Here is a 72,089-nt window from a genome sequence, read left to right on the forward strand (position 1 = left end):
TGTGTGTGTGTGTGTGTGTGTGTGAGTGTGTGTGTGTGTGTGTGTGTGTGTGTGTGTATGTGAGAGCATGAGTGTGTGTGTGTGTGTTATGAGTGGTTTATGGCCACAAGGTCAACCTCTCTGAATAGTGAGGAGAAAGGGAACTCCTCATATACACACTAGCACACATAATTCACAAAGACAGATCATTCACAGAGAGATATTTCACTGGCTCTCTGACATGGATAGAAGGCCTCCTCGTCTACCAGGCCTACGGTGTCCCAGAGAGGCCGTAATTCAACCGCATGATTGACAGCTGAGATGGAGAACTGAAAGGCAGACAGGACATGTCAGATAATCTGGCATGTTGGAATGCCAGAGCGACTGACTACTGTCTGATCTGGACAGAGAAGGCTGTGTGTTAGGGCCAGATATTTCAACAGTTTTCAAACCGGGGTGCCTCAAGGGGGTGCTAGGGCGTCTGCAGAGGATTTGAAAAAATAAAAAAAATAAAAAGACTTTTAGAAAAGTGTTTAGGAAATAAAAAGCAAATCTGCGTATAGTTGTTTATTAATAGTTTGTATATTTGTTGTATATTTGTTGCATATCTATATCTGTGAATTATTGCAAAAAAAGGCTATGGGTCAATGAAGTGATGCTCATTTTTTCTTGGATCTATTAAGTTATGCTATAAATGCCACAGATATAAAGACTACATTTCTCTGAAATTGGTCAATAGGTCAATGACCCATATACAAATATAGTACGGTAAACATTTCTAATATTTCTTCAATATTCTAATATTTGGAGAAATATTCTCTAATAAATAAATAAATAAATAAACATAATATGAGAAATAAATGAATTATAAAAAAATATCTAAATAAATACTTTTAAAAAAAAAAGAAAAAAGAAAAGATAAATATACATTTTCGAAATAAAAAATTTCACTTAACATTTTAATAATTTGTTTTGGTATTGTACAATACCAAATAAAAGCCAATCATTTAATTTTGGAAACAACTTGTCCTCATTATATCACACTTACTATTTTTCACACAGTAGAAGTGGGTCTGTATACATAAAAATATAAAGATACCTTCATGTTTTTGGAAGGGGATCATCATATTTGTAAATCCCTGGTATTCAAAAATTTGAAATCCCCTGCCCTGAGATGGGAGTGTGTGTGTGTGTGTGTGTGTGTGTGTGAGAGAGAGAGAGAGAGAGACAGCGAGCTCTTATGATATTGAAAACCCTCACAGACAGGTCAGAGACGGTTAGTGTGACAGTGTGAGCGTGTATTTGTGTAGATATGTGTGTGTGTGTTATCTGATCGGTCCAGGGCAGCAGTGCTGTTTGTCTAATGCTTAGGTTACAGCAATTACAGATCGCTTCACGCTCACACGGACCTGTCAGATATACATCACTGACAACCCCCTTCCTGAATTTACATCACGGACATCAAATGCCTCCTCAGAGAGTTGTCGGCCACCCTCACCTTTCCTGTCACCTGATATCACACATAACGGACGCACACACACACGCACGCACTCACACACACACACACACACACACACACACACACACACACTCACACACACACACACACACACACACACACATGCAGGCAGATGCTTCCAACAGATGGAATGTAAAAAAAAAAAAAAAAACTTACAACATGAGAATCTAATAATTAATATAGGCCTATGCCAAATATTTCAACAGTTTTCCATAAAAATATGTGTTAATGGAGTTCCTTTAATGTTTCATATAAGTATCAACTTTTTCCTCAAATGTTTCTCCTAGGAGAAATAAACATACACATCAAAGAGACAATTGTGGACATGCAGTATGAGCATACAGCTATATAATTATGTATGTGGATTGAAAAGCTAAGGTAATTTGGTCTTAAGGAAATTGGATGAGAGTTCATATAGAAATCTCTGATTTTTGTTTACAGTCTTTGGTATCTTGACAAATCTGAGCTCAGCTTCTCTTGTTGAGGCATCCTCCAAAACTCTAGAGGAGAAACATGTGACATTACATGGAAAACAATCAGTAAACAAAGTCTCATTTTGCTCTCCATTTAATCTCATTGCTCACAACGAGAAACAATAGAGATAGTAAAGAGATCTCATTTGTGATTTTTCTTTCCTATGTTATATTAAATTTGTACAAATTATCGTTTGTAAATGAAGTTTTAAGTTAGCTTAAACTCATCAGCATTCTGATTTGTTTCTGACCATTGTTTCTACAAACTATAATAAATTAATATGTGATCTCCTTCAAATAGTGTAAGAAACTTTCAGAATCATTTTACTTTTTGTTTAATAACAATAGTGGCTAATTAGCTACCAAAGTTTTATAATAGTACCAATAACTGTACTAAAACTGGTATTTTGGCAGAAACTATGCTTAACAATAATTCAGTTGGAAAGTGTCCAGAGAGTTTGGATGTATTTTATTTTACAAGTGTTTTATAAATCTCACACATTAATAACGCCTAACGCTAATCTCTTTTTACATCAAACCGTGTTTTTACATCATGCCTTTCAGCAGCATGAAACACAAGAAGCCACCCAGAAAGCCATGACCTTTGCCCTTGCTGTAATGCCAGCCTCCAGGCATGCTGACTTCACAGACACAGATGCATACGGCTCTTTCTGTTCTGTTTTTCAGCTGCCCAGGCTGTGGAGCCATCAGGAGAAAGGCTCAAGGACAGGAAGAGAGGAGATAGAGCCCCCCGGGCTTGATCTGGACTCCACTGTCAGCTAGATTGGCTGTTGCCCAGGTAACAGGACGGGTGGGTTTATGGGGTAATGTGCGTGGGAGCTGGTGTTCTGGTGTTCGGTTATGTACAGCATGTCCTATAATATATAATTAAGTACATATGATTATACCAATATGATTATAAATATATGTGACCTGTGCCATCATTTTTAATTACGTGTATGCACTAAAGAAAAAAAGGACTCAACTTGATTTTTTACGTCAAAGTGACTAAAAATAACAGAGCAGTTCCATATTATAATATAGTCAAACCTCAAAGTGAAAGACTACACAGAAATACTGATTATTAACCTAATGATCCCATGCAGAAGAGAATGAGAGTGTATGTATGTGTGTATGTGTGTGTGTGTGTGTGTGAGACGGGACAGTTTGACAAGCTGAGGAGATTCTACTTTAGTGTAGCTCTCCAGATGCCGTCACCATGGATACCCCAGGCTGGGAACCTGACCTTTGACCTTTCAGAGGGTCACTAAGTGACCCCTGCTGTTTGTACAGAGAAACTCCTTGGTGACAAGCGAGAGGGAAAGACATCTGGCGATGTGTGTGAGTGTGTGTCTGGCCAATTACTGTGCATAATGGGCTAATCTTGACTAAAAATACAAGTTTTGACATTTACAATGACAGAGTGGCATTTGGGGGTTTTATGGTATGGGATGTTTAAGTGTGAGTATCTTTCAGACCTTTTTGTTAAAGATGTTGGGATATTAAAACATAACTTGTCTCAATTAATCCAACTAACCAGTCCATGTGAAAAAAGTAAAAGTGTTATTTCTTTTTTGCGCCTTCACTACTTTACAGTATTTCCATATTCATTTAACATGACTCACACGTTTTACTACTCTCTCTCTCTCTCTCTCTCTCTCTCTCTCTGTGTTTGTCACTCACATTCTTAATGAATGTATCTCCACCTTTCTAATTCTCTAATACTATTGGACATTTCTAGCCACACCCAATTATCTCTCTCTTTCTCTTTCCCTGCAATGTTATTTACATACTACCCCTCTTAAATAGTATGCTCGATTACAATTAGTGTGTTCCAAATCATACGGCATTGAAAACTGAATGCCAAAAGTGACCGGATGGTGTGTACTATTTTAGAAGTGTGCATCCGTGCATGCTTTTCCGGCTAATATTAATGGCAACTTCTGGCACAGCGGAAGAGAAGAAGCTGGTCCACTTCTTATTCAGCAGAAGAAATGCAGTGCTGATGCTGTCACAGTAGTTTTTAAATGTTTGAACCTTAAAGGTGATTAATTTAGCTAGATGCTTACACTTACATGCAAATGATACTTGACAAGAAGCAATTTTATGACGTTGTATTATGTAGTCTCAACACTGTCGACTAACTACATACTCAAAAGTATATGGATTTTCTTATCATCAGCATACTTTCGAGTTTTAATTGTTTATCAATTTTAAAGTTCAATACAAGTTAAGCTCAGTCAACAGCATTTGGGGCATAATGTTGACCACCACAACATTTCTGACTCGTTCAAAAAATAAAAAAATAATTTAAAAAAATGGTTACAGTAAGGCACTTACAATAGAAGTGAAAATAATAAGTTATCAGAATCAGAATTAGCCTTAATGCAAAAAGTGCTCACATACACAAGAATTTTTTTGAAAGAAGCAAGTGCACACAGAACATTACAGTGAGGCACAGAATATAAAACAAGATAAGAGTATAAATAGACATACAAATAAAAGGACATATAACAGAAGGCGTATGTACATGTGCAAGTGGTAATATATGTGCAAGGTAGGGGTATGTATAGTTATTGAATTTAATATGAGTGAATTTACATATGTAAATTAAATATTTATACATTATTGCACTATGGGAGTCTTGAAGGCAGTTCAATTGTTCATGTGGAAAATGGCCTGAGGGTAAAAACTGTTCTTGTGCCTGGTTGTCCTGGCGCTCAGTGCTCTGTAGCGCCTGCCAGAAGGCAACAGTTCAAAAAGTTATAACTTCATTGTCATGACAATCAAACCCTGTAAACCCCGTAATGGACACAACTTTACACAGATAAGGTTAGTAAGCGATTTTATCGATTTAAAATAATGTTAAAATGTATAATGTTTATGTCTTCTGGCTTTACTTTTAAAACAATGTGTATTTATATAAATTGCATTTAGCTTATATAAACTGGCCCTATTCACTTCCATTGTAAGTGCCTTAGAGTAACCACAAAATTATTATTTGTTTTTTAACTGAACGAGGGAAGAATCAAAATTATTTTTTGTGGTGATCAACATAATATTAAAAAAATTAAAACATGAGAAAGAGTTTAACTTTAATTCCAGTTAAATCTGCCATTAAACTCATGGTGCTGAGTGACTGAACATTACATTGACAAGCTCAAAAGAAGCCCGGGGCCTAACAGGCCGCAGGGCAAGAGTACAGGATAATATACAGAACAGAAACAAGCGGGAGTCCAGTACAACCCAAACATACATCCTGTCTCCTGTAAGACTCCCAGGTGCCGCAGCGTATCACATTTCCATATTCAGTCCCCAGAACGCTGCCAGTCAGCATGCCTAAAACACAGAGCGAAAGAGTGTGTGTATGTGTGATACAGCACATATGGCCCAAATGATCTGGCAACTCTATTTATTACACACAAGAAGTTAAATTGAGCTTTAGGAAGAGTGTGTGAACATACAGCCCTGGCAAGAGCCAAGCACCATGATATTGCACAGACCAGACCGAGCATGTGTGTGTGTGTCTGGAATTTCTATATGACATAGTTAGTGGCCGTTTCTCTCCCAAACGCACTGAATCGAGCTGTCAACTGGTTTAAAAAAAAGCAGTTTTCCACATCTTGATCACCGTCATCTTCAATCACATCTCATTGGACAGCCATAAGGGAAGCTGCATTTTAATTAGTCATTTTAATTAATACAGCTGTTAGAGTCTCGGTCCAGTTCCCTTCACCATTAAATCATTTCACGTGCCCAAACCAGAGTTCATGCAACATTGAGTTGTACTTCTCGATTTGTTTTTTAAATCTTACTTTCCAGGTGTAATTTATTCGAATTAGTTTCCAAGTCTAAGGAGAATTTTCTGAAATCTTATTATTGTTTGTAGCCAGATGAGTTCCATTAATATATAAAACATCTCTCTGGAATTTTGATCCCGAGAGCTCTAACGCAATAAAGCATCTTTAAATACCATCTGCCCTGAATTATGGTCTAATTACCTAATGACCTTCAATATAAATGAACAGAATTTTATGTTGTAATGTTTTAATATAGCACCTTCGTAATAATTTAAATTAAAGTTGCAATCTAGTTTCTGACAGGTGTTACAAATTAATCTAAACCATAACTCATATATACTGTATGCAAGGGCGTAGGTTTGGTTTTAAAGTTGGTAGGGACATATTGCGAGGAGGATAATATTCATCATGTAGGTATTAAGAAAATACAAGAAAAATCAGTCTGGTATTACAGCCAAAATAACATTTATTCAAGGATTGGACGTCCCATCTAATATCCAGAAAATGATTTTTCTAAAATATTTCTGCAGTAATCACGTAAAATAAACGACTTTGATTGTTGCGTCCTGAACAGCACTGAGAAAAGTAACGGGTGCCATGTGACAACACCATTTATGCGCTGCTTCAGAAGAAGTCGGATAATAATTTACACTTGAATAATGATACTGAGAAACTTTAATATTCATTACAATGAAAATAAAAGCAAAAGTATTTTCTATGTGGTAAAATTGCCCAAATGTTGGTCAGGACATTTCCAATTTTCTGAAAGTTGGTAGAGACGTGTCCCTACCATCCCTACCTAAATCTACACCTATGACTGTATGTATTCTTTTAACTGAAAAAAACAAATCATTACAGAGTTGATGATGCCGAGTTTTACTGTGAATGAGTGATGTTGTGTTTTCATAACCGAGACAGATCTTCAGCACTTACCGTAGATAATTCAGAACGTACGCTCACCCTGTTATTTTATTACACACTTTTTTAAAGCACTCTGACCAAAGACGAGAGACTGCAAAATCCACACCATTATTTTTCCTAATGCCTGTGATCTATCTCTGTGCATTAATGTACCCGTGGAGGATTCTTCCAAGTGTTTGTGTGTATACAGTATTTGTGTGTGTGTGTGGGCATTGCTGTATTTATAAAATAACTGTGATTGTGGCAGCGTACTGTATATGAGATAAAACCATTTTCTTGTGCACTTCGTTTTCTATTTGCATGTTTGTTTTTGCATAAAAAGCACATAACAACACTTATACAACAACACACCACCACCCTGAAGTCTCTGTGCTATATATAATTGTTCACAGGGCATACAAAAGCACTTTTTGAGCTGTCTTCGATATTCATTGTCTACTGAGAATCTTTGTGTTTTTGGATTGATAGACGTCCAAAATATCATATGCATGTCCAGCTGTGCAGATACAGACACACTGTGATGTGTGTATGTGAGTGTGTGTGTGTGTGTGTTTGTGCATGCAACTATTTGAGTGAGGTGAAATGTGTAACCCAGGCCTTGCTGATGTATGTGTTTGGCATTCTTATGGTAATGGTGTCAGATAGCATGTAATGAATTCATTATACTGCCTTATTACACCCTCATCTGCAAAAAGACAACCACCCAGGGACATACTGTACGTATGTGTGTGCGTATGTGTGTGTGAGAAAGAGAGGTCAGGAGAGAACATAAGTGCACATAAACATAAAGCATTATAATTCCTAACACAATAATGATTATGTTTCTGTTAGCTTTTAACCGCAGAATGTTTTTATTTTAATCACACTCTTATGCAATTATTTTCTGTCAATTCATGCAGTTCTCTGTCGTTCCGCTCAGTATATCTATCTGTATTGCGTAAAAGGTGATTGTGTGGTCATTTGTACAAATTGGAGAATATGAGCGCTTTGCGCAGCCCATAAATTGGAATTAGAATTTGACTGAATCTCCAAGAGAATAAATTATGTAGGAGGCATCATGACTGATTTTCTCAGCCCACCCCTGTTCCTTCAGTTATTAAGTACTGGCATAAAAATGAGAGTGACGGCACAGTTATAATATTGAAAACTGGAACGTTTAGATAGACAGTTGATTTCAATTTCTGCCCATGAAATCGAGAGGATGTGATCAGTTCAAGTCTCAGGCCTAAAATCCAGAAATTTATTCCTGTACAGACTATTCACATCCCACATAAATGGAGTTGGGTATTGCTAATTATTGCATAATTTATAACTCAGAATGATGATGATGATTAAACATGATTTGCTCTTGGTGGTGATGAATGCTGATTGGTCATTTGCTATATTTGGAACAAAATACCAGTGACTGCTTACTGCATTGTTCTGTATACTCAATGTTATACTTAAGATTTTAGTGAGAAAAAAAATCACTTACTGACCTCATTATTGTCATGACAACGAAACCCTGCAATCCCAGTATTGGATATAATTTAACACAGATAAGGTTAGTAGCCTAAGTTATTTTATCACACTAAAGCATGTTACCATGTATAATGTTTACGTCTTATGATTGTACTTTTGAAATTTTGTGTATTTTCACGTTTATTGACTGGCCACATTCACTTACATTATAAGTGCATTATAAGTGCATCACCCTCATGATATCCCAGATACATATGACTTTCTTTCTTCACCAGAACACATTTGAAGTAAAACAGAAAAATATCTTAGCTCAGTAGGTCCTTAAAATGCAAGTAGATGGTGATCAGACCTTTGAAGCTCCAAAAATCACAGACAGTCAGCATAAACGAGTCCAAGCGGTCTCTTGTGTGATGCATTGCCATGATACAGACATAATCTAACTCCACTCGGTTGAGACATCCAGGATAAGCACACAAACGCACCATTGTGAGTAAAGTAACAGATAAATACAGATATAAACCAAAGTCATCCAAGCTACTGTACCACTTTCCTCCTTCTCACTTGTAAACAGTGTTGCACTTCCGGCTGTGACTCAAGTGCGTCAGTTCGTGTGTTTCAAATGCCAATGCGATTACGTCACATGCGCGTACCGCTGCCGACCGGAAGCGTAATTTAGAGTTAAAAAAAGTACTTAAATATTTATCTTTTTCACACCAAAAACGATCGTGTCACTTTGGAAGACATTAATTTAACCGCTGGAGTCATATCGATGATGTTTATGCTGATTGTCTGTGATTTCTGGAGCTTCAAATGAGAAATCTCCATTCACTTGCATTTTAAGGACCTACTGAGCTAAGATATTTTTCTCTTTTTCTTCAAATGTGTTCTGGTGAAGAAAGAAAGTCATACACACCTGGGATATCATGAGGGTGAGTAAATAATGAGAGAATATTCATTTCTGGGTGAAAAATTCCTTTAAAAGGTCACAAGTCGAAATTATATTTTGTGTTAATCAACATTATGCCAAAAATCCTGTTGATTGATCTTAACTTGTATTGAATCTGGAATATTCCTTTAATTTGCATTTTTAATCTAATTTTGGTTGGAAGCGACTTAAGTCTTGGCAGTCCAAGACTTTTATTTCCTTTCAATTCAATCAAAAAATGAATCAAGAAAAGGATGTTAAAAATTATGGCTGAAATAATTTCCAGTTCATTCATCACAATTGAAATGAATGGTCAATTCAAGCGCATTACATTGTGGGATACAGTACCCAGCTCAGTGTGCTATGTAGTGTACTACACATTTTGGCAAATGTAGTATGCCATCCAAGTGTCCCATGCATGTAGAAAATGTGCACAGTATACATACTGTATGCTGCAGAAATAGTAACAGTAGTATGCTAATATGCTATTCCGTACACAGCCATTGAAAAAAGTGACAGATCAAAGGAGGAAAGTAAATACAAGCACTTCTACACAAACTCTTTACCTGAACAATATCCACACCATCAGCATTCACACCAATGCACACACATTCAAACACTGGCCACCCACTCATTCCTTCCTTCTCTTGCCGCGCTTGGCTTCATATTTCTCCATTATGCAGGTTTTTAAACACCTCTTGTACTCCTATTAGAGAAAAAAGAAGCCAAAGAAGAAGTTCTGCACTATTTATCCCGTCAGACTATCAATCACCGTCGCACTCGCTGCCCCGTCTTGGGCGCAAAGACTGCGCTACGTGGCCAGCCATTTGTCAAAGCAGCCCCGGAGGCTACGCATGGCTGTGTCCGGGGAGGACGGCCTGTCGTCGGGCCGACGTGGATGAACGAAAGCGCTATGCAAATTAGTGGCTAATCTGTGGCGGAACACAGGCGTGCCCGGCTCGCAGATTCCATTACTCCTCTTTAGCTTGGTTGATTATGATTAAACTGATGCCTGCCGATCGCTTTTAACCCTTTTGCCCGCCAAAAAGGCAGCACTGTGCAAATGCTTCCATTTGGCTGGAGGAGTGTGGAAGATGAACTGTCTGTTTATATAAATAAACACGCTAAGTTTGAGTCTCAGGCCTCAAGTCACGATGGTTCCCAGCGGAATCAACAGTTTAGAGTGAAACTTCGCCCTTAAATCTTATTATGATAATGTAATAACCTTACGAAACACGGTTTTGTGGGCTCAGGTTTTGTGTTGACACATTCCCCAGCACCTGACAGCCTATGTAATGTAGGCCTCCATAGGAGAGACTAGCTGTGACAAGAGCAAGAGGCCACATCCACACTAATCATCACACAAACCATTTTCAGTTTCCTAACTTCATTGTTTTTTTACGCCAAGTATGCAGTCCACTCTAATACACTCTAATTTTGTTTGATACCGCACTGATTTTGTGCCATTTATGCCTCTCGTCCACACTGCAACAGCGTTTTCGCCCATCAAAAATTTAGCCTTTTGAAAACGCTCTTCAAAACCGCATACTTTGGAAAACGATAACGTTGGGAAACTGAAGGCGGAGGTTTCAAACTTAAACTGATTAGTGTGGATGTGGCCTAAAATTCAAATATCGTCATTTATTTGTTTAGTTGTTAAAAAATTAACAACAAAAATGAAGATTTGGTGCATAATGCTGGACATTTAACTATATTATGTGCCTGAAATACACACAGTGGCTCTTATTTTGAAATGACAGAGACTTGGCTCCATTACAAAAGACTTTTATATATTATTTATTCACCAGATGATGATGAATATATAGGTTCCCTCGCTTAGAACACAGTGGAACAAAAAATAGATTTTTGCACAGATTTTTGCCGATAACCGGTAGTTGCTTTTTGGAACTATCGGCTTTCTGCAAAAATCTGTTATCGGCAAAAATCCGATATATCGGTCTATATCTACTTTAAAACCAAACTAGCAAATATTCAGGCAAGCATCAACTATATAATGAAGGCAGATTTTAACTGAAATGTTCAACTGTGTTCTTAGGAAAAGAGCACTTTTCAGAATGCCAGGCTATTGGGGCATGTTGTCACAAAAGGTCAACGTGTGTTCAATCAACTGCATCTTTTTCCAGGATAATGTGCAATATCTTTTGTCTTGTAGCAAAGATATGTGCCAATACAGCAATTGAATTTTACAAATAAATCTAATCTACCCTGACAAATATTCACTGGAGTACAATGTGTGACAACTAGCCCCGGGCTCCCCAGTTTGTTGATCTGGGATATACACATTTTCATGAGGTATACATTCATTCAATATACATTCAGAAATGACAAAAACAACAACACATCAATGAAATTGTAATAATTATATCTATTATAGAGTCTGAGCTCATCTAATGTTGGAAATACAGTCTTGTTCTCTTTTTTGATAGGACATGATTATGTGTCTTCAGCAAGATGGCACTATGTATAAAACAGCAGAGGAATGAGAGAGAGCCATGGAAGCAGGGATGTCTTGATTGATGGGTGCCATCATTCAATGTCCCCTCTCCACACCGTCAAGAATGACTGACTGAAGAATGTGTATGCGCTTGACAAGTAAAGACAAGATCTGGTAGCCACGAAGCAAAGATTTTGGTAAGAGCATGCTCTAAGCCAGATTTTGGACCGTAGGCAGATATTGAACAGCCCTTTCGTTTACATTTTTATTTCATTTCAGTTATGCAGTGCACACACTTCACCAATTGTGTTTCCTACCCCATTAAACTGTCCATTGTCTAATCGCTGTCACTAAAACCTTACTCTAGGTTGTCTTATTCATGAACAATAGAATCTATTTGTGGACACAGCACACAGACACTATTACTCCATTGGCTGTATTCTTTCCAGGACAATGAGAGAACTATTGTTACTCCATAATGGGGAAGAGGAGGAGAGAGAAAATAAGGAAATGGGAAATGTAAAAGGAGGATTATCTTAATTTGAATTTGAAACAAAGAAACCAAGCATATTTAACGGCGTCATCCTTAATTCTCTTCCTTTAAAACAACGGCATCAGCCTCTCTGTCCATTTATTTCCTTCTATGGACCGTGAAATGACATAACTTCATTCTCTCAATGGGCTGATCCGATGCAAATTTATTTTCTGTTTGTTGTGGCACTTGAGGCAGCCACTAGCATATACTATTGCCACCTGGTGGATGAATAGAAGATAGCACTGATGACACACACAACAGTGTTTCTTCCCTGTGAGAGGGAACGTGTTGTTTAAGAGTCTCACCACCCGGGGGCGCACTAGCACAACAAAATCTCTTGTATTCCAAAAATGTGCTGTTTTTTTTAATTTTTTATAATGCTTTATTATCAGTTAATAATTTACATTACATAACATTGTATCATGAGTAAGATAACTCTTACATGTTACAGAAAGCACATAGCTAAAGCAAAGACAAATTGACAACTGGGGGAAAAAAGGTAACATGTCTATTAATCAGATATCGTTTGAACTAATGAGAGTAATGTCTGATTGAGTTGTTTTAATAATGAAAACTTTCATGTGTAGGCTAATGTTAAACCACCAATGGTTCTTCAAACCAAATATCAGATTTTAGAAATAGACCAAATGCCTAAAATCCCACAAACTTTCCCCATTTGAAATTAAAATGACTCTTCTCAAGCCAAATTAAATTTCCCACCAGAAGCTATAAGATAATGATTAATGGACTGTGTGTTCTTCAGACTTTGGGGCGGAAGATCTTGGCTGGCATGAGCGTGCTACCAAAGCCATAGCCCAGCTGGCGCTGGACAGCCCCACACACCCTTTGAGTGGGTCATGAAATGTGGCTTGTGTTTATTTAATCCCCATGAATGAACTGTGCATACTCTACCCTGTCGCCAATGCACAATATGAACCAATCAGCCCCAAGACAGAGTGCAAGTCCTCCTTAACACACCCAGCTATGCGTCGGTCAGCCATTAGTATCCCTCAACTAGTCTAATCGCATCAGTGGGCATCCTGGCACCAGGCATTGCTCTGGCCATTGTCCCTGTTCAAACCACTGCCAGATTACAGAGCCAGTACTGTGGGGAGTATACTCCTCAAATAGCCAGGACTGAGTGCCCGCCCTCTACTGGAAAGATGAAGATCTTTCTTTCTTTCTTTTGGCCTTTTTTTTTTTTTTTTTTTTTTTTGGCACTTTCTTTTGCTGCTTCACTTTCTTTCTATTTTGCACTTTCTTTCGCATTTCCTATCTTCCTTCATTTCACACTTTCTTTCGCACTTTGCAGAACATGGCTAGTTGCCACACGGGGATGTATTTACAAAGGCTATAGCTCAGTAACAATATGATTAGGTGTCATATTCAAAACCCTGTTAAATTAGAATAATTTTGGAGAATTTTACCCTCTACAGTAAATTTTCACTAACATTATATTTTTGTCATACTGTAATAAACAAGTGAACATAATCATTAAGGTAAGCATCAACTATAACATGAAGATTTTTATCGAAAGCCTCCAAAAGGTATTTTTTATAGAAGTCAGGTTGGGGCATGTTGTCACATGAGTTTTAAAAGTCATACATTTTACATTTTATTAATTACAATATTTGTTTGCCAAAACAATGTTTTGATATTTAAGTATGATGTTTTTTTTCCTTTTTGTTGTTTAACAAATCATTTTGTGCTTCATAATTTTTTTACTGTTTACATTTAGCAAAAAATTATATAATAGACTGTTTGATGCAGGCATACTTTTAAAGAGAGGCATAGATTTTGTTTTGGTGGTCGTGATGGTTGGGACACATTCCCTCATCATCCTCTCATGTTCACATAAAATCCATGCTGCTGGTTTAGTGGTAAATTCCATTGTGACAAATTACCCCATATAGTGTGACAACACGTGCCATTATTGGGGCAAGTTGACACAAATGCCAGTGTGTGTATATTATTTCCTGGACAAATATGGTGAAAATGTTTAATAGCTTTATTATTGCAAGTCTTCAAGGTATGTGGCAATGCAGAAACTGACTTTCAAAAGTAAACCCACCCTGAGACATATTCACTGTAAAAAAGTGTGACAACTAGCCCCAGTCTCCACTTTGCACCATGTGTACACTTCTGTCTGTGTTCTATCCTTTTCACAATACATATATTTTTAAAGCAGCCTTTTTCAAAGAATAGTCCCTTACAACTACAGGCATTAATTAATTTAGAAATATGTTTGCTTGTTTGACTTGTTCTGGCATTCTCTTTTTAAGATCATTCTGAGTCAATCTGGAAACTAAAGATTTCTATTTAAAGTACTATGCATTTCTAATAAAAAATGTGAAAGTCAAAGCATTGGGCAAAGCACACATCTTAAAGTATTATTAAAGATTCAGTCATTAAAAAAAAGAAACAAAGCAAAGGAATTCCAAAGAGTCTGAATCAACAAGTTGATACAACACCACCCCAAGCAACAAACCCTGCTGATTATAAAATATCAGATTCCAAACAGCCGTGAACATTCATGCCCACTTACACATTAGACAGAAATGTAATATCAAAAGCTAACACAGTCATTAATCCTCTACACCCAATCCAGGTATAAATTTGCTATTGTTCTGTCATGCTGATGTCACCATAGCCCTGTTATTGAAGCACCAGAGGGAGGAGGGGCCCAATTTTGTGTGGCTCCAGAAGGGAGGAGTCACGTACCTGTGAATCTCCACCTGACTGCCAGAAAGAGATAGATAGCCAAGCCATAGAGGAGGCAGAAGAGAAAAGAGAGAAGCAAATTAAATTCAGGAGACAAAGACATAAATCAGTTTCAGGGCTCCAATAGGGCGATGACCTCACCTGCTGGACTCGACTGAGCAAAGAAATTAAATACTGAACCGGTGGAAAGTGACCTCTGGAAGGCAGATAACAACGTCTCGACGGACATACAGTACATTCACTTGCACAGGTGAGGCTTATTACCAGAATTCACTGAGGTGGAAAGAACATGCCTTAAGCTAGCCAATTAATGTTGCAGTAAGCTTAATAATAATAATTAGGCTATGGATACAATTACTGTAAGCTACTTGTTTGGGTATTGCAAAGGGTAAAATGCAGATCAAATGAAAATCCTTAAGTTCTAGATGTTATAGAGAATAAAGTGTGCAGATAGCTGTCCATTTTAATGGCCTTTGGACAGAAGCACATTTGATGACACATTCATAGCAAACAGTGAACCTTTATCACTGACTAATCGTGCCATCTGCACAATGAGAGGAGGGGGGAGGTGGGGTATAGCAATCAAGTGAACACTTTGAAATGCAAAACATTTCTTTCAGTTGTGTCAACAATACAAGTTCAACAGGCACAATGAAAGTCTTTGTATGGATTTTGAATTTACTTATAAATATGGTCAAAAAAAAAGATAATGAAATCCAATCAAGAAAGCTAGGACAGTAACTAAGGTTCAAATGACGTCCTAAACATGATAAACTGAAACTAAAGTGATCCATACATTGTAACTGCAGTGTTAAGATATGAGCCTCTTAGGCCAAAAGCTTTAGTGCATCTGATGTTCATGACTTTATGTCAGACGAGAATGGTCAAATAAGGGGTGAACCAAACCTTATAATTCTCACTTGATAAAAACTCTAGAGTCTAGTGAATGAACTCGTTCCCTCAGTTGAATTTAGTAATGGCATCTCCAAAAATTGTGCAGTTAGGTTCATTCAACTTGATGTTCATATTGAATTAACTTACAGTATTTAAGGTAACTAGATGCGAGTAGACTTTACTCAGGTTTTCGATTTAAATGTTTCTACATAATTTTAGTTGAATCAACTCAAATTTAGATCACACAGCTCAAATATAGAAGATTATAACAGATTCTAGGTCAATCAATAAATAAACTTACATTTTCCACTGAAATGCACATATGCCTGTACTTCAGTTGTACATGCACAAGGGGAATTAAGACAATGATGACAGGGTGCAATTTAACCAAAGGGGACACAGTTCACCCTAATGGTGTCATCACACGAAACAACTATTTGCACCAAAACAACATAAATACTACAAAAGAGCTAAAACCTCTCTGAATTCTTAAAAACAACTATTTAAATGCTCTCATATGTTAACTTTGACCAAGGAAACAAATAAACAATTCAAACGCAAGGGACTGTGGGCCTTCCCCATAGCCTCAATTTTTAACTGAATCGTTTGAGTTATTACCATTTAAAATCTTCTATAGATTTGTAAGAAGTTCAAAGAACATAGATATTTGATTTATGAGCCCAAAACTTGATTTCAAGTAATGTTTAATTAAGACAACTTGATTTTTCCAGTTATGACATCAGTAGGGTTTACAGAGTGCATTTTTTGCATATTGTATTTGGATGTTTGGTTTTACACACTCCGTTTCTGTCTCTATAAAAGGTGTGAGGCAGGGGCATCGATTGGATTTGGTTGGGCCTTCAAAATAATGGGTGGGCCTTCAGGCAAATGTAAAATCGGTAATTGTAATTACAAAAACGATTTTGGTCATAAGAAATTTTGACTCATTGGCTGGACAGCTATTGTCAGCACTTTAAAAAAGTCAAGAATATTTTGTATTCCCAAAAAAAACAAAAAACAAGCCATGTCGTACTGTATGCTGTCTTACTAATTCGCCATCTCGTACGAATTATTAAAAGAGTTATGAGGCTATTGGGAGCAGATTAACAATCATTTATAAGCATACCCTCACCAACACAAAACCTGAGTTTTGTGATGCTGCTACACAACTAGCCACCAATGTACATTTCTGGCCTTTTGAACTTAAACACAGGAGCATTTTACACTCTGTGATGCTTTCTGCTCTCCAACATCATGATTCAAATGAAAGCGAAACCGTGTTAACTCTTATGCAAGTCCTCTGGCCTCAGGCTACCTGCATTTGAACCACAGGCCCGGTCTTTTGCCCTACTTTTAGTCAGCATTTACCACACACACTCAAAACATGACTGTCCCCAGAGTGAAGCTCTCCAAGGATCTCCAGTTAACACCTGATGTTCTTTCCAACCACCTACAGGAACAATTAAATTAATAGAAATGTCTTTAGAGAGCTACTGTTGAAACTAAATGGATGACTCAGGACAAAAAATAAAATAAAAAAAATAGATACAGCCTGATAAACATCCTTTTTACTCACCCTCTTGTTCCAAACATGTATGACTTTCTTCTGTCAAACACAAAAGGAGAGGTTAGGCAGAATGTTAGCCAAAGTCAAAATTAACTTTTGTTTCATCTTTTTTTTTTATACCGTGAAAGTGAATGTATTAGGTGACTAATACAACTGTGTTCATTTTCACAGTTGTATTAGTCATTTTTTAGTCTTTTGAAAGAAAAAGAAAAAAGTATTTTACATTTAGTCAATATTTCATCCTCTCTCATTCATTAATTGTAGTCAATTATACTCTGACTAAAACTGTACTTAATTTTAGATGACAAAAATATCTTTAATACAATTATTTTGATTGACGATAATACCATGTATCAAACTGTCAGACCAAACTTCAACTGAATATTAAAATATTTCTAAAAATGTATAAACTACTTACAAATTTTTTTATTTTTTTTATTTTTTATTTAAGGATTGTACAGTATGGAAGGTTAAACATGGGAAAACAGTCCTGAAAACCTATGCTCCTGAAATATAGCTACTATTGGGAAGGACGAGACAAGAGAGTGTGGATCCAGACAAAGAAATATTTATAATACTCAGAAGAAGAAACAACGATGAACATAAAACACTTGAGCAAAAGGGAAATCAAAACACAACAGCAGTTTGCTGGCTAATTTTGTATGTAACACTAACAAACTAATATACTAACAAACTAACAAAAACTGAAAAAGACTAAGGGAAACATGAGGGCTATATATACAAATGGGGACAAAAGAAATTACAAAGAACAGCTGGGAACAGTGATCAGAGGGAATGGGGAACAGGTGTGTGTGATGAAGATGTCTGAAAGGTGCATGATGGGAAATGTAGTTCGAGGGAAAAACTTCAACATAAAAGTCTCAGAACACAAAAGGATGATGACAACTTCAACATAAAAGTCTCAGAACATAACATGATGACATGACAATAGCATTTATTGAATATACTAGTGTCTAGGAGTATTAGCTAGAAATTACTCTGTTGTGAATTTCTCACATTTAGACAGTTTAGATTATTGCATTATGTGTAGCGCGTTTTTACGAAAACTGCATATTTACAACGCAAGTTACGTATTCTGACTAGCACGTAACTTAGTTCAAGTTCACCTGTTCATTTGCTTCACTGTCTGTGCAGATTTAAGTAAGTCAATTTATATTAGTATTATATTTATATTAAGTAAGTAAATGGATATAGTTGATTAATGTTACATTTACAGGATGCGTTTGAGTAAGGCAATACTGGATTATTTAAATAATTTCTTTTTAGATTTTCTTGTCTTTAAAAAAACAAATAAAAACAGTGTTAGTGCATTGTTAATGTCTGTTTCTCATCATATTTTCTTAAAAGTATGTTTAAATTAAAATCGCTTAATTATCCTCTTGATGAGCCTTTTTCATCTCGTCTTTGTTATCGTTGACAAAATCATATAAGAACCTTCGCCAACAAACATTTACGTCAGTTATTTCGTTGACGGGACTAAGGATATCAGTCTCGACTGAGGATATCAATCTGCCTAAAATCTCCTTTAGTGCTCCATGGATAAAGTTGGGTTTGGAACAACAAAAGGGTGAATAAATGATGGCAGAATTTGTTGGGGGGTGAACTATCCTTTTAATAATTACTTAACGTGCAGTCTGTGATTCGCGTGACGATGAGACAAATTAGATGTTTGAATACGGCGCCACCAAACCATTGTCCATACTTTATCACGATCTATCAATCTTATCAAATCATCCAAGAGTAATTAGGATACAGAAAGTTACGGGCTGTTGACACATTCCGGGAAAGCACTGGATTTTTCCTTTGAGCAATGAGAAGTTAACTTGACCCCATATCACCATCTTTATCTTCATATGAAAAGCCACAAAACTAGATTCAGATTACTGGTGAACAGTAACTTCTCTGTTGTTCTAACAGCATGGACTACATGACTGAAGCCTGATACAGGAGGATATGCCTTGCATAGAAGTTCTTCCTGCGTGCATAGACAAACAAGATTTAAAATCCAAACCTGACTAACAAACTATGTCCCAAATGACACACTATACACTGTGCACTTACAAAATATACTATGCACTGAGCCATGTAGTGTATACATTTTAAAATTGTAGTATCATCCCAGATGGAACACTTAATTTTGTTTTTTAACTTCATGGAAGCATTTGCCGTTTAACAGCTGATGGAAGTGACATTTCAAACACATGTGATGTGTTGCCACTAGCTTTAGTGCATTTGTCAACAGCCAAGCAGCCAGGTAACTCTGCCCCTTCTGCTAAGTACGGCAAGCTGTGAGTGCTGAGTGCATGAAGTGTCCAAAATTTCACCAAATTTCAAAGTTTTTGACAGTTGAATAAATGCATCATCCGAGTACTTGTAGTACACTTCTTTATGTTGCATCTTCGGTGTTAACATACTACTTGAAACTACTTAAACTACAAAATGACTTGGAATAGTGCAGAAGTCTACGGATAATGGTTGAAACCATTAGGATTAAGCAGAGCTCTCTTTCAGTTTAAATTCACTGAATACTGTTCATAGCTGTTAGGCTAAAAGGCACCTGGCCAGCACCACCTGATCTCTGTTTGCTCACGTAAAAATAAAAACAAGAGCATGAGTCAAAGCCCTCAGAGATCGAACAGAAATTAGCATGCCGTATGAAAATGACCACTCTGTTGCCAAGCAACCAGAAGTCAACGGCCAACTCCTTTCCTTTGAATGTGAGCAGTTTTATCCGAATGCGAGTGTGGGAGTTTATTTTTTTGTGGTTTATTTATTTTTTATATTTCACCGAAGTCTGATTCAGCTGGTGATTTGATCATGTGCAGTAAAGTGGTAAAATTTTCCAGGATATGACAATGAAACCCATGGTATTTGTTTACATTGTTGTCCATGTGTGAATAAGTGTGGTAGGCCTACAACCACAAAATATGCATTGGGACAGTGTTCCACCATGTATACTCAAGGCATGCTTGCTTTCTTTATAGTAATGACTTTGGACCTTGAACTCTCTCTGGACTGTGAACTCTTTCTCCACAATAGCCATTTGTTTGTGAAGAGCAGCACAGTGTTCCCATATTTTACGTAACATGTTATTGGACTGTTTAATTCATTTGCAATGCAAGCAAAGCAACAATACTTTGAATATTATGGCATCACAAATGATCAGAAGTGCTACCAGAAGTCATAACAAATGTGTTCATCCAAGAATCCATCTTAAATTCACCTGAACACTGAGTTATAGGCCTGCATGGAATCTGCGGCCATAGAAATCAACAAAAGTCTCCACAGGTTTCTGGAGAATTGGGCTCTTGCCTGTTTGCTTAATAATACTTCCAGCTGCATTTAAAGCGATAGTTCATGCAAAAATGAAAATTCCATCATTGTTTGCTCACCCTCATGTTGCTCCAAACCCTGTTTTCTTTTTTTCTTCCTGTTAGGCAGAATGCTAGCTTCAGTCACGTTCACTTTTATTATTTTATTTTATTTATTCCATACAACCAACGTGAATGGTAACTGAGGCTAACATTCTGCCTAACATCAAAATCCCTTTCAAGGCAAATCAGTTCACTCAGCGGCCATCTTTGGAACACACCCTGGCAGCTATTTTCTATGGATAGATGTGGCATAAAAGTACAGCTCCTATCTACTTGAATGGGAAAAGACCAAACATTTTCTAAAACGGTTGGTCAAGCTTACGATCAAAGACAATTTTTCAAATCAGCAGTAAAATCTGACAACAACTGTATTATAAACTGTGCTACTTTCGCTCAGACCACACTAAAAAACACTATTTTTCAGGTTGGTTCAGCTAATGCGCATACGCGTTCTCAAATTGACTGAAAAGTGATGTCTGTATCTAAATGGTGATTGGCTCTTTGACCTGAAAGGCGGGACTTCCTTTTCTACATCCGTTGGCCATTCCCATTTCTACCATTCAAGTGGTCCATCTCTGCTAACATCTCCTTTTGTTTTATACAGAAGTCATAAAACAACATTTTGTTTTTTCATTCTTGGGTGAACTATCCCTTAAACACATTTTTGCATATTTAAATCTATTCAGTGGAATTGAACAGATTTTTCCCCACAGTCACCACAGAAGTGCAGATTCAGTGTAGACATAGTTATAGTCAAATTAAGAGAGTGTTGAATGCTTTCAAGGTATGAACTGCCAAGACAACAACTTTTATCTACACATTAATGCGGATATTTATGTAGAAATGTCCACCTGCAAAATTATTATGCATCAGAGAATCAATATTCAATGCAAGTTAAGCTCAATCAACAGTATTTGTCACCAACATTGATAACAATTAGGCCTTCATCACACTTCCTCGTTCACAGAGCGGAAGCTTCACTTAGTAGAGTAAATCAGCGTCCACTGCAGTCTGTTTCAATGGCAGTGCCCACAGTGTGGAATTATTATGGACTATTTTATGTACAATTCATCTCAAATACTTATTCTAAACAGACTTACCTCACCTTACAATCATTACTCAAGGATAATGAATTATAGAAAACGATGTAATTTTTTATTATTTTAAACAGGATGTATGTGAGCAGGGAACACTTCACAGAGTACAAGTACGTTTTTTATTAGAGGAATGCAAGAATATAATACAAACAAAAGTACCTTTACACATTAAAGAGCATTAGAACACTTTTTGAACCAAACTACGTTCATGTCTAGGAGACAGAATGCGTCCCCTTCCTGAGCGGTATGATGGCTGCGTGGTCCCATGGTGTTTATACTTGTGTACTATTGTTTGTACAGGTGAACGTGGTACATTCAGGCGTTTGGAAACTGCTCCCAAAGATGAACCAGACTTGTGGAGGTCCACATTTTTTTTTTTTCTGAGTTCTTGGCTGATTTCTTTTGATTTTCCATTGATGTCAAGCACAGAGGCACTGAGTTTGAAGGTAGACCTTAAAATAAATCCACAGGTACACCTCCAGTTCAGTACACCTCCTATCAGAAGCTAATTGGCTAATCGTCTAAAGGCTTGACATAATTTTCTGGAATTTTACAAGCTGCTTAAAGGCACAGTTAACTTAGTGTATGTAGTTGTGATATAGTCAATTAAAAGTGAAACCATCTGTCTGTAAACAATTTCACTTCCATTGTAAATGCCTCACTGTAACCACAATTTTTTATTTGTTTGTTTGTTTGTTTGTTTGTTTGAATAAATGAGGAACAAGTACATTTTTTTCTTTTCTTTTTGTGGTAACCAGTATTATTCCACAAATGCTCAAACGATTGAGCTTCACTTGTATTGAGCCCGGAACAATCCTTCAATTTTAGCAGCCTTTCAGATTAAATGCTAAAGTAGCACCACTGGGTATGCTTTAGCATTAACATGATTTCTGAAACAGTATGTGTAGCATTTAAATTCACCTAGCATAGAGCTCCAATTTAGCAAGTGTGAAATTTGAGGCCTGTAACCAGAGCTCTAAAGGCCCTAAACCAGGCATATCTGTACCATATGGTACTTATTGAATTACACTAAAAAATTCAGTAGCAGACCCCAGCTAATGGAAGACACAGATCTTATATTAGCCTCAGTACACTCCCTAACACATATCAGCTAACACATTACAACACTATTCTTATTACTTGTGATGTGCAGAAATGGCTGTACCCATTTAATAAAGAACTAGATGTTTACGGTGATCTTCTTATTAAGGCCTACTGTTCCAACAAGGCTTCTTGACTAGCTTAACTAGCACGATTTCCCTGGTCAACCAGCATCATCAGAAAAAAAAAGAACCTACTAGCAAACAAATTTGCTTGCTAGGTTTTGCTGGTTAACAGCATGGAACTGCATCAAACCAACATATAAACCTAAAATGGGCTTGTTAACAGGGAAGGCTACACATGGAGGTCAATCGCCAGACCTCTTCATCATTTCTTTATTGTATGCATTTGCTTTTCTTAAAAAACTTCAGTTGAATCTAAAATCTTGCTTTCTGCTTCTTTTGCAAAGCTGTCAAAGTCTGTTTACGTCCCAATGGCAACTGCAGAACCTGCACCTGCCTGGTGGAAACTGACCTTCCTGCGTAAGAAGAAATCAGAGCCGAAGGTGTTGTATGAAATCCCCGGAGAGCACAGCAGCAACACCGGTGAGACACCCGACACAGCTGCGGACAGCCAGTTTAATGCCCGCTTGGAACGTATTGTGGACAAAACAGCAACAAAGGGACGCCATGTAAAGGTCTCCCATTCAGGCCGCTTTAAAGAAAAGAAAAGAATCCGTTCGACACTAGCGGAAAACCCCGACCTATTCCCTGAGAAAGAACCTACAACTAATGAGAATAATAAAACTGGAAAATAGAGTCACTGTGTAAACATACTAGCATGTGTGCAATGCAGTTGAGAGGGCCTCAGTCTATGCAGTACTCTTCCATTGACGTACTCCGCTGTTTACAATCACCTGAGGCTGAGCTGCCTGAAGAGAGAAAAGGACCACTGAATTAGTGACTGATCTATTGTGATGTTTGGGAACAAAGAGAGTTACAATCCCAAAGATCAGGTTTCTGCACAGATATGCACAGTAGGACTGCACCCTAATGTTTTTGTTCAAATCACTGTGGTTGAAGAGCAGACATTTAAGTTCACATAAAATGTTTAGCGCACAGAAAAATCCACTGAAAGTCAACCAAATGAATCATTATACCAGCACAACATATTAATAGTAATGGTAGGGACTTTGATTATTTTAGCATATTTTCTTGTTTTTATGTGGTGCAAAGTACAATTGCAGCTAAACAGCACCTTTTATTCAAAAGACTGAAGAATTCATGCAAGAATATTGTGAGCAATAAGACTATGTTACAATATCAAAAGACCATATGGACTGTTATTTTAATCTTTACTGTATAACTATAATGTAGATATGCTCTTTTAACCCTAGTATGCACTTTTATGTGTCACGATGATCTGAAGTAACAGTGGCTACATGTTATGGCTTCCAAACCACCTGCTTGAACAAAATGTCTTCTGTTTTAAATTAATGTGCCTGTTGCGATTATAAACTATTTTATGTCTGTGGTTCTAGATTCATATATATATATATAATTTTATTTATTTATTTATTTTTAAGAATTACACATTTAAATTTCATGACAAAATTACATCAAATTTAATTGAGTAATCTTTAATATAATACATTTGGAAAAAATAATTTTTTTTTTTTTTTTTAAATTACACAATTCAATTTGATGACATTTTGTTATGAAATTGAAATATGTAAATCTTAAAAACTGGCTAAAGTATATATATATATATATATATATATATATGAGTGTATGTGTCATGTATAACTATGATCTCTGATCTCAAAGGCTGATATTTATTATAAAGAGAATTTATAAAACTGTATCTAAACATGGTGGGGTTTTCTGTTTTAATGATTGTGCTTTTTTATGTTGAAAGAATGGTAAAATATTTGCACAAGTCCTTATTTAATTATTTGCTTGACTTGCATTTTAAAGAGAATTTTGCATAAAATTACATATATTGTTTCTAAATATACCTGTATAGAAAATAAATTAATTCATTAACGCTTTTGATGGTTATTAATTATATATTTGTATATAGAGACTTTATTACAGTCTATTTCGCCTCTTGATTAAGTCAACTTTTATTCTTATATTAATTTTACAACTGAGGCGAAACTTACCCAACAGTCCAACAGAGGGCGGCAGTATGATCCCCACATCCTGGAAATTTTACAAACGAGCTTACAGTAAATGAGTCATGCACTTGTTATATTTGCATAGTGGTTATTGGTTTCAATGGACTTTATATTGATAGATAGATATTTTTATGAGCTTTACCCTGATATATATATATATATATATATATATATATATATATATATATATATATATATAGAGTTCAGAAATCAATATATTTGGTGGAATTACTCTGATTTTCAATCACAGCTTTCATGCGTCTGGGCATGCTCTCCACCAGTCTTTTACATTGCTGTTGGGTGACTTTAGGCCACTCCAGATCATCACCGATCACATTCCAGAGGTTTTCAATGGGGTTCAGGTCTGGAGATTGGGCTGGCCATGAAAGGGTCTTGATCCTGTGGTCCTCCATCCACACCTTGATTGACCTGGCTGTGTGGCATGGAGCATTGTCCTGCTGGAAAAACAGTTGGGGAACATTGTCAGAGCAGAAGGATGCAAGTTTTCTTCCAGGATAACCTTGTACGTGGCTTGATTCATGCATCCTTCAGAAAGACGAATCTGCCCAATTCCAGCCTTGCTGCAGCACCCCCAGATCATCACTGATCCTCCACCAAATTTCACAGTAGGTGTTCCCCAACTGTTTTTCCAGCAGGACAATGCTCCATGCCACACAGCCAGGTCAATCAAGGTGTGGATGGAGGACCACAGGATCAAGACCCTGTCATGGCCAGCCCAATCTCCAGACCTGAACCACATTGAAAACCTCTAGAATGTGATCAAGAGGAAGATGGATAGCCACAAGCCATCAAACAAACCCAAGCTGCTTGAATGTTTGCGCCAGGAGTGGCATGAAGTCACCCAACAACAATGTGAAAGACTAGTAGAGAGCATGCCAAGACGCATGAAAGCTGTGAGGGTTATTCCACCAAATATTGATTTCTGAACTCTTCCTAAGTTGAAACATTAGTATTGTGTTGTTTAAAAATGAATATGAACTTGTTTTCTTTGCATTATTCAAAGTCTGAAAACACTGCATCTTTTTTGCTATTTTGACCAGTTGTCATTTTCTGCAAATAAATGCTCTAAATGACAATATTTTTATTTGGAATTTGGGAGAAATGTTGTCAGTACTTTATAGAATAAAACAAAAATGTTCATTTTACTCAAACACATATCTATAAATAGTGAATCCAGAGAAACTGATAATTTCGCAGTGGCCTCTTAAGTTTTCCAGAGCTGTACATAGATCCAAGATCAAAAGCGTGTTTCAACGATTGTTGTCCTACTCCTCATGAGTCATGACACAATTTCAATTAAACTTATGGGTCTATATGATGTGCCTATACGGAGTAACACAAAGCAAAACGCTGTGGCGGCAGGATATGTCTGAGTTGCACTGCGGCAGTATATGAATGTGAACAAGACGTCATCGCCTGCAGTCTCTTCTCTAAGCTGATTTTTGTTAATACTCGAGCGATTCCGCTCTCCGCCGAAATGGCCGTGTGAACTGCAGCCTGTCGACAGCGCGCAAACTCCTCAGTGCATCAACATTGTGCACTGGCTCAGTACATTTATTGCAAAATGGCGTAAGTATACTCTGCATTATTTTTTATCTTGAAATGTCGTAAAAAGTGGCTCTGATATTGTAATATGAAGTGATCATCTTTTTAAGTTACTTATCTTGTAGTTTAAAAATGTGTCAAATAAATTTTCACATTGGATGCGGAGGAAGAAAACTGCGAGAATAATGTCGCTTAGCGCGCGCCACGTGTCTGACCTACAGTGAAAACAATAATCGAAGGATTTGTAGTCGATACTGTTTTAAAATGAGCTTAAAAGATTCTGTCTTGTACCGTTAATATAACTTAAAGACGCATGACCCTTTTAAGTGAAATAAATACGTGCGAAACACTTTGTTTGGCTTTTCTTTGTTATCGCGTGCCTTCTATAAAATGTCGCGCGGTCCTGAAAAGGGAGCGGCGATTCCCTGAAATGGCGGAGCCTTATTCGACTAACAAAAGAAATGGCATATAAGAGTGTATTTTCTAGGAACTGAATATTTTAAACAATTTTAACGAGTTATTTCAGTATATGAAAGAGATTTTATGTTTGGTAAATTGAGATTGAAATGTTAAAAATAGACTCCTGCCTGCTGACAGTAGTGGAAAAAGACGTGCCACGTGACAGATGACCATATATGGGTAGAATGACGTTGTGTCGTGAGCCAGGAAGACCAAATAAGGCTTTATCATTATTTTACTGTTGTGTAATAGCAGATATTGTTTAATTTTATAGTTATAATGTTAAGATGTTAACTACTGTTAATTCCTCTTTCTGCAGGTCCTTTGTGGCAGCTCACACCTTTGCTGTACCTGACAGCACGAAATTATTCAAATTCTCAGTAGAAGACTCATTGATCCCTCTTGAAATAGACAGCCATGACTTTGATGAGCTCACGGTTTGGCCCGGCCGATATGGAAGCCCTTTTTTGGGACCCATCATCACCGATGGCTGACCCTCTGGGGTCCTTCCTGGTTAGAGATGATGAGGTTCTTCCTCTCGATGGGGCTGAATTGCCCCTCTCATCTTTCTCTTCCTCCTCACTTCCCTCCCTCTCCCCAACCTGCACTCTTCCCTCCCTTCAGAGGGGGGAGAAGGCTGGGCTTGTCCAACCGTCCCTGTCCTGTATCTCATCAGATGAGCTGTGCCTAGACGATGATGGCACAGATGGTGGCAAAGGTGAGGTGTTGCAAGCATACTTAATTACTGAGCTCTATATTTTGAATTAATATTTTAAGCACTCCATTTTAATGTCTAATCTTTGATTTCCACCCTCAGAGCATTCATTTAGTGAGATGGATTGGATGACGGAGCGAATTGACTTGAGTGAGTTTGATCTGGACTCTCTCATTGGTTCCTACGACTCTGAGGATCCACCCAGTTCCCCCGAAGAGCTCATCGCTTCTCTCGAGTCACAGATAGAGCTGGAGTCCCAGCCCTTATCTTCTGAAAACACCCCTTCACCCTCCCCACTTGCTTCTGTCCTTGTAACTCCAGCTTCTTTCCCTGAAATTGATCAACTTTCCAACCTTTCATTTACTCCAATTACTACCCCTTCCATCTCATCTGCATCTTCTGAGATGGCAGATTCCTCCTCTGTGGTTCCTGAGCCCCAGGCTGAATTTGAGATCAAGTCAGAACCAGCCTCTCCAGTCCCATCCCCTTCCATTCTTCCACCTGAGTCTCCCACTAACATTCTTGAGCTTGGTTGCGAGGTGGACATCTCAGAAGTCCAGAGGCCGTCTCCCGTCGAGCGGCGGGTGCCTAAAATTGTCCTGTCCCTCTCCCCAACCCGCATTGTTCTCGTACTTGCTCCCAAAGAGGTCAATACGATGGCTACCCATCCAGGCAAAAGTGAGGTGGTTGTGGAGTGTTCCACAAAACCAACTTCTCCCAAACCACAAATCCCACCATCTCCCCAGTCTCACTCTTCAAGGGTGAAGCCTTACCCTAAACCCGATTCCAAGCCCACCCAAGATCAGCACTCAGAATCACCCACCCTTGCGGGAAGAGTGAAGTCGGCCAGTCGCCCCAAGGTGGTGATTGAGAAAAAGCTGAAGAAAATGGAGCAGAATAAGACTGCAGCCACACGTTACCGACAGAAGAAGCGAGCAGAGCAAGAGTCTCTCCTATCGGAGTGTGCGGCTCTAGAGGAGAGAAACCAAGAGCTGGTGGAGAAAGCCGACTCGATCACTAAGGAGATCCAGTACCTGAAAGAGTTAATGGAAGAAGTCAAGAGAGCGAGAGAGAGCAGAGCAGTGAGATAGATTCGGAGTAGTCCGAAAGAATGAAATAAATTAGTTTGAATGGACACAGAGGCTTGAAGCCTGAAATGGACTGTTTTAGCATGGCCTGAAGTCTAGAATACCAGCATAACCAGTGAATGCTGGGAAACAAGGGTATAAATGTTGGTCCTAAAGAAAGTATTTTAGGGTTAAGAACCTTTTTGATGCTTCCCCAATGCCTAAATAGAAACTTTTTCCTTCTAGTATGTCAGTTCTGAACAAAGCCTGTTCTTTCCTTAGCAATGTATTTTTTTTTCATCTTGCGTGTCAAATTTAATGCACAGTATTTTATATTAACCAGCTCATTGTGTACTGATGCACTGTATGTCTGTTATGAAATTTCCAAGCTAAACTTCTGTGCCATGTAAATGCTTTAGCTTGATATTTAAACTTTCCTAGTGTCTCATAGAAATGTTATAGTGTGCACTTATTTAATTGCACATATTTGTAAATATTTTGTCATATTATGGATCTATTATTGGAAATCACTATCACTTTTAACGTGTAAAAAAAAAATACCGTAGGAAAAGAACACCCGTTTCAATGTCTTTTCTTTTGGCAGTATTATAATATTGTTTTATTATATACAATGGGGCAGTGGTAGTGGCAGGGGCAGTGGTAGCTCAGCGGTTAAGGCTCTGGGTTACTGATCAGAAGGTTGGGGGTTCAAACCCCAGCACCGCCAAGATGCCACTGTTGGGCCCTTGAGCAAGGCCCTTAACCCTATCTGCTCCAGGGGCGCCGTATCATGGCTGACCCTGCACTCTGACCCCAGCCTAGCTGGGATATGTGAAAAAGAAGAATTTCACCGTATATGTGCAAATGTATAATGTGTGATAAATAAAGAAAATTATAATTATAAATTATGATCAGCCACAACATTAAAACCACCTTCCTAATATTGTGTAGGTTCCCTTGTGCTGCCAAAACAGCACCAACCCACATCTCAGAATAGCAGTCCGAGGTGCTATTCTTCTCACCACAATTGTACAGAGCGGTTATCTGAGTTACCGTAGACTTTGTCGGTTTGAACCAGTCTGGCCATTCCTTGTTGCTGACAGATGGGCTGGTTTGAGTATTTCTGTAACTGCTGATCTCCTGGGATTTTGATGCACAACAGTCTCTAGAATTTACTTAGAATGGTGCCAAAAACGTCCAGTGAGGGGCAGTTCTGTGGATGGAAATCCCTTTGTTGATGAGAGAGGTCAACAGAGAATGGCCAGACTGGTTTGAACTGACAAAAGTTTACAGTAACTCAGATAGTCGCTTTGTACAATTATGGTGAGAAGAATATAATCTCAGAATGCTATTCTCAGATGTGGGTTGCACTGTTTTGGCAGCACGAGGGGGAGCTACACAATATTTGGCATCCGGTTTTAATGTTGTGGCTGATTGGTGTATAAAGTTGATTTTGTTACAGATAATCAAAATGGTTCTGTATGTGGAGTGAATCTGCAGACTGAGGTCAGAAAATTCCACTCTGAAGATGAAGCAAGAATTGAGTCCTGCATAAAGTGATCGGGGTGCATGGAAGACTCTTCAAAACATGTTTGTTGCTTGTTTAGCAGACTTCTTTATTCCAAAGAAAGAAAGTACACTATTATTGGGACTTGTTTTACTTGAAGAATGACTGCATCAAATACCCAACACATAAATTATAAACACTGGATTTTGGTTATATGTGGGAATCTTCACTTTGTGGGCCTTTTAAGTTTGAGACTGATTTGAGGAAACCGCAACCAAAGAATCACCACTCAAACAATGCACGGATTTCACTGTAAAAATTACCTTTATTAATATGAAAATATGAGGTGAAAAAAATACAAGAGAGTCAGCTGGGCTCCAAATACATATTACCAGTTAAAAGACACATTTGAGGCTGAATTTGGGCCTAAGCATTTTGGTTTTCATAATATGTTGTCATATTGGGCGAAATATTTGTGGGTAGGTAACACAGCAATGCCCCTAAATGCTCAACACCACCCATTAGTACAGTTCAGAAGCATAAAGGTAGAACTTTATATTGACTCATGCCCTCCTTATTGGTTATGGTTATCAAGTCATATCAAATTTAAAACAAAAAGATTCTTATTGGCACATTCAGTTCAGTCTTTGTAAAGAAAACCGTTTTATACTCTAGAACACAGTTCTATTTCAGGTGCACTTAATCCCTGTGCACATACTGTGTATGATAATTCAATGAATGCTGTATTCAATTAAATTCTACATTCTAACATTACATTGAATGTGCATGAAAAACAGTATAAATAGTCTATACACTGTTATCAAGACCACCTGATATAATCTAGGTTATATATCCAGGTTGTATAAATACTGTACAATATTGGTTATGAGAGTCCTGTGATACATAACGGAAATGGATAGAATCATTTTGGGCAGTTGGCCTGTTTATTGTCAAATATGCAAATATTCAGTATCAATACAGATGTGTGCATGTTGCGCTAGTGTCAATATGAGTAAATAACTGATTTGTGGTCTGTAGCAAAAGTAATAGCTCTTAATTTTAAACTCATGAAAGTCCAGTGGCTAACCCATCTACATTGCTTGAGAAGCCAGAAATTTAGGTTGCACTTCTGTATACTGAATGTAAACATAAATAGAACATATTTTCCATGAAGTTCAAAAGCAGTGTAATGTCCATGTAATATAATATTTGCATTCTATTGATCAAGATGAAATACAAACCGTATGAATGACCTTATGTGTGATCAGTTGCAGGATAAAAATGCTTGTTTCAGAATCCAAAAAGTCCGATTTTTTTCACTGTCTTAGTACATCATTTTGAAATGTGCTCTGGACGTGCACACGATATTGTCTCATTCTTCACTGCAGAGTGCATCTTCCACTCGTTTCCTCCTCATCTAGTTCTTGGTTCACTGCAGAACAAGTTGGCAATGATCAAATTTTACATACTGTAGGTGATCATATTTTGCAGATGTATTGCATGCTTATGGGTGTCTGTCTCTTCAACTTTAGGCACTTTCAATTCCCAGGGGTTGATTTTAATCTATTATTTTCATTTAAAGTTGATCAGGGTTGATATTTATTTGAAGTTGAACAGACTCAAAGTCATTCTAGTAAGTCAGTCCACTGGAACGCTCTCGGGACGCTATTTCCAGTCATGACAGTGCAGCTTCTATCTATTTGAATGGGGGGACACTGAAATCTCAAAAACTGCTTGCCAAGCTTACGTTTAAATGACATTTGTCAAATCAGCAGTAAAATATGACAACACCGGTATCATAAATTGTGCTTCTTTATCTCATATTACGCTAAAAAGCGCAATTTTCCCGGCTTGTATAACTAATGCGCATGCGCGTTCTCGAGTTGATTAACAGATGATGTCTGTATCTAAAAGGTGATTGGCTCTTTTAACTGTAAGGTGGGACTTCCTTTCTACATCCTTTGACCGTTGGGTGCTCAGAGCTCCTTGGTTGAGCGTTCCAATTTCTCCCATTCATTTTAACTGAAGTGGCCCGTCTCCATAAATAAATCGCCTCTGACAGACTTCAACATTTTCCTTTATATATATATATATATATATATATATATATATATATATATATATACAGGTGCATCTCAATAAATTAGAATGTCGTGGAAAAGTTCATTTATTTCAGTAATTCAACTCAAATTGTGAAACTCGTGTATTAAATAAATTCAGTGCACACAGACTGAAGTAGTTTAAGTCTTTGGTTCTTTTAATTGTGATGATTTTGGCTCACATTTAACAAAAACCCACCAATTCACTATCTCAAAAAATTAGAATATGGTGACATGCCAATCAGCTAATCAGCTCAAAACACCTGCAAAGGTTTCCTGAGCCTTCAAAATGGTCTCTCAGTTTGGTTCACTAGGCTACACAATCATGGGGAAGACTGCTGATCTGACAGTTGTCCAGAAGACAATCATTGACACCCTTCACAAGGAGGGTAAGCCACAAACATTCATTGCCAAAGAAGCTGGCTGTTCACAGAGTGCTGTATCCAAGCATGTTAACAGAAAGTTGAGTGGAAGGAAAAAGTGTGGAAGAAAAAGATGCACAACCAACCGAGAGAACCACAGCCGTATGAGGATTATCAAGCAAAATTGATTCAAGAATTTGGGTGAACTTCACAAGGAATGGACTGAGGCTGGGGTCAAGGCATCAAGAGCCACCACACACAGACGTGTCAAGGAATTTGGCTACAGTTGTCGTATTCCTCTTGTTAAGCCACTCCTGAACCACAGACAACATCAGAGGCGTCTTACCTGGGCTAAGGAGAAGAAGAACTGGACTGTTGCCAAGTGGTCCAAAGTCCTCTTTTCAGATGAGAGCAAGTTTTGTATTTCATTTGGAAACCAAGGTCCTAGAGTCTGGAGGAAGGGTGGAGAAGATCATAGCCCAAGTTGCTTGAAGTCCAGTGTTAAGTTTCCACAGTCCGTGATGATTTGGGGTGCAATGTCATCTGCTGGTGTTGGTCCATTGTGTTTTTTGAAAACCAAAGTCACTGCACCCGTTTACCAAGAAATTTTGGAGCACTTCAGGCTTCCTTCTGCTGACCAGCTTTTTAAAGATGCTGATTTCATTTTCCAGCAGGATTTGGCACCTGCCCACACTGCCAAAAGCACCAAAAGTTGGTTAAATGACCATGGTGTTGGTGTGCTTGACTGGCCAGCAAACTCACCAGACCTGAACCCCATAGAGACTCTATGGGGTATTGTCAAGAGGAAAATGAGAAACAAGAGACCAAAAAATGCAGATGAGCTGAAGGCCACTGTCAAAGAAACCTGGGCTTCCATACCACCTCAGCAGTGCCACAAACTGATCACCTCCATGCCACGCCGAATTGAGGCAGTAATTAAAGCAAAAGGATCCCCTACCAAGTATTGAGTACATATACAGTAAATGAACATACTTTCCAGAAGGCCAACAATTCACTAAAAATGTTTTTTTTATTGGTCTTATGATGTATTCTAATTTTTTGAGATAGTGAATTGGTGGGTTTTTGTTAAATGTGAGCCAAAATCATCACAATTAAAAGAACCAAAGACTTAAACTACTTCAGTCTGTGTGCATTGAATTTATTTAATACACGAGTTTCACAATTTGAGTTGAATTACTGAAATAAATGAACTTTTCCACGACATTCTAATTTATTGAGATGCACCTGTGTATATGTATATATATATATATATGAGGGTCACATTAAAACTGACAAACTTTTTATTTATTTGTGGTACTTTTAAAATGCCTTTTATGTATATATTTTATTGTTTTAGCCTTGTCCTAGCCCAAGACTTTTAATATTAAACTATGAAAATCCATTATAAAAATACAAATTATTAATTTTTAATACTATGATAATCTCAGCAAAGAGTGAAATAAACATAAACATTTCAATATTTATTGCATGAAAATTACTTCTATCAATTTTTAAAAAATTACAACTGTCCCACAGTTGCAGCGTCATTTCCAACACACCAAATAATTTTGCTATTTTTTTCCCCCAGATTTTTTTTCTCCATAAATTAGTGTACTTGTTCACCAAGTCGACAAAAGTGTAAGTGAAGACCATTGAGATAAAATATGAGACAAATGATGTCTGAATAAAACTGAAAAATCAAGGTAAATATCACATGTGAGCGAGCGTCATTTCCAATCAAGCTGTAATTTTGTCAGATTATGCAAAAACTGTGTGAATATTGTTTTAATTGTATTTAGGATGAAAAATGTTAGCTATGAAACCAGTGCTAGAAAAACAAAGGAGTCTGCCATTTTCTTTTAAAAATGTTAAAATGGTAATTTCCATTGCTGTAATTTTAACCACTGAATTATTAAACAATACAGAATTTGAGATGTACTGGAAGTGACACTAGTGGGAATTTGTAATGAGTTTCAGAAAATATAACAAAAATAACATGCATTTCCTGTGATGCATGTACATTACAGTGTTTTGGACATTGTCAGTAGATAATAATAAAAATAAAAAAAACTGCGAAATTTTTTTATCAAGAATTTACTTTCTAGAATTCCACAGTGCTAAAAGTGTCTAAAGTTTAAGAAACACATCTTCACATATGAGAAAGCTAAATGTAAAAATGAAATGAATGGTATGGGATATAAAACACTTACGTTTGACAGGTAAAAAAGGCTTCTGTCCATTCTCTGCCACCATTTCCTCTATTTTCTGCAAGAGTTCAGTCACCTGTGTCCTGTCCTTGTTGGCCTTGGTACAGTCCAGCACATGATAACAGTTCCAGCAATGCTTCATCAGTTTCAGCAGCTCACCACCGTCCTGTTGGATATGATCCTCAATTGATGTGCCATCCAGCCAATCACCACATGAGAAAAGAACCAGTGTGTGTAGACACGCCTCCTCACCAAACATTTCCAAATGGCTCTTGAGGGCCTGCCTCTTTTTGGGAGTGAGTGTGGAGACCACAGGGATGACCATTAAGAGTGCGTGTGGACCGGGATGGAGAAGCCCCGCCCCTTGTTTGATTTCTTTTCGAACGTTGCTGGGTGTGCGTTGGACGGAGAACCAATCCCAACCTGGCGTGTCGACAACCGTGAGGCGTCGACCAGCTACGAATGCTTGGTGGCGGACAGAGACCTCTGTGGGGCGTCCTGATTCAAACGCACGACAGCCCAACAGAATGTTACCTGCAGAGCTCTTACCAGCTCCACGCCAGCCAACTAACAGCAACCGTAACTCTGTTAAAATAGAAAGTGTGAGGTTGAGAACAGAAACTGTATATACTGTATATGATTCATATTTTCAGGCCCTTGCATGATCTAATTGTGCATCTTTAAAGCCCAAAGTTTACTTCGATTTTGAACACGAGCCTGTCAAAGTATCCACAGTTTTCCTGACCAACCACTGGGTGTCGCCATAATGATTCTAATTTCCTGTTTTGTATTTCTGTTCTTGAGATGACAAGTAAAAACTGCCAAAATGAGCGATCCAGAGAAGAACAACAATCATTTAAATGTTACTTGGTGTAAAAATTTATTTCAGGCTCAATTTGTGCCATTGTTGGCTATCATAACAACTCAGAATAATCAATGATATCAACATAACTAACCTCTGACCATCGCTTCATGTCATCTACACACTCAGGTGAGGCACTGTCTATTAAAAGAAACGGTCATCTGCACTCTGTGAAGTATCGGCATGTTTTTGAAAATTTTTACTAATGTAAAACCTTAAACATTACATTACCCACTAAGAATATACGCTGTTGCGAGTGAAATTTCTGGAGATTAAATTTTTTACATAGGGATTTCATAAAAGTTGTTCATGAAAGCGTTCTAAGCCATGAACCGAGGATAATCACAACATTAAAAACTTTGATTTCAGGAAAAAGAGTATTTGAAAATTGGAAAAAATAAAAAAGGTACAAGACTTAACGTCTTTCATGAAGGCATGAACTACAATGAAGCACTGCGAACGAAGGATAAAATAAAACTATTCTTTTAAAGTTGTCGATTATAATAAGTGTAGAATCAACATACAGTATTTCAAGTATATTGCAGTTTGAGAGTGTAGGGAGGTGGACTCTATTGCATCATTCCAAGTGCGTCATGGAAGTGGGCTGTCGCTGCAGAGCTTGTTTAGTGTGCTTTGCTGTTATTCTGTGATTGGTGAATCATTTCCCTTCATGATTCATGGGTAGTGTAGTTCTTCACCAAAAATTTTCTATGACTCTGTGTACACGTGGTATTAAAGTCGCCATGAAACGGAAGTTATGGCCGACTTTATTACTATATTGTGATGTATTTCTGAGTGAAACGGCTTTTCGAACAAGAAAAAAATGTAGGGTGGGGACTTTGTTTACATTAGGACAAGGCTGCAGCCGTTATGCAAATACAGAAGAATGTGAAACAAGCGAGTAGAAGCTAATTTGTCCACGTTTTGAATCACAGTACACTAAGCATAAAGAATAAAGAACACTTACTCGAGCAGTATATCCAAGAAAACTCTGTCTGCAGAAAAATATAAATAAGCTCCAGTGAGTTTCCTTTCTTCCAGCTTCGGTGTCAGCCTGTCTTATTTAGAAGTCATCATTCCTATGCCCTATTCCATACGAAGACAATTACCCTCAACTGTGAGAGCTTCAGAAGACTGAAAGGTGATAATAGTAAGTTAAAAAGAATTTTAAGTGAATCTTATCAGAAAATCTGTTTGGAATTGACCCTACAGCATGAATTATACTCCTTTCGAAGTACCCTGCGAAGGCATGATCAGCGCCAGTTAGAAAACAGACAGACACGTTAGGGGGAGGGAGTATTCTCATTCTAGAAAGCATTTGATTGGACAAAGTTTCTCAGGCCCTTTGTATCGTCATGACTGTGCCTTGGTCTGTCAAGCCGGTAGAGAGAGACTGATTTTAAATGCGTATATCTTCTGAAAAACATTTTGTCAGCTTTTGGAAGTACACAAGCATATTGATGACCTTAAAGGGAATAAATATAGACTAAAAGCAATAAAACTTTAATTCTGATTTCACAGGGACTTTAAAGGGATAGTTCACCCAAAAATGATTTACTCACCCTCATGCCATCACATGTGTATGACTTTCTTCTGCTGAACATAACAAAGATTTTTAGAAGAATATTTCAGCTTTGTTGGTCCTCACAATGCAAGTGAATGGTGCCCAGAACTTTGAAGGTCTAAAAAGCACATTAAGGCAGCATAAATGTAATCTGTACGACTTCAGCGGTTAAATCCATGCCTTCAGAAGCAATCTGATAGGTGTGGGTGAGAAACAGGTCAATATTTAAGTACTTTTTTACTATCAATTTCCACTTTCACTTTCACATTCTTCTTCTGTTGTTTTTGACGATTCGTGTTAGTGCATCACCACCTACTGGGCAGGGAGTCTTATTGATCTGTTTCTCACCCACACCTATCATATCGCTTCTGAAGACATGGATTTAACCGCTGAATTTGTATAGATTAAATTTATGCTGCCTTAATGTGCTTTTGGACCTTCAAAATGTTGATAATCATTCACTTGCATTGTATGGATCTACAGAGCTAAAATATTCTTCTAAAAATCTTTGTTTGTGTTCAGCAGAAGAAAGAAAGTCATACATATCTGGGATGGCATGAGAGTGAATAAATGATGAGAGAACTTTCATTTTTAGGTGAACTTAACCAAATTTTAAACTCTTGTTTTAGTGCAGCAGCTGATCATTTATTTAGCGCTGACCACATGAGATCGGGTCACCGAAACACATCTTAATACCAGGTGTAAAGGGTATTTCTCAAACACGAAAAAGTAAAAAAGAAGAAGTTGAAATAACAGCCTAAACTTGAAAAAAAATAATAATTATGTGACTGTGGGAACGTTTTTACAAAATTACATTATGTGGGTCATTACACAGCAGTTTCGAGGTGAAATGTCCACTTGTGGTGCTTAAAGTGAGTTAAAAGTTATCCCAAAAAGATTAGGTTTTTAAGGTTAATGCGCAACAACTCAACAAACCACATCATTTTGCGGTGCTATGACACTTTCGGCTCACGTGTCAACACATGCTTTGCTTGAATCGTACCCTAGTCGTTCATGTTGCAAGTCCAGCGCTCTGTCAGTTGTGCTACCATGCACCCCAATCATATGGAAATAAGCTTGTTATGTAGTTGGTTATGTAATGCAAACGTTAAAATGGATTGCCTTATGCGCTATAGAAAAAGTGTTTAGAAGTCCTTAGCCGTTTTACTCGTGATTTGTTTGAAAGCAAATAAAACTTGTTGTAGCACCTCTAGTGTGTTTATTTCACCAAGAAATATCCTCAATGCACATAAAACAAATTTAGCAAAAACTTAATTATAATAACGAGATTCTATGAAACCAGACTGCGAAATTACTTGGACTAATGGCTTTAAAGATAGACCTACTGTGAGCTCTAAGATTGTTAATCAATGGTATATGCTTCTTTTAAAGGTGTGTCTTTATATATTTCCCTAAAGAAAAAAAAATTAATGGAACTTTTACTTCCAGAACCAAACTTTTGAAATCCATAAACAGGAACCAACCTCTTGGTGGAGATCTAAACATTGCTGGCGTCCTCTCCACTTCTGTGACTCCATCATCTTCTCTTTCCCCCTGAATCGCATCATCCTCGAACACCAGGTCTGGCCTATCCATCTCAAAGAACCAGCCCTGATTGTCATGCACCATTTCCTCCACTTTCTGCATAAGCTCAGCAACCTGAGTGCCGTTGTCCGAGCAGGTGTTATCCAAGGTGTGGTACCTGCAGCCACACCTTTCCACCAGCCTCTGCAGTGCTGCCCCTCCATCCACAATAAATTCCTCCACTCCCTTGTCCTGCGGCAACTGGTCCGAACAGGTGAACAAAACCATGGTGTGCCTCCATATTCCTGCTCCCAGAGCCCTGACCCGACACCACAGACCTTGCCAGTGGTGCTCAGTGAATGGAGCTCCAATGGGAACCACCAGCAAAACTGCATGGGGACCAGGAGAGCATTGATCAATGATGAATTGCTGGTTCTCGGAGTCCCTCTCGTCTGATGTATCTCCAGTTTCCAGTTGCCATCCAGGGGTGTCAATGACCAGCAGTTTACCATTAAGTATATCTAAACAGTGCTGATGCTGCTCTATTTGGGAATGGTCAGATGGGGTTTTCACTTGACTCAAGATGGTACTCAATGTTGAGGTTTTACCGGAGCCTTGGAACCCCAACAATAAGAGGCGCCTCATGGGTAGACAAGGTCCCTCTTCTTTTGAGAGATAAAGATGAAAGTGAAAATGATGTAGATTTAACAGTAATGCACAGTCCAGTCCATGCACACTACATCAACACCACAACATTTTCTTTCTCAGTACTTTTGTATTGTTGTGCTGTAAAAATATCTAAACATTCTTAAAACAAGACACATTTACTTGAGAGGCAAAATGACATAAAATATACAGTATAGTTTTGCATTCAGAGAAATCTGTCAAAATTTATTGAAGTTCATGCTTAAAAAATGGAGTAAGAAAAATAAAATAAACTTGTTTTTCCTTTGAATTCTAACCCCACTGGGAAATAGTTTTTTCTTGTTTTAAGCATAAACATCACTGAAATTTGTTAGATTTCTCTAAAAACAAGACTTTTCAAATATTTTTTAAATATCTTGATTAAAGGATGATTAGAAATTGCAACAGCTAAAACCCAGTTATTTTTCACAAAATATTTGTCTTTTGACAAAAATGTCCTTGTAGTTTAATCTATAGTTCATCCTGTTATTTTCATAACTTTTATTCGATTTAACTTTGACTTAAATGGCATGAATAAAATTCTTGCCATTTAAGTCTAGATTTTTCTTTCTTTAAAATAAATAAATAAATAATAAAAATAAATAAATAAATAAAGCACATTGTTATTATCAAGGTGTATTACATTTTTCTTGCCATATTTTCAGTTAAAACTGTTTGATTATTGTCATGATACATCTTTTTCATCTTGTCTTGTGTTGTTATTGACGAAATAAAAAAAACCTCTGTCATCTAACAGTGTCTACACCCACATTTTGCGACCCCCAGAGCCTTTACAACTACATCCCAGAATTCTGCTGTTCACTGCCTTAGAATATAAAATTAAGTCTGGTACACATGCAGTATATTTATAAAGAACAGTCTTGTGATCTCATTTTTAAAGGGGTAGTACACCCCAAAATGAACATTGTGTAATAATTTACTCACCCTCATGTTGGTTCCAAACACGTATAACTTTCTTTGTTTCGTGGAACACAAAAGAAGATGTTAGGCAGGATGCTAGTCTCAGTCACCATTCACTTGCATTGCATCTTTTTTCCATACAGAGAAAGTGAATGAAAATGAGGCTGTCATTCTGCTTAACATCTCCTTTTGTGTTCCATGGAATGAAAATCCAAGATCAGACTCAAAGGCGTCTGTTTTTGCACTTTTATGTCATGATGCAAAACTGATCTAGATTCAGCTAAGAGTTTTCTTGTCTGCATTAGAAAGCCCCAGAGACCCAGGAAGCACATGAAATGCAGAGGGAAAGTGAGTCTGCTGTGTGTGTGTGTGTGTGTGTGTGAGTGTGTGAGTGTGCAGGAATTGAAAGAGTGTCTGACTGGCATATCAATGAGACGAACTGAAGTGAATATTTAATGTCACTTACCAGCATTTAAATCAGAAGAGACTGTAGCCATCTTGTGTCTTGCTGGCCGTTTATCTCCTTGTCTCGCACTTTCTTTCTATCTTTTTCTTTTTTGTCTAAGCGGTCAGTAGCCTGTGCTCAAAACATGGCTTACTCCCCTCTCATCTCCCTCCTACTCTCTCTCTCTTTCTCTCCCACTCCCACTGATTTCCTAATAACCCTTTATCCTCCCAACCCTTCTCTCTGCTTCTGTTTTGCTTTTGCTTTCTTTCATGAAATGACACAAGCAGATAGTGGGAGAGTTTGCTGGGAGACAGAGACCTAAGGAAGAGAAGAGTGCAGACAGAAGATGTGGCATGTGCTTATAATCGTTGGAGAGTTAGTGAGGAGAGTTTGACAGAGCGATACTGTAAACAGCCACCCACAATTCTTCCCAGCACAACCTAATGGTGACTCATTGGGAGGGAGATGGGACGAGGGCTTGTATAAGGGTGGAGCAAAGGTTCTCGTTAGACCAATGAGAACATGGAAGTGTTGAAATCATCCCTGCCCACCTGATTCTGCAGTATGACCTAAAGCCAAACGCATTGGAACACTAGAGGGACCCCAAAGCTCTCCGGACTCTTGCAGAGCCTTGCATCTGTTGAGATTGTTTTGAAAAATAGAAATACCTTATTCTTTAAAGACAAATCAAATATCTATCTATCTATCTATCTATCTGTCTATCTGGCTGTCTGGCTGTCTGTCCGTCTTTGCAGAGTTTTTTTTTTTAAAGAACAAACACAAAAAACAAACAACAAAAATACAATTAAAAAGTGGAATGACAGGGGGCATCTCTTTTTTTCCCAACAAGCCACGGCCATTTATACAGAGACACAGTTCTTATTGCTTTTAAGTTTTTTGAAAGTTCAATGGACTCAAAATACATTTTCATGTTTGAACCTCAAAAAGAGCGGTTTGGTTTTGGAGAATTTGCATTTATAAATATGGTATTTCGCTAACAGAAAAATAAGGTTTATGATAAAAGCATCATTTCATTTTTTACATTCGTGAAAACCAAAGATGACATTTCTATAAGTAAATACAAAATTGGGATTTACATAACACTTAATGAAATCAAGAATGTCACAACTAATTTTCACTGTATAAGTACAATTCCAAAATAGATGCAAAGACATTTCAGGCTTCTCTAAACAAAAAGAACAATTTGTATTAGTATAATTTTTAAGTCTTTTGAGAGAGCACATATCTGGATAAAATCTATGAATCAGTTTAAATGTTATTTCTTTGTTAGTTACAAGATATTTGGGAGGTAAAGACCATTCTTCCAAGGAATATCGCTTGCAATACCATTCCAATAAGGAATCACATAAGGAGTAGAAACCAGTTCCTCCTGAAACAAAGCTCTGATGTTCTTATTATTTATTTTATTTAGAAGAAAAGCACTGTTTACCTACAAATATTTTACACAGATCCACTGAGTGAGAAGAGAGAGTCGCTGGACAAAACCCCCTGAAAAGCATAAGTACTCCTTGTGGTACTGCATCAGCCACAATGGCAAATTCTATTGGAGTCAGAGGAATTCCATGCTTGGATAAAAAATAAAATTGATCCATTTTGATTGAAAAATTGTGATACAAAAAGAATACCATTTTTAAACCAGCCATCAAAGAAAAGAGATTTGTGTTTATACAATAGGTCCTTATTGCTCCAAATGGGGCCGTCTTTACTGAGATTAAGCAAGTATTATTCAGCTGTTCATGTGATTCTAACAAGACAGCCCCCATGAGGAGACCCTCTCCATGTAGAATGAAACTGCTTTTATAGGGTTACTGATATGGCATATTCTGTCAGTGGTCATGATTTTACACGTTTCAAAATTACAATGCATTTCTTCAACTTTTATTTGCAGTTTTACAGCTCACAAATTACATGCGTTTTAATAGAAGAATTAATAGAATTGCATTTATAAAATTATAAGCCTCAAATTTCTGCCTTTAAACCCTCCAAAAATTGGCCACATTGACTTCTACTGTAAGTGCCTCACTGTCTAGATTTTTGATTTTTTTAAACTGATTGATGGTAATCAACTCTTGAATGAGCTTAACTTTTATTGAACCCAGAATATTCCTTAAAGTGTCCCACTTTGACAACACACAAGTGTCAAATTTGACCAGTGCTGCCTGAAAAAATCTGGGATTTTGAAGAGGGTCTTCAAAGGTACTAGGAAACATCCTAAGCTTTTCATAAAGACAGTATATTGTTAGGTTAAATGGCATTTCGATCACAATTTAAAAGTGCAGGAAAAGTAAAATATCCAAAAGTGTCCCATTTTACCCATATTCACTCTGAATAAAGCGAGAAAGCTCTAAACCCGGTCGCTGTAATTGCATTACCCCAGTGTCGCCACCAGAGGACGATAAAAAAACCCACAGTAGTGATGTCCAGTTCGTGAACTAATCTTTCTTTTGAACTGGTTCTTTTCAGTGAACGAGTTGATCCAGTTCAACGAATCGGAGTGAATCATTTGAAACAGTTCACGTCTCGAGTCAACACTGATGCACAAGTTACTCAATCATAACTCACTGTTGGACGTGCCTGGACGTGTTGGACACTCCGACTCGAATTGAGCCGATAACCGGGAGTAATATGATCCTAGAACTGGTATTATCTGCTTTTCCTTCCTATTCTCCGCTCCAACTAGTTCACAAATCAGACTGAACGCTTCGGTCGCAACAGTTCTCATGTCAACAGTACGAACACCACGTTTACATGCAACCAAATAATTCGTTTAGAATCCGACTGATAGCTCAATCGGATTGAAAAGCCTTCATATAAACACAAAAATGATCCGATTGAGCTGGATTCTAATGAAATTTCCATCTGATTGAAGGGGGTGGTGTAGACCTAAAATAATCCGATTAAAATAAAAATATTAGCCATGTAAACATTTGAATCCGACTACTTTCTCAATTGTATTCAAAATACCTTGCGCTCATGTGCAGAGATGTGGTGTGTCTGTATGTTTATACTCTTCGCGTGAACCTACAAAGCGATGACAAAAATCATTATTAAGGGTATGCGGGCTCAAACGGAATATTCTTTCATGACATCACATAAAGCAAAAAAGAACGGTGTCATTCTTAGTAGGGACTTTAAGCAGCAGGCTGCAGGTGCCGTTATGGTGTTCTGTGTTCCATTGCGTGCATGCGACTTCAATTCCTGATGTCGAAACTATAATTTCTAAAGCATTTCTTCTTTGCTATAGTGACAGTCGATCGTACGTGACAGATTAGGAAAGTAAATGTTAGAATATGTTTTACAAGATATGATGCAAAGTGAACACAGTAAATAGGCTAAATATCCTCCTCAAAACTTATGTAAAATTACACACGATTATAGGCTTTGAATGAAAAACCTCAAAAATATTGGTAAACTATTAATAATAATATCTAGATTTTCGACATAAGCTATTTATATCGTACAAAAGTAAAACTCTTCTTCTGACAGTTATTTAACACTGCAAGCATCCCTTCTCTTGCTGTTTTAAATAGCCTACCTTTTTTTTTCTTGAATGATTAAATTCTCCGTTCCGCCGCAGTGTTTCCCATTAATTATCTAGACTGTGGCGGCCCATACACGCACACCCATCTGACTCTAGGTGGTGCTATAATAAGCACCTTTAAGTTTTGACTCATATCTCCAGAATCATAATTCTTTTGTCCTCTGATTCCTTGAGACAAGCCCTAAAAAACATATATCTCCGATTTAATTTCTGTCTATAAAATGTTTCCGTCATTTTGAATTTTTCGAAGAAAAACCTACATTTTCGAAGTTCTCCTAGGCCGTTTGTCCGATTGCCACGAAATTTGGTATACATCATCTACAGACCCTCCTGACAAAAGTTTTTCAAAGAACTTTGATACGTTAAATCATTCCGAAAATACTAACGATACAATTCCTTCAGTTTAATGCGATTTGAGTAATTGATCAATATCTACTCAACGCAAACTCCAAACGTAACCAAACTTGGTACACGTAGTCAGCAGGACGTTTTGAAGATGTACGCAAAGTTTCGTACAGTTCTGCCACTAGTCATAACTGTCATAACTTCACATCCGTTTGAGTGACAAAGTTCAAATTAAATATGCATCATCTTTGGTTTACGTGCTAACATATTTAAAAAAAAATTCTATTTGACAAATCGACAAATATGACCACCAGCGGCTAATCAAAATCCAGCACCTAATAACTCATATTGGGAATGGCTGATGGTTATGAAACTTTCTATACATAAGCAGGGTGTCTTCATGAAGCGGTATATTAAATTTCATGACAATCGGCCACACGGTGGCGCTATAATTAGCTAATTTGCCTTTTTGCTAATATTTCTGGAACCGTATAGGCTAGAATAAAATTCTAAAGCTTTTCTGAATCCATCAGTGCCCCAAAATAATATGGTCATGTGAATTTTCATTTCTACAACAAAAGTGTTCTACGACTTTGATTTTTTGATATACCTACTTTTTTTTAACTCGTCTCAGGCCGTTTGTCCGATTCGCACGCATCTTGGTAGAAATCATCTACAGACCATCATGACAAAAATTTGTTAAAAGAATTTTGATTTGTCAAAACGTTCAGAAGATATAAGCAAATACGTTTTGGGGTGTGGCCTTTAATGTCTAATTAGCCTGTATCTTAAAAGAGCAATTTTTAAACTTAACAAAACTTTGCACACATGGAAAAGAGAACACTCTGAAGAAACTTGCCGAGTCTCGTTCATTTTTTTATGCTAGGGGGCGCTATAACGTAAGAAAATCCTATCTTTGCTCAAAGCAGTTGAAATGTCACACCCAAATAGCTGTGTCCACAGAATCCACAGGATCTTTTATGTCAAATTTGATTATTTTGATAATAAACGCCAGGACAGTCTGATGACATGCTAAATTTCACCAATTTCTGTTGTCAGCAACACATCAAAAATATTAGTTTATTCAACTATGTGAATTACAGATGCAGGATTTTTTTTTATCAATTATGTCCACCAGAGGGCGCCACAAGACAAGAAATCCTTCTACAAAATTCCCTGCTTCCACATGCAATCTGTCTACATTAGCACATGCAAAAGTTTTGGTTTGAAAAGGTGTCCTGGCTTCTGGTTTATTTGTTAAAGAAACATCTGTTTTTCTTTATCTGGTGCTGTTGTGCGTGAGTAATATTCCTCACTGTTTTAAATGCATTTTAGATAGTGTTAATGTTTAACAATTGATTTTACCTCAGAAATGTTCCCATGGAAATGAGTATGTAATAGCATACTTCTAGGCCCTAATGCTCATAGACTCAACAGATTTTTCAGTTATTTATCACCAAAGGTGTTTATTCATCTTCACAAGTTTATTATTTGTTATCTTTAAACAAAAAGCTTAGTTAGCTCTTTAGTATTATACCGAGCGCACCTGCACTTATATAATGTAATGTTTATGTGTTAGCCTGCATGTGATGAGACTTGACCATAAGTTACTTATGCTCAAAATAAAAAGATCACAGTTAAAACATTTATTTGTCAAATTCACAACAACACAGCGTAATGTAGCATTTGCTGACATTAATCAAATGTGCTATAAATGTTTCTTTGTCGATACATTTAGCCATAACTACACAAACATCTCCTCAGCATTTACTGTAAACAACCTGGAGCTCAACATGCTCAAAACAGTGGAGATGATTGTGGACTTTAGGAGGAACACCCCAATATTGACCCCCCTCACCATCCTGAACAGTCATTCAGGTTCCAGGGCGTAACCATCTCACAGGGCCTAAAGTGGAAGACCCACATTGACTCCATTGTGAAAAAGGCCCAGCAGAGGTTGTACTTCCTTCGCCAGTTGAGGAAGTTCAACCTGCCACAGGCGCTGCTGATACAGTTCTACTCAGCGATCATTGAGTCTGTCCTCTGCACTTCAGTCACTGTCCGGTTTGGCTCAGCTAAGAAATCGGACATCATGGGCCGGATTCACGAAACGTTCTTAAGAAGAAATGTCTTCATTTTTTTCTTAAGAACATTTTCGTGAATCCGGCTCCAGGACTACAAAGGACAGTTCGCACTGCTGAGTGGAATATTGGTTGCCCCCAGCCCTCCCTTCAAGAACTATACACTTCCAGAGTGAGGAAATGTGCTGGAAAAATCACTCTGGACCCAACTCACCCTGCCCATTACATTTTTGAACAGTTGCCTTCTGGACGGCGCTACTGAGCACTGAGCACCAGAACTGTCAGGCACAGGAACAGTTTTTACCCTCAGGCTATCCATCTCATGAACAGTTAAAATCTATACTATAGTTACGTGCAAGTCACAGCCTAGTCAATTATTTTATTTAACATATCCTACCTCTTCTGCATTACATTCCCTTGCACTGTATATAACAGATTTGTATTTGTATCTACTATATATATATATTTTTGTCTTATTGTGTATTTCTCTATATACTTATATTTCTATTCGCTTTATATTTTTATTCAGTTTTGTTATTATTATTATTATTATTATTATTATTATCTCTGTCTTGTTGTATTGTTTATGCACTGGAAGCTCCTGTCACCAAGAAAACTTCCTTGTATGGGGAAGCATGCTTGGCAATAAAGCTCATTTGATTCTGATTCTGTATCAGCAGCATGGACTGGAATCTTGCGGGTTTTGCGGGTCAAACGGCCTGCACCAGAGAACACCTAGTTGCATATCTGTAGGGATGTCCTTCATATAATAAAATAATACAATGGTATGTTGAAAATTACTGATAACTGTTCTATTTTCATTTAATGAATGTTTTATTGAATTAATTTGTTTAGACACCCTTTAATGATGACATTGAATTATACTGTTAAATATGGAATTTGTGAAATAATTTTTTTTTGTTTTTTTTTTATAAAATAAAATGGATTTCATGGGGCGATACATGTTAACATACAGAGATGCTTTTTGTCATGAAAAAGAATCTTCCCCTTAAATATGCAAAATAATTCTTGGACAGACTTTACATTTGAGTTACAATAGTTGGAACCAGTGAAGTTAACAGTTCATCTCTCTTGGTTTTCTTTACAGTTATTATTTTTATATATACATAAAAAAAAAAAAAAAAAAAAAAAAAAAAGATTTTTTTTTTATTTTTTATCTGTAACATTAGAAAAAAAAACAAAACAAAAAAAAAACTGGTATCGGTATCGCCGAGTACTGTAAAGGAAGTATCGGTACTTGTACCCGTTCTCCAAAAAAATGGTATCGGGCCATCCCTACTTATTTGCCAAAGTTCCAAAGTTCATGGAATGAAGAATATTCAGAAGTTATGTTTGAGGTCAGTGAAATGAGGCTGCAATTTATTTCATGCTGTCTTTGCGATGTTTCCGAGATGGCAAGCGCTCTCTCACATGCTGGCGTTCGGAGCCCCTCTCCCAGATTTACATGCATCTTATGCTGCATTCCATTCAACTCAGCAAGTCGGATTTTCCAACTTCCAACTGGGAAAAGTGCAATGGAAAGCCACTTCAAGAAATTTTAAACTCCGATTTCACCTAGATGCAGGTGCGTGACATCACACAATCATGTCAGCACCCAGGAAGATATAAAAAGTAAGTGATAAACATTCACTGGTATCATATACAGGGTTGGGAGGGTTACTTCTAAAAAGTATTCCACTACAGATGACAGAATACATGCTGTAATATGTAATTTGTAACGTATTCTGTTAAATTACTCAAGGTCAGTAACGTATTCTAAATACTTTGGATTACTTCTTCAGCACTGGTAGATTTTTTCACTTATTTTGACTATAAAAACTCTGCCAGTACAGTAAGACAAAATACACATGTTAAAAATACATTCTCTGAAAAACCTAAATATCTTATGCAGTGTTGCTTCTAAAACAAGATAAATCTAATTGATCTTGTTTTAAGGATTTTTAGATATGTTTTAGATACAGGAAAACAATACAACAATTATTATCAAGTATACGATTTTTGCCCTAATATCAAAGGTCTTACTAGAAAAGAAGAAATTATGATCTAACGTGAATTTTCTTGATAAAAAAATATGATTGTGCCGGGTAATGTGCATGTAAAATGGCTAGAAACAGCATTTTAGCTAAGCATAAAGATGACAATTTACACAAGGTTTATTTCTATTTCTTCTGCTCCAAACTTACTTCAAACTTACTTCTCTGTCTGCTCGTATGAATGTAACACATCATAAGAAAGTGTTTCACCGCTGTTCAAATGCACTTTGGATCGCATCATTTATATGTATAAATGTTTTCCATCTGAAAGGACTAAATATTAAATGAAACAAATGACAATAAAATGCAAAGTAATCTCTTCAGTAGTCAAAATACTTTTTGAATGTAACTGTATTCTAATTACCAATGATTTAAATAGTAACTGTAGTGGAATACAATTACTTATATTTTGTATTTTAAATACGTAATCCCGTTGCATGTATTCCGTTACGCCAAAACCCTGAGTATATATATATATATATATATATATATATATGCCATGTAAACTCTTCCCTTCAAAAGTTAATATCCTGCCAACTGCGAAGGATTCTACGTCAAATCTAAAAAAGCATTTGGAGGTATGTTTGCATGTTTTTTTTACTTTACATTGCAAATCTAACAAACTCAAACATATTTTTTCAATTATTGTTTGAATTATCACTCTGTGTGTAATATAACCATGTTCCACAATGTCTTTGGAAGAAAGATATTGTTGATTTGTGAAATACACAAATGCACAAATACACGTCATTTCATATTCAGTTGGATTAGCCCCGTAAAGTTACTTTTAGTTTATTAAATTGCTTTTGTAGTTGGCTTCAAAAATGTATATGAATGCACTTTTGGTGTAGAGATAACTTTGAGACATTTTTGTGACATTGATTCACAAATATAACTGGTCTGATCTTTTACTACATGTGGATGGCGTCTGTAAAATGGCGAAATTGCATGACCACATTTATGTTAACGTGCCATGAGAACCTGTTCATATTTTTAGAATCTTCAATAAGAAATGCCAGTTAAATCAAATAAACATATTTGATTCTGTCATTGATGGAGGACCTTGACCTCTGTCAGCATCAAACATGAAAACTTCCTTCATATTTTTACATTTGCAATCATTTTTCTGAATTTGTGGACATAAGTGCCACACAAACAGATAGAAGAATTGGTGGAAGTATTCATAGAAAAAGCGTATGGTATGATGTGTAAAGAGGGATTATGAATTAAAGTGGCCCGAATTGGAATTAGTGGAAGAATGTACAACTGGATCATGAACTTCTTACTTGGTAGAACAATTCAAGTTAGGCTGGGATCCTCATACTCATATACATATTTGGTAGAGAATGGTACTCCTCAAGACAGTGTCTGCAGCCCAGTTCTATTTAACATCATGATTAACGTAAACGTTTCTGAGATTAATACTGGAACAGGAAGATCTTTGTATGCTGACGATGGGGCGTTATGGAAAAGAGGACACAATGTTCCATTTGTAGTTAAAAGCATGCAGACAGCTGTAAATGAGGTGGAAAAGTAGGCGAATGGTTGGGGATTTAGTTTTCGGTAGCAAAAACACAAGTTATCTGTTTTTCAAAAAAGTAAAATAATCCTTCAGTTAACCTCAATTTTTATGGACATAAATTGGAACAAGTTTCAGCTATAAGATTTCTAGGATTATGGATGGTTTCAAAATTGACCTTTAGAATGCATATACAGAAACTAATACAAAAATGTAAAAGAGGGGTGAATGTATTAAGGTGCTTGGCAGGAGTAGATTGGGGTGCAAGTCGTACATCGCTTCAGAAAATATATTGTGCACTAATTAGATCAGCCATTGACTATGGATGTATAGTATATGGTTCACCATAGAAAGGTTGAAACAATACAATCCCAAGGTCTGCGAATATGTTGTGGAACATTTAGGTCATCGTCTACACCAGCACTGCAAGGGAGATTGAGATGCCATTAGAAATCAGAAGGCTCAAATTAAGAATGGTATACTGGACTTCACTAAAGGGTCATACAGGGATACACCCAACTAAAAATGTCCTGGAGGAGTATTGGGAATATGAGTCCAGGAAAATAAATAGCTTTGGGTGGATTGTTAATAAGGAGGCACAGGGTATGGGAATAACAGAAATTGAGGTTGGCCCTACAGTGGTAGTTCCAGTAATTCCACCTTGGTTATTTCAACTGCCTTCACTTGACTTTCAGCTTCAAGAAGATATCCATAATAAAAACAGGTACCTCCAAATAGATATAGTGGCAAAGCAGTACCTGAATCAAGCTTATTACTCCATAATATATAGTTTTACACAGATGGCTCAAAAACCCAGACTCAGGTTTGACAGCGGCAGCAGTGTATGTACCCCATTCCAGTGTAAAAATGGCAAAAAGGACAACACATCATTGATCAGTATTCACAACAGAATTAATTGCCATATTACTTGCTCTACAGTGGATGGAAGAAATAAAACCAATAAGAACAGTCATCTTCTCAGATTCATTATCTGCATTATTAAGTATCTCAGTATTTCAGTTCAATAGGTGGCAGGAATTCTGTGCTCGGTGCAGCTCGCTTTACTGACACGCTGCAGGACTGGAGGGATCCGGGGACGAGTTCATGAAGTACCGCTCACGGCTGGTGTCCATTTGATGGCCTTTAACTTCAGCGACAGGAAGAAATTCAGCACATGGAGAAAACTGTGGCTTTATCTCGCCAAGGCTGAGAAGGTCGGTTATGTCTCGTGCAATTATTGCTTCTTAAATATAGATGTTTTATGGTAGCTGACCCATCCGGCATTTCAACGTTTATTCACAGGTGAATGAGACTCTCTGAATGCCAAGCTTGACTATGTGACCTTGAGTTAGTGGATATCTCGAGTTGCCAACTCTGAATCTATAGAGTGAAAGGAGGTCCTTTTAAATAAATACTTAAGGGTGTATGTGAGTTGTGTAGTTATTTGAAGTTCTATATTATTGACTGTAGAAATTGATTTGTTGTGTACTTACACAGTCAGAACAAAGATGTACTGATCAGTCATGATCAGGGCCGTGGGATGATGATTTATGTTGGGGGTGCTGTTGTGGGAGGTGCATTTTTGCATTTGCATGTAGGGTGACCAGATGAACATGATAAACAATAAACTGCCAATTACAAAATTAAATAAAGATGTCAATTAATTAAAGGTGTATAATATTATAAATATTATATTTAACTATGGCTATTAATTTAGATTAGTTTTCATGACATTTTACAGCGGACATCTCTTATCATCAGTTCTCATGGGATTAAGCGATTTCTATAGGTGTGTTTACTGCTTTTACACTGCCATTTCACGTTATTGATCTATGAGGAAATGTATTTAGCTGTGCTGATTAATTATGGAGAAAATATTAAACTTGTGCATAATGGGATTATTAGAAGAAATGTATTGGAATATTTGACAAATTACAACAGATTGCAATGCTCTATTACTCTCTGGAATTAAAAAAAGATGAAAAATACATTCAAGCAGGGGTGGACTGGCCACCGGGAGAACCAGGACTTTTCCCAGTGGGCCGGCCATGAAACGGGGCCGAACGGGTGACAATAAGCTGAAACGGGCCGCAAAACCACTAGACATCGTTTCCATCTAATAAAAGACAATTACTTGCTTCTGTCACACACAACAGCTTCCTGTTTACACACTCTACTGATAGGTTAAGTTTAGATAAGGGGTTTGGGTAAGGGCATAATATTAATATGTATGTCCTTAACGCCTCACTTCCGCATCAGATATCCGGGAATTTGCACGTGATGAAGTCGTACGAGTTTATGCCAACAACATCGAGCGAGACCATACGAAATAGCCAACTTGTAAATTATGTACGGCTTTTCATGAGATCGTGTTGGATGTGAATTGCGTCTTTTCATTTTCTGGTGTCTTTGACCAATGACTTTAGACAGAGAACTTCAAAAACAATAAAGTGCTCACAGACAGTGCGTATCCACTGGCTATTTACCAGCATGTCAATTCACAGTGGGCCACCTAAACCTAGGTTATTTTTAGGGCATGTTATAGAAGATAAAAACACTGTAATCTTTGTCGTGCGCGTTTCCGAAAAAAGTCAGAAAAAAGACCCGAAAAAATACTGATATGCTCATTTTGGAAGGGATTAAAATCAATGAGAAGCTCTGGCAAACATTACATTGCCCCACATAAAACGAATCCCATCCATATAGTGGTTTATGACATCACATGGCTCATTCATAGGGTTTTACTAATGGTATGTCAGAGGATGTATATTAGGAAGGGAACCATTTTTTTAAAAAACTTGATCTGTGCTATTAATAATAGCACATGTGCAAATAACTCGTGTGTTTGAAGCCAAAAAGCAGGGAGGGAGAGATCATCTTCAAGCACATGAGTAAACTTTTCTTATGGGCTGACAGATAACCGCAGAGGTGGGAGGGGGTGATAATTAAGGGGGAAAGTTCAGCACAGTGGAAACAAATCACTGCTGATACTGAGACTGTGTGAATGAACGATTCTCATTATTCGTCGCAAGTTTTTCAATACAGATAAAGCATGAAGTGCAGCAATGATTATTTTCATCACTTCTCTCTCACACACCCCTGCACGCCGTGCGCGTGCACACACACTGAACCCCATCCAACACAAAAGCACAATCGAACTTAAGTGCATTATATTATCAGTGCATTCATATCACTCGCACATACTCTTTAAACATGGTACAATATCAGTCAAACGTATGCCAGTCTTGTAACTACCAGGTCCTGTTGCGCACACCAGACTAGAACATATCCATATTTTAGCTTCAAAATCCCAAACTACACAGTACACAAGAACATGGCCGAATACATTTTTGCAGCAAGAGTATAGCCTATCAGAGTAATGACAACTCTTAATATTAAATTGCTCTGTGGCAGTTTATAATAAACCAAAAGCGTTATCATGAGGTGCGCGGCTAGATGCTCCAATAGTTAAAATAGTCCAAACCGTGCTTGGCGTTCAGGGGTTGTTGAGATGAAGACCCTTATGATTTATAAATAATTATGACAGTATTCAGTGTTGTAAATAATTTCTCAAGACTTCCTCAAGCATACAGTTTTTAGGAAAACATATCCAAAATATTTTAATGTGTTTATGAAAAAAAATAAAAATAAAATAAAAGACTCCAAATGGAAGCCACACTCTGTTTGATTAGTAAAGACGAAAATGTTAAAGGAATAGTTCACCCAAAAATGAAAATTCTCTCATCATTTACTCACCCTCATGCCATTCCAGATGTGTATGACTTTCTTTCAACTGCTGAACACAAATGAAGATTTTTAGAAGAATATTTCAGCTCTGTTGGTTCTTACAATGCAAGTGAATGGTTACCAAAACTTTGAAGCACCAAGTAGCCCATAACAGCAGCATAAAATAATCGATATGATTTCAGTGTTTAAATCCATATCTTCAGAAGCGATTTAATATGTGTGGTTAAGAAACAGATCAACATTTTTAGTATAAATATCCACTTTCAAACAGCCCTCATAAGTGCTCCTCTCTCTTAAGAGTTCTTCTTCTTTCTTTTTTTCTCTTGGCGATTCACATTCTTCATGCAAATCTCCACCCAATAGGCAAGGAGGAAAACTGATAGCAAAAAGGGACTTAAATATTGATCTTTTTCTCGCCCACACCTATCATATTGCTTCTGAAGATATGGATTTAACCACTGGAGTCATACAGATTACTTTTATGCCGCCTTTATGTGCTTTTTGGAGCTTAGAATATTTGGACCCTGTTTACTTGGATTGTTTAGACCAACAGAGCTGAGATATTCTTCAAAAAATCTTTGTTCGTGTTCAGCGGAAGAAAGTCATACACATCTGGGATGGCATGAGTTTGAGCAAATGATGAGAGAATTTTGATTTTTCGGTAAACTATTCCTTTAATTAAATACAGTCCTCTGGTCACATGCAAGTCCTCCTCTGATATGATACTGTTATAGAGGGGTGGTAGAAAGACAAACAGGTTTCTGTTCATAAGTCACTCTCTACAGAACTGCAATCTAGTCCTTGAGACATGCTAAGACATGAACAAACACTTCCAAATGAAGGCCTGAGAGAGAGAGAGTGTTTTTAAAATAACTATATAAATGTCAGAGTAACAGGAGAGTCTCTTGAGGGGTTGTCCTTCACTCTCTCTCTCTCTGTTTTTGTGGCTAAAGACGAGGGAAATAGTTATGTAAATCATTCTAACGTAGCATTTGAAATTGCAGTGCATCCCAGAATCGTTTCAATAGCTTTCTTACGCCCGTCTCTGCAGGCATTGGGTCTCCCCATCACCGATGCCCAGGTGAGCGAGATGGAGTCTCACTTGGAGGACATCGACTTTGTCATGGCCACAGAGGAGGAGAAGAAGTTGAGGCATGATGTTATGGCTCACATCCACACATTCGCCCACTGCTGTCCCACAGCTGCACCCATCATAAACCTGGGTGCCACTTCCTGTTATGTGGGAGACAATACGGTCAGGGGAAAATGTTGCTGTTTTATCATCCGTTGCCATGGTTACTGTTTACCATTTGCCATGGAAGTCCTATTATTGTCTGAGTACAATGACAATAGAGTACTTCAACAGAACATGAACTAGTTCTAAGATACTGAATTCTAATCTAAAAGATTTTGAATGTGGAAATGCCCTTACAGTAGGATAACGTCAACCCTTAAATGCATGGATATTTCACCAAATATCATTACATACCTTGGGTGTTTAGAGACCCTGCATGTATATCTATCACAAATGGATCTGCAAAATGCTCAGATAGTGTACATTTTTCAAAGCATTTACAAGACAATTTTTTGTTACTCTATTCAGAAGAGAAAGGTTGATGAATATTAAAGAGGTGTGGGCATAACCCCACGCCCCCTTGGAATGAGGTCCCGGGTTACAAAAGACCCGAGGTATTTATTATAAAAGGTTAAATGTGTGTTTTTGAGGTCTGAATGATTTTTTCTTTGTCTTTAGGATCTGATGATGCTGCGTGATGGATTTGATATCCTGCTACCGAAGGTTTCTGACATTCATCATTTTAAAAACAAACTCTACTGCTGTCCACAGCAATAAAGCTCTTACTGTTATCAACTTTCTCTCTCCTCTAGTTGGCTCGTGTGATCGACATTTTGGCTAACTTTGCAGAGACATTCGCTGATCTGCCCACTCTGGGTTTCACCCACTTTCAGTGAGTACATGTCCAGCTCAATATAGCGGACCAAAAGTGTCTAGAAATGCTCTGTGTTTTTAACTTTTCTTCCATTTCTGTTCTTGTTCTTCCTCCCTCTCTATTATCGTCTTTATATCTTTTCATCATCATTGGTCTGTCTCATCATTTACACATTTGGACATATTCTTCAAATCTTGTATTTTTCAATATCATCTTTTAACCTTTCTAAACATCTTTTACTTGACAATACTTCCAGGTCAGTTTTGGGTTTATGGTCTCTCTCCCCTTACCTGTCTCCAGTAGCAGTTCTAGCTTGTATGGCGCACTGGGCGAAACCCGCTTCAGCACGCCCCCCTGACTGGGGGGAGTGTGCCAGCATCTGTGCTGCCCCCCCCCCCCCATCGCAAGATGCCAAAGGAACCACAGGCACTCAGGCCAGCTTCCTGCAGCTCTTCCAAGGAGATCATGATAAGGTGAATAGCTGGGTTTTTCACTCATTGATAATCAGAACAATTTTATAGAATTATAGAATGTAAAAAAAATGTCTTAGTCTTTCCTTACTATGATGGGCATATACATAGAGTCTACAAGAGTATTTCCTCTCTCTAATTCCCATTGTTGCTTTTTATTGTGCAACCAAAATCCCAATAATAATAATTTAAAAAAAAAAAATTATTATATGAGATTTTAACTATAAAAAAGCCTAAAACACAAGGGACTCTTATTTTGAAATGATGAAGACTGGGCTAAGTTACAATGCTATATATACTGTATAAGTAATCACAAAATTATGCTTTTCATAGCCTTTATATTCACAAGATGAAGGGTTTTGTATATGTATTTTACCAGATGAGGTTTAATGGGAATAAGGTTTATTATATTCACAAGATATGAAGTTGGAGACATGGTGTATGTGCTGACAGACCACATCTCCATACAGTCACATTTGTATTTGAATGCCCTCACTTCAGTGTTAAACACTGACAAAGATGTAACAGTGGTCCAGACATTAGAAAATGTTCAGTCTTTACAAGTTTTTTCCCCCATTTAGATCAGAAAATGAACTTGGGTTACAGATGTAAAAAAAATTTTTTTTAAAAAATGGACATGAGTTTTTGGGAGACCCCTCTCTGTAAAAACTGTGTATTTAAATACACAATCCAGAAATAATACTAGCCACATGATGAAGAAGGGTTGGCAATCCTAAGAACATGCAATATTACATTTTTATTTATTGTCACATTCGTACATTTTCGCATTTTTGTGGAAAAACCAGCATGACAACTGTAAAAGCAGCACTTACAGTTCATGTTGAGGGAAAACACTGATATCTGAGATATTGGTATGATATCTGTTAATGGAGCACTATGGGTTGAATTAAAATTGAAACCGCAATATGTCCTTGCATGATTAGTAATCAAAGATTACTCAACCGTGTTTAAAACAGTTTGCATTCAGTGGCGCCATCTAGCGCCATTCAAAAATTGAGGTTACAGTGAGGAACTTACAATGGAAGTGAATGGGGCCAATTTTTAAAGTTTTTAAAGGTAGAAATGTGAAGCTCATAATTTTATAAAAGCACTTTAATTCTTCTGTTAAAACTTGTGTATTAGTTGAGCTGTAAATTTGTTGCTGTTTTTACTGTCGTTTTAGGGTATACAACGTTAGATTGTCTTGGCATAAAAGTTGTGAAATCGGATATAAATTTACACTGAAAAGGTTAGTACGTGATTTTATCACTAAAATCATGTTAGCACGCATATTGTTTACATCTTGTGACAATAGTTTTAAAACGGTGAGTATTTAAACGTTTGCGGATTGGCCCCATTTTGCGGATTGGACCCATTCACTTCCATTGTAAGTGCCTCACTGTAACCCAGATTTGTGCTTTTTTTAAAGAAAAGGAGGGGCAAGTAAAATAATTATGTTTGTAATCGATATTATGCCTAAAATGCTGTCTATTGAGCTTAACGTGTATCAAACTCTGAATATTCCTTGAAGGTCAAATGTTAAAGCAAGTCAAAGTCACGGTAGCATTAAAGCTACTAGCTCAGTGAATTTATTTTACTTCTGTGTCTAAACTCTCTTTCGTAGGTGATTAAAAGGCATATTCGTCATGAGCTGCCCTTCATGGCTACTGAAAACATCATCATGGCCATGGTAAAGGTTGGATGAAACAGACAGGTTAGAACGACCATTAATTTATAAATGAAAAAATCTGGTGACAGTCAATATTTGCATAATTTGAAGTTGCTTCAACAAATCTGCCCAAATATGATTAGGCAGTTTTGTTCATACAGGAAAGACACAACCGCATGAAGCTGTTTGTTAATGCAGTGGCACTTATGGCCGCCATTTTTGCTGAGTGATGCATTGTCATGTGTTTTTTAGGACTGTCATGAGAGGGTACGCATGTTATTCCAGCAGTCTGCAGCCGTGGTGAAACAAGAATGGGGAGACAACGACTTACTGGCTCGAGTTCTGGCTGATCCATATTTTGCTCCCATACTTGGTCAACTGGATGCCCTATTGGACCCACAACAGGTATGCATGTATAAATACACCTAGACTCTCTCTTTCTGTGCAATCGTGCAGCCAAGAAATTATTTCACATCTTATGTTATTATTCTTGTGTTTATTACTATTTATTATATACATATTAACATGTTATTAATATGAAGTGGTCTGTAATCCCCTCTCCAACCTATGTCTCTCTCTCTTCTCTGATTCTCAGGTTATGAGGTTTTTGTCTGAGGAGGTCAGGCCTGTTTTAGAGCCATACAAAATAAAATGGATGTGAAAATCAAACTAGAGCTCTGAAATGTGCACACCAATACATCTTTGTACTACTGACAAATCAAGGCTGTACGACAATGAATAAATGTGTTGTTGTCAAAAATGTTGTGTTCTTTTATTAATATTGACAGAAAAAAAACGCTTTTGCACATTATAAGTCTTAAACATCTAGAAAAATAACATCTAAATTCCACTGTCACCTATATCTGTTTTAATACATAAATTAATCAACTGTTTTAAAGTCTATTACATAATTTTTGTATATAATAATCGGATACTATTTTAATGATTTCAAAGGTCTCTTTGTTTCCATAGCAATTTATGGCTGGATCAGCTGTTGTAAAACTAATGAGTGTATAGACCAACAGATTATTCAGTTATTTATAGGTGATATGGTGATGCTCATCAAGGTTCATTTTGCAAACATGTCTATTTTTCATTCACAAGACTAGAAAGAGTGTGAATAATCAAGACGGGAGTGGGTTAAGAGTATTTGTAAGCACACACACACACGCCTCTAATGGCTTGTGTGGTTGTGGAAACATTTGTCACAGTTATAAAATTAATGACGCTGGCAAAGTCCATACCCACACATGGTTTGAAATGTGTGACGGTCAGTTACCGTATTACACTGAAAAACATCACCTCAAACCTCTGAAATGTAATCCTGCAGGCCTCCTGATCTGCTTCTTGCAACATTCCCTCTGAATTTCATCGAAAATAGAAATAATGGAAAATAGGTCTGTCGACTTATCAGACAGTGCAATTAATTATATAAAACAATATGCGCTGAAAAAATAGTTATGCGATTAATCATGTAGCCGGATGGTAATGAGGAATATTCTGGAGCAATTCAAGCTTGAAGTACCACCTGCTTTCAGCAGTGGGCAGTAAGCGAAACTCCAGTTTTAAAGGCAACACGCAGTTGTACAGACAACAAATCGCACTCAGGCTTGCTTGACACTAGTGACAAGATAAACACGCATTATTGTGTTCAAACACAGCTGGACAGAGCACAATTCTGAATGCAGGGATCTCAAACTTAACTTAAAAACTTAAACTATGCTTAACTTGAAACAGTGACCTAAAAACACTGTGTTTATGATGCGACGTAACCAAAGTGTATCCAAAAGCGTCCATCTGATGCATGTGTACATTGACATGTCCTTAGAAAAGACGCATCTTGAACAGATTGATTAATGTAATAGCAAAATAGATTGCTGTGGACTGTAGGCCAATGATAGGCTTATGTTTAATTAAATGGAAATACAATATATATATTACCTTCTAAAGCCATTTTTGTATTGCCTTATCAATGCTTTACTCATCTGCCACAATATTGTAATGCAATCTGAATTACTATATTTAGTTAAATATAACAATAATTATTTAATAATTATTGAATTATTGTTATTTGAGGGCCTTTCTCAGCAATTATTTATATATGCGATTAATTTGATTAACCAATATATCATATAATTAATTCGATTAAAAATTGTAATCGATTGACAGCCCTAGTGGAATATAATCGAGTTTGTAATACTGTTGCACAAAGTTGTTTGGTTCTAATCCTAACTTTAAGGAATAAGTAACCCTCTTGGCCATGTCTGCTTCTTTTTATGCATTGAGTTGCTGTCACATAATTGCCTGATTAGATAATTTTATTAATGTTTTGTTGGACCTTCCCTAAGCAAACACAGATGTGTAATATAGACATTATGGTAATGTGATAACTAGGAACTTATCAGCATGCACACATGTATATACACACATAAGTGAAGCTGTAAGTGAATGGTAAGTCATAGTCTCGCATGCATATATGTTTTTCCAATTTTCTTTTTCATTGTCAAATTCCTCTATTTTTTGTTTTTCAATGATAAAACTGACCAAGTTAAGATTCTTTTTAACTTTCTTCCAAGTTAAATTTTTCTTTCTCATGTTCTCTTCAGTTATCTTTTCCTGTATGTTCCCTTGTTCCAGTTAGTGGTCTTTGTGTTTTAAATCTAAGACTCTTTATAAACAGGCTTTAAAGTGAATATTTGCGACTGCTGTTGAATTTTTAGGCTTGTTTCCTCAGTATATGCAGATGCTTAATGCTCACCAGAATGAGTAGTAATAGAGACGGCTAGTTTAATGTGGTTGTAAGTGTGAAGTTTCAGCAATCATGCAGGAAATCAATTGGTGTCTACACTCTAGTATTAATATGATGCTTTGCATGAGCACTTATTTGTAGTGTTCAACATTATTAACCGTAACAGCTTATTTACAGGATTTTAGATTTAGACTAATCTAGGCTCAGGTATGTGCTTTAGTGGTAAAAAATAATAATAATGTACACAAGAGTAAGAAAGAAATCCTAAGAGGAACCCAAAGCTCAAAGGGAAAGCCATTCTCTTTGACTGGCCTGAGAAAATAGCAAATGGGAAACCCAGCAATATTAATTCCTTAAGAGGCAGTAAACTTTTTTATTTAATTTTTTTATAATTGCATACCAGGTTTTGTCAAATGAAAAGAAAATTGGAGGAGGCTCTGGGAAACTGCTGAAAAAAAATGTGGTATGAGACCTCAACAAGAGAAGATTGCGGTGTGAAAATGAAATTTTTTTGAATGTTCTTTAGAAGAGTTGTAGAGAAATAGATTTCCATAGACCTTAAAAAAACACTATAACCAGGAAAGTTGTGTGAAGGAAAATTTGACGCTCCCTTGAACACTTAAATTCTGTGATAACTTATACTGGTGGGGGCTGTAAAGATCAAAGCAGATACCAGTCTATTTATCTAGAGTTTTGCTCTGATTCACATGGTCCATAGAGTTCAATGCTCCCTATATACTCTGTAAGAGTATGGATATATGTAAGAGTTCACTTCACTTGACAAAATTCAGTAATTTGGAATGCCCTGCAACATCATCAGATAATAAAGTATACTTTGTTTTGTCTCAGTTTATGTCATAATAAATTTAGTGACTATGTGCACTAGGTGTAAATAGCACCTACCACACAGCGCAGCTATTTTGCACTCCAATAGTCTGGTGGAAACACAGAAATTGAAGAAAAACTGCGCCTCTAGCGGTGGCGTGGCATGCTGTGGGGTGTAACAATGTTGTGGATGGGCTTTTTTTTTTGTGCGGATGACGTGGGTTGGAATCCGCCTTTTGTCCCACTTTTTCCCATCCTGTTTCCTGTCTCCACTATTAATATTTCCTTTAATACTTCTTATAATTATAAACAAAATGAAAGGTACTTGTAACGTATTCACAGGATGGGCAAAGAGGAGGTGGGAATCGGCTGAACAATCAACATAAACTTTAATGACACAAAGGAACTTAAACATAACAAACTGCTTTCCAACATAAACAAAACAAAGACACACAACATGTGTGTCTCTCTCTCTCTTGAACTCTTTAACCCTCTCCCGCTGATTAGGCTGATTCAGCGCCGGTCGTCCATCATTATGGCCCGGTCACGCCCTCCTCCTCGTCACACTTCTCCGCTGCCCGATTCAGGCCGGGGAAACATCCGGCATGACTTACTATCCTACTCTCCCTTCCTGGAGGGGAGGTGTTGCCCTTCTGGCCGTCCTTCTGCCGGCAGGTCTTTCCCACCTCTCTGGAGCCCTGGGAGAGATGAGGGGAAGGAGAGGGGAGAGGGAAAGAGTGAGGGGGAGAGACAGAGAGAGAGAGAGGAGAGAGAGAAAAAAACTTGCTCACCGGTACCTGGACATGTCGTCGCCTGGTCCTCAGCCACTCCTCCGCCCTCTGGCAGACGACAGTTGCTCCTCCCCTGGCGGACGGCAGCAAGTCCTCTGACCCCTGGCAGACTGAACAGCTCCTCCCCTTCCTGGTGGACGGAGCGGTTCCTCCAACTCCCGGCGGCAGGCAGTGACTCCTCCGTCCCCTGGTGGACGGCCATAGCTCCTCCCCTGGTGGACGGCAGTGGCGAGTACTCCACGAGAGCGCATCCCTCCTCCTTCTTGTGTTTTGGCACCAATGTAACGTATTCACAGGATGGGCAAGGAGGAGGCAGGAACATAAACTTTAATGACACAAAGGAACTTAAACATAACATAAACTGCTTTCCAACATAAACAAAACAAAGACACACAACACGTGCGTCTCTCTCTCTTGAGCTGGCGTCCCCGGCTCCTCTTTATCCCTCTCCCGCTGATTGGGCTGATTCAGCGCCGGGCGTCCATCATTATGGCCCGACCACGCCTTCCTCCTTGTCACAGTACTGTTTAGAGAAAGGTTTGATCTGGTTAAAATTAGCCATGGTTTTATTACAGTGATATTATAGTGACCATGTTTGCAGAAACTATAGTGTTAATGCAATTAACTATTGTGTTACTCCAGTAATATGGTGTTAAATATAGTAACCATGTTTTAACCATTTTGCAGTTACTATAATTTTACTACAAAATAACAGAATCAGAATCAGCTTTATTGCCAGGTATGCTTACACATACAAGGAATTTGTCTTGGTGAAAGGAGTTTCCAGTGCACAACAATACAATACAGCAACAAGACAGAGATAATAATAATAATAATAATAATAATAATAATAATAATAATAGAAATAGAATAAGAATAAAAATTTGATATAAAATAAAGTATATATAGAATACACAATAAGACAAAATACACACACACACACACACACACACACACACACACACACACACACACACACACATATATGTAGTGCAAATACAAATCTGTTATATACTGTGCAAGGGAATGTAATAGCAGAAAAGGTAGGATGGTGATACTATGGTTACTGTAGTAAAACCATGGTTAATTTTTGTAAGGGAAGGTTAGGGTTAGGTTAGGGGTTGGTGTATGGTGTCTAAATGAACACAATAAATACGCTACAGTGATGCCCCTATACTGTATTTTAGTATTTAATTAGGGATGAAAATAGTATCTGCCACTATTTGCAGTGCATCGGGGTGCAAATAGCCTCTGCCTGAAATAAATTAATACATATTAATGGAGGGGATGTCACTTGGTCTATCTACAGGTGATCTGACTGGTCCATCATGTGGGTGTGGGCATTACTTCCTGTCACCATGGCTGTGTTTGGGACTGTTGGCATTTGGGTAGTGTGAGTATTTCTTTATTTTCTCGCTTTTTTTCAATATCCAATTTATAATATTTCCACTTTATAATATTTGTAGTGTTTCAAAACTCTCTCTGTGTCTATGTGTGGCAGCTATGGCATGGCTGTGTCCAATAACACAGTAAATATAACTGAAGAATTCCCGTATATCAGGTATACACTTCAATACCAGTTAAACAGTGAGTAAATGAGCCAAAATGACATTTATTACCAGAGCGCTTTGACACTTCAGAGTGTAAAATGCATAATACAGTCTTACTAAAGATTTGTGTCTGTAAGATGTTTCAGTGGCAGAAACATAGAAATGAATGTGAGTGTATTGTTTCCTTCAGCACATGTGGCTCTTACAACCCCCAAAGCTGCCTGTTTTCTCAGGTCTGCAACATTTGCTGTGTTCTGGGTGAGTGTTTTGGTCTCATTTGGAAACAGGCCTACATTACTGTACAGTCTCTATTTGACCTCGTCTCTCTTTCTGTAGCTCTGTGGATCGTCTCAATAAGATTTCAGCAGGTTCGGGATTTGGGCTGTGCATCTCATACAAACACATCCAGTTTGGTGCTTGGTTTCATCTCTAGTATTGGCATTTCTGTTCTCGGAAACTTCCAGGTACACACAAGAATGGATTAAGAACTGAGAGGCCCATAGGCTGGTACACCATGGAGACCCCCATGACATGTCACGCAACTAAGTTCACCTTTACGCGCTACAGGACGCTTGCCAGATTTGGTTGGATTTTTCAAATTGACGGAAGAAAAGTCTGGAGCAATGTCTTACATGGCCAATTATATGTACTTTTTAATTATGAACCGATCCAAAATCATGCGTTATTAATAGGGATGTGCATGGTATTCAAATATCAAAATCACTATTCGGTTATTCTGCACGTGTTTAGAGGTCTTCAACCTGATCTGAGTCCGATGGTACTCGACAAACAGTTTTTCTGACACTGTTAACTTAAAAAGAATTTCAATATTTATTAACGCATCTCGAGACATCTGTATTCTGTTTCACAATTTGTTGCGCTGCATCAAGCTTTTTCAGCGCTGGTGTCACAAATCGACATTCTGATGAAGTTCAGGTTGCAAATTGGACTTAATGTGACTGTTACACATGATTCCAGATTGTTTTCACCTGGCAAAGTTTCAGCACTTGATAAATGGTGAGCAACTGTTTATTTCCCCCTTTTGCTCTGGTGTGCAGACAATAATTACACAAGTTAAATTCTGAATCATTTAAAAATCAAAGTATCCTGAAGAAGTCCTATAAACCGCAGCGTTCGCTGCTTCATGGAAAGTGAACCTGCTCGGGCAGAATTATGCATTTTCCATTGATTAATAATAGGCCTACTATGTTGCAGGCAGTGACAGAGATTATTTTGTTCGACTTTAAAGTGATTTTATCATTTGAAGATCTATGTATTGTGCTATTTAGGCTCTTTTTGTGCACTTTATTCCCTGCTAATCTGAGATTGTGTTTGACGCATCCACATGGGAATAAACATTCTTTATTCCTGAGTCCTGACTCCCAAAAAATAACAGAATAACCATTCGTGAACTCTCGCGGTTAACCAAATATTACAAAAGGTTATCATGCACATACTGTATTTAGGGTATTAAGGCATCTTTCGCTTTATCATTAAACATTAAATGCATGCAGGACTTAAACATTTTAAAGTCCTCCATACTGTTGCACGAATTCTGTCGCTTATATGAATTTAAACCAATCAACTTTGTACACAGCCAGGGTAAACTGCACCTTATATTTGTGTTTGGAAGCGTTTTGTAAACCAGACGCTGTTGTCTGTAGTCCTTCAAATAAACGTGCTGCACCTGTGAGATGCAGATTCCCTGAGTGCACACTCGAGTGTCTATGCTCGCACTGCTGTCGTCCAGCATGTATTTGGCCGAACAAATGGTATTTCACATAAGGCTGACATTTACGTGGATTTATAATAGATATCTAAAAAAAAAAATTATTGATTTAGAGCTCGGGGCCCTTTGGGTTTAGAGGCCCCTGGGCAACGGCCCAATCGGCCCGGTGCTTAATCCGTCCCTGGGTACACATATGTATGTGTGTGTTGTGCATAATAAGTTCACTTTATGCCAAATCAATATTCTCTAATATTCGCTGTACCTGCAAATTGTGGTTTATGGTTACTACTTGCTATCAGTGTTTTTTTAATGTGTTATATGCCTTTCTATGCATGGTTTGGTTCACGTCCGTGTGTGTCCATACAGCAATCAGTGGTGAAGGGGGCTCACCTGCTCGGTGCATTCCTGGCCTTCTTCCTGGGTTTGGCTTATTTTTGGGTCCAGGCGTGGCTTACGTACCGCGCCCAACCGTCACATGACCGGAATTGGGTGGGGCCAGTGCGCATTATCCTCTGCAGCCTGTGCACAGTCTTGGTCATCTGCAGTATCCTTCAACTCTAGGAGATTATTTACTGAAATGAGATTAGTTCAACTGAACCGTGCAAAATCAATTGGTTAAATGAAGCTTATTTTGTTATTTATTTATTTATTTAGCAATTTCACTAAGTTTTGAAGGCTTTTTTATAAAGGTTCTGATATCCTTAAAAAATGCAATCTATGTCATATTTAAGCAAAAAGGTGCAAAAGGCTTTGCTATATTCTGAATATATTTACAGCTTAAAGTCATTAATAGGCACTAAGCATAATGGATTCTCACAATAAAGTAGCTATATACATGATAATGATGATGATGATGATGATGATGATGATAATAATAATAATAATGACATAATAATTGCAATAATTTAAGAGTAATTAATAATATTAGTACTTTAATAATAATAATAATAATAATAATAATAATAATAAGTACAATAATTTTATAGTAATTCATAATAAAAGTAGACAGGTTTCCAGCATTTACAGTTTTAAAAAGCATTTAAAGGCAATATTTTTAGTAGCATTTGGTTGATAGCGGTCTGCATGTATTTGTGAATGTTTAATTTTTCTTTATTTACTTTTGTGTAAATAAATGCTTTAATTTTTATTATTATTTTAAAGATATTTTTTTTTTTACATTTTTTTAAAATTTCATATATATTTTTTTAACTACTTTTTTTTTTATGCAGTCACTTTCTTTGACTTTTAATTGATGATATACAGTATGAAGCACTTTAAGCTGCACTTCATATATAAAAGGTGCTATACAAATAAAATTTATTAACATTAATAATAATAAGTACATCTACTAACAAATATATTATGTTATTTTACTAAGCAGATTCATTAAGTGTATTCTTTCTTAAAAATATTCAGTCCCTAACATGTAAACTAAGGCTATAATTTACCTCACTTCAGTAGCAAGGTAAATACATGTTTTACATCATAGCTGTTAATATATTGTGTATTTTAGCATGGATTGGAATGATGCATTGACCTATCAGCATCCAGGACTGGAATCTGTTTCATGATCTGTTGCTTTGTATCCTGATCTTGTCCTTAACCTTCCTTCCTCTCAGTGGGTGCTTTCCATATCACAGGTTACCGTTCTGAAGCTGCTTTCTCTGAGTGGGCTCTGGTCATGTGCTTCTTTGCACTGTTCGGGATTTTTGCTGCTGAGTTTAGACACATTGACTTCCACAAGCTCGCTGTGCAAAAGGAAGGAATGAAAACAGACAATAATAACACCAATAGTGTGTGGACTCTGCAGGAAATTCACTGAAGATGGGGCATATTACTTGACGGCCAGTTGTGGCTGTGGTAATCAGAATTTAGACAAACACACACACAAAGTGTAATAAACTCACCATATATAAGACCTAATTCACGCTAGCGCCATCTTTGATGGCTAGGCTGTGAGGGATAGATTTACTGTCTCTTCAATGGGCTGCACTGCAGTTTAAAGTGTTTTTGGATCATTCCGTGGACAAAACATTGAAAAATATATTTCTAAGAACATTTACTCTACAGTGTACAAAGTATACAAAGAACTCCAGACAACATGAGTTGTAGAAAATCAGATTTGATCTAGGAGCTTTTTACAACTTTATACCATTTGTGCCATTCAAGAGACTTTGAGTCTATCCCTCAGAGCCTCATTGTCATTCCCATTAAAAATCAAAGATGGCGCTAGTGTGAATAAGGTCTATAACCTGCACTAAAGCACTCTTCACACACATCATATAAAAACGTAATTATTTTAATATGTTCCTTGAAGTTCACTTATAATTTTAGTCATATATTTGTAAAACTTTACACTTTACACATATATGTGTAAAAAATTTCACTCTCACTTTGACGCTCAGTTTTGGTGCTGCTTCTCTTTTAAGACTTGACAGTAAACACCCTCTGTTATGGATGGCTCTCTGCTTTTGACTGACCTGCTCTCTCCTTGCCATCTCACTGCTCACTGCTACTGGGTGGGGCTATGGAAGTGATAAGGTAAAGCAGGCGTTGATGTGTTGTTGTGGAGGCAGTCAGATGCAAATGTCTAACACAGTGTGTCATCACAATGTGGAGGAAGTAGAGAACGAGTCGGTTTGGCAGCTTGGTTTCAGCAAATGCTCTTTTTGAAGTGAGGAGGATGTTTTGAGTTTTGAAACTTACAGTATGTTTTTACAGTACAATGAACTCTTACATGTGAAAAGATGAAGGAAAACTTAATTTCTCATGTCGTGACACCTTTAAAACACCTGACCTCATCTGTGTACATAGGCTATTTTCATACATATTTTTAATAATTTAATATCTCTTTCTACCATAATTTGAACATTTTACTGTGTAAATGATATGTTGCAGAAATAATGTAATGAATTCATGAGGACATTGTTTACATGACTGCTCTAATGTCATTGAAAATTAAATGAACTAATGTTAATGATGATAAATGATCAGTAGACTAGTATTTATTCCAGTTGCCAATTTCAGTGCAACTACCCAAAACAATACCTCAACCTTGCTCTCTTTGGTCTATAGCTGGATAGACATTCTGTATTGTTTGCATATTATATTACACTGTTATTAGTTTAATTTTACTTGTCAGACCATCGAGGAAAGCTTTTTGAATGTAAAAAATAAATAAATAAATAAATAAAATCCTGACAAATAAAATCTGACAATAAAAAAGTTCCAGTTTCCTCTATTACTTGAGGGATATCATTCAAATATGTGTCCTGAGATATTACACCTGTACAATACAGCATAAAGGGCCGTTCACATTTGTTTTTTTTGTTTGTTTTTTTTTGCATCCGTCCGCACTTTGTCAATTGTTTATACATATGTGGTTGACGGACATCTTTGAGCGTTGGGTTGCATCTCGCTGTTTTTTCAGGGTCACATTTGTTACATGTGGCAAGTAAAAAATACCTTCTACTGATAAAAGCACTTCTTGTGACACCTGCATTCTGCTCTTTTAGTGGCGCTGCCACTAACTTTGTTTAGCGCTCTTTTTGAGTGTTTTCGGTGTGACAGGCCCTTAGAGCTTTGCAAAAGAGTCACGTGGCCGTCCCATGCTTTTGTAGCCAATCACAATCAGAAATGCACTCTGCCTTTGAATCAATAGAGTGCAACATGCAGATTCTGGAAGTAAAAATTCTGTTAAATTTCTCCATAGGCCAATACATTTTTATTGATAGCTTATAAACTTTAATGACAGATGTAGCAAGGTTCAAAATTTGCCACAGGCCGGGGAACCCTGGGCTTGATGTACATCTTGTACATACAAGGGGGGGGGGGGCTGCCTTTTTGGCCCCGCCTGCTGGCAGGCTTTACCCCGCCTCGCTAGGACTGGGGAGGGGGACGGGGGACAGGGGGAGAAAAAAAAAAAAAAAGAGGAGAGGGAAAGGGCAAAGCGGAGCGACAGTGAGAGAGAGAGGAGATAGAGGAATAACCTGGTTCGCCAGCGCCCAGATACGCTGTCGCCTGGCCCTCAGCCACTCCCCAACCTCTGGCAGACGACAGCTCGCTCCTCCCCCGGTGGACGGTAGTGGGTCCTCCGGCCCCGGGCAGACAGTCAAGCTCCTCCCCCTCTTTTCTCTCTTTTCTTTTTTTTTCTCTGTTCTTTTTTTTTCTATGGGGAGAAAGGGCAGCGTGCCTCAGATCTTCAGCGGCCGGCAGTGATGTCTCCGTCCCCGGGCGGGCAGCCGCGGCTGCTCCTCGGTTGGCTGGTAGAGGCGAGGACTCCACGACAGCGTATCCCTCCTCCTTCCCGGCTTCAGCACCAATGTAGCAAGGTTCAAAATGGGAAAGGAGGAGGCGGGAACCGGCTGAACCATCAAAATTATGGTTTAATGAAAACTTAAACAAAAAGACACTGAATACAAACGCACACACTGCAGCTGCGTGTGGCTCTCTCTCTCCCGAACTGCCACATTCCGCTGCACTTATCCCTCTCCTCTGCCCCATCCTCCTCCTCATCACAACAGACTTACCATGAGCTCTGAGGTTGTTAATCGATTATATACATTGGCGGCCAAAATTTGGAATAATGTACAGATTTTGCTCTTATGGAAAGAAATTGGTACTTTTATTCACCAAAGTGGCATTCAACTGATCACAATGTATAGTCAGGACATTAATAACATGAAAAATTACTGTAGTAAAAATTACTATTACAATTTGAAAAAAATGTCAGAACTTCTTAAACTACTTCAAAGAGTTCTCATCAAAAAATCCTCCACGTGCAGCAATGACAGCTTTGCAGATCCTTGGCATTCTAGCTGTCAGTTTGTCCAGATACTCAGGTGACATTTCACCCCATGCTTCCTGTAGCACTTGCCATAGATGTAGCTGTCTTGTCGGGCACTTCTCACACACCTTACAGTCTAGCTGATCCCACAAAAGCTCAGTGGGGTTAAGATCCATAACACTCTTTTCCAATTATCTGTTGTCCAGTGTCTGTGTTTCTTTGCCCACTCTAACCTTTTCTTTTTGTTTTTCTGTTTCAAAAGTGGCTTTTTCTTTGCAATTCTTCCCATAAGGCCATGAGTCTTCTCTTTACTGTTGTACATGAAACTGGTGTTGAGCGGGTAGAATTCAATGAAGCTGTCAGCTGAGGACATGTGAGGCGTCAATTTCTCAAACTAGAGACTCTGATGTACTTATCCTCTTGTTTAGTTGTACATCTGGTCTTCCACATCTCTTTCTGTCCTTGTTAGAGCCAGTTGTCCTTTGTCTTTGAAGACTGTAGTGTACACCTTTGTATAAAATCTTCAGTTTTTGGCAATTTCAAGCATTGTATAGCCTTCATTCCTCAAAACAATGATTGACTGACAAGTTTCTAGAGAAAGCTGTTTCTTTTTTGCCATTTGTGACCTAATATTGACCTTAAGACATGCCAGTCTATTGCATACAGTGGCAACTCAAAAACAAACACAAAGACAATGTTAAGCTTCATTTAATGAACCAAATAGCTTTCAGCAGTGTTTGATACAATGGCAAATTATTTTCTAGTACCAAATTAGCAATTTAGCATGATTACTCAAGGATAAGGTGTTGGAGTGATGGCTGCTGGAAATGTGGCCTGTCTAGATTTGATCAAAAATGACATTTTTCAAATAGTGATGGTGCTGTTTTTTACATCAATACTGTCCTGACTATACTTTGTGATCAGTTGAATGCCACTTTGGTGAATTAAAGAACCAATTTCCTTCTGAAACAGCAAAATCTGTACATTATTCCAAACTTTTGGCCGCCAGTGTATATTTTTGTTGAAGCCATCAGTCTGTACTATTGTAACTTTTTAAAAAAAGTAAAAAAAATAAAATAAATAAGTCGTGTTTAATAGCGGCAGGTAAAAAACAACACTGCCCATTATCTTGAAGGAAAAGGATCCACTAATCAGAGAGTCGTGGCATACAAAGTGCACCCAATGAGCTCTGTAGCGACCACCCACTTCCAAGATACACTATGAATGACAAAATTGTGTCCCTACACTCTCACTCTACTTATATATTTGCATATTTACATATTATATAAACAATATTATATATTGTTGCTATACTT

The 72,089-nt window shown here is 37.5% G+C and overlaps 4 protein-coding genes and 1 pseudogene across 4 annotated transcripts; 4 read left to right on the forward strand and 1 right to left on the reverse strand.

The window, feature by feature from the left end:
• The first annotated feature begins 14,836 nt into the window (after positions 1 to 14,836).
• On the forward strand, positions 14,837 to 24,811 carry prr15la (proline rich 15 like a). Its single transcript, XM_051713685.1, has 2 exons — positions 14,837 to 15,039; positions 23,253 to 24,811. The coding sequence occupies exon 2, from the start codon at positions 23,277 to 23,279 to the stop codon at positions 23,598 to 23,600; it is 324 nt and encodes a 107-aa protein (XP_051569645.1). The 5' UTR covers positions 14,837 to 15,039; positions 23,253 to 23,276; the 3' UTR covers positions 23,601 to 24,811.
• Positions 24,812 to 26,370: 1,559 nt separating this feature from the next.
• Positions 26,371 to 29,343, forward strand: atf4b (activating transcription factor 4b). The gene is made up of 3 exons (XM_051713673.1): positions 26,371 to 26,552; positions 27,307 to 27,705; positions 27,805 to 29,343. Exons 2-3 carry the CDS (start codon positions 27,405 to 27,407, stop codon positions 28,791 to 28,793), a joined length of 1,290 nt encoding a protein of 429 aa, XP_051569633.1. The 5' UTR covers positions 26,371 to 26,552; positions 27,307 to 27,404; the 3' UTR covers positions 28,794 to 29,343.
• Positions 29,059 to 41,317, reverse strand: si:dkey-110g7.8 (GTPase IMAP family member 8). The gene is made up of 4 exons (XM_051713672.1): positions 40,966 to 41,317; positions 38,855 to 39,559; positions 34,948 to 35,529; positions 29,059 to 31,708 (listed from the first exon to the last, which is right to left on the reverse strand). The coding sequence occupies exons 1-4, from the start codon at positions 40,994 to 40,996 to the stop codon at positions 31,656 to 31,658; spliced, it is 1,371 nt and encodes a 456-aa protein (XP_051569632.1). The 5' UTR covers positions 40,997 to 41,317; the 3' UTR covers positions 29,059 to 31,655.
• Positions 41,318 to 50,981: 9,664 nt separating this feature from the next.
• Positions 50,982 to 59,024, forward strand: LOC127450986 (adenylosuccinate lyase-like; annotated as a pseudogene).
• A 4,998-nt stretch (positions 59,025 to 64,022) lies between these two features.
• Positions 64,023 to 68,475, forward strand: tmem150b (transmembrane protein 150B). The gene is made up of 6 exons (XM_051713675.1): positions 64,023 to 64,101; positions 64,210 to 64,269; positions 64,449 to 64,516; positions 64,595 to 64,722; positions 66,354 to 66,531; positions 67,607 to 68,475. Exons 1-6 carry the CDS (start codon positions 64,037 to 64,039, stop codon positions 67,807 to 67,809), a joined length of 702 nt encoding a protein of 233 aa, XP_051569635.1. The 5' UTR covers positions 64,023 to 64,036; the 3' UTR covers positions 67,810 to 68,475.
• Positions 68,476 to 72,089: the final 3,614 nt, after the last annotated feature.

Source organism: Myxocyprinus asiaticus, chromosome 13, assembly GCF_019703515.2.
Source record: "Myxocyprinus asiaticus isolate MX2 ecotype Aquarium Trade chromosome 13, UBuf_Myxa_2, whole genome shotgun sequence".
NCBI lineage: Eukaryota > Metazoa > Chordata > Actinopteri > Cypriniformes > Catostomidae > Myxocyprinus > Myxocyprinus asiaticus.

What these genes read in the sequence shown, in the direction of transcription:
- atf4b (XM_051713673.1), top strand. Translation starts at nt 27,405, where the DNA reads ATGACTTTGATGAGCTCACGGTTTGGCCCGGCCGATATGGAAGCCCTT. An exon ending in TGGCACAGATGGTGGCAAAG is followed by an intron (nt 27,706 to 27,804) that starts GTGAGGTGTTGC and finishes TTCCACCCTCAG; the next exon opens with AGCATTCATTTAGTGAGATG.
- prr15la (XM_051713685.1), top strand. Translation starts at nt 23,277, where the DNA reads ATGGCAACTGCAGAACCTGCACCTGCCTGGTGGAAACTGACCTTCCTG.
- si:dkey-110g7.8 (XM_051713672.1), bottom strand. Translation starts at nt 40,996, where the DNA reads ATGGCTACAGTCTCTTCTGATTTAAATGCTG. An exon ending in CTCTTCTGATTTAAATGCTG is followed by an intron (nt 39,560 to 40,965) that starts GTAAGTGACATT and finishes ATCTCTCAAAAG; the next exon opens with AAGAGGGACCTTGTCTACCC. An exon ending in GTTTAGATCTCCACCAAGAG is followed by an intron (nt 35,530 to 38,854) that starts GTTGGTTCCTGT and finishes CTATTTTAACAG; the next exon opens with AGTTACGGTTGCTGTTAGTT.
- tmem150b (XM_051713675.1), top strand. Translation starts at nt 64,037, where the DNA reads ATGTGGGTGTGGGCATTACTTCCTGTCACCATGGCTGTGTTTGGGACT. An exon ending in CAACATTTGCTGTGTTCTGG is followed by an intron (nt 64,517 to 64,594) that starts GTGAGTGTTTTG and finishes CTCTTTCTGTAG; the next exon opens with CTCTGTGGATCGTCTCAATA. An exon ending in CTGTTCTCGGAAACTTCCAG is followed by an intron (nt 64,723 to 66,353) that starts GTACACACAAGA and finishes GTGTCCATACAG; the next exon opens with CAATCAGTGGTGAAGGGGGC.